The sequence below is a fragment of the Gnatocerus cornutus genome, chromosome 8 (genome assembly GCF_029298725.1).
Source record: "Gnatocerus cornutus isolate USDA-ARS CGAHR chromosome 8, icGnaCorn1.1, whole genome shotgun sequence".
NCBI lineage: Eukaryota > Metazoa > Arthropoda > Insecta > Coleoptera > Tenebrionidae > Gnatocerus > Gnatocerus cornutus.
Window position 1 is genome coordinate 849,517 of NC_142240.1, and position 72,089 is coordinate 921,605.

The 72,089-nt window shown below is 34.6% G+C and overlaps 2 protein-coding genes and 1 pseudogene across 2 annotated transcripts; 1 reads left to right on the forward strand and 2 right to left on the reverse strand.

The window, feature by feature from the left end:
• Positions 1-10,207: 10,207 nt before the first annotated feature.
• On the reverse strand, positions 10,208-11,811 carry LOC148169319 (uncharacterized). The gene is made up of 6 exons (XM_088043644.1): positions 11,741-11,811; positions 11,537-11,693; positions 11,257-11,491; positions 10,821-11,197; positions 10,316-10,777; positions 10,208-10,264 (listed from the first exon to the last, which is right to left on the reverse strand). Exons 1-6 carry the CDS (start codon positions 11,809-11,811, stop codon positions 10,208-10,210), a joined length of 1,359 nt encoding a protein of 452 aa, XP_087899770.1.
• An 18,640-nt stretch (positions 11,812-30,451) lies between these two features.
• On the reverse strand, positions 30,452-31,114 carry LOC148169320 (uncharacterized). Its single transcript, XM_088043972.1, has 3 exons — positions 30,900-31,114; positions 30,738-30,837; positions 30,452-30,694 (listed from the first exon to the last, which is right to left on the reverse strand). Exons 1-3 carry the CDS (start codon positions 31,097-31,099, stop codon positions 30,575-30,577), a joined length of 420 nt encoding a protein of 139 aa, XP_087900098.1. The 5' UTR covers positions 31,100-31,114; the 3' UTR covers positions 30,452-30,574.
• Positions 31,115-40,396: 9,282 nt separating this feature from the next.
• On the forward strand, positions 40,397-41,066 carry LOC148169321 (uncharacterized; annotated as a pseudogene).
• Positions 41,067-72,089: the final 31,023 nt, after the last annotated feature.

A 72,089-nucleotide genomic window follows, 5' to 3' on the forward strand; every position in this document is an offset into this window, starting at 1 on the left:
ATTTTATGTTTATGGCTTCAATGAAAACGAAAGACAAATTGTCAGGAATTCGTAAGCTTCATTTCGGTTGCTTCGAAGAAGTCACATCCGGACTTGCTTTATTGTCAGATTGTGGTCAAATTAATTTTTGCACAGTGCTTGATTACTTGTACATACAGGGTGATTTTTTAAAAACGGCAGGCGTTGTAGAATTTTTATTTATGAACCGATTTCAAAAATTTAAAAAACAAATTAAATGGTTTTTAATTTCCTATAAACTGATTTTAAAAATTTTCTAAATATCTTAGTATCTTTTGGGCGATACTCAACTTTTTATTTTAAATTGACACCCATATTTTTTTTTCATAATTTAGAAGATAAAAAAAAATATCAAAAATGAAAAAATTTAGGCAATAAAAGTTAATTTTTATTTGCTGCTTTTTAACATTACAATAACGATATTGTGTTATTTGACACCATGCACCTATATTTTATTAACTTTTATTGCTTATTTTTTTCAATTTTGATTTTTTTTTTAAATATTTTTTGTAAAAGTAGAACATATTACACATTTCTAAATCAAGAAAATGAATATCTTCCAAATTAAGAAAAAAAAAATATGGGTTCCAATTTAAAATAAGAAAGTTGAGTATCGCCCAAAAGATACGAAGACATTTAGAAAAGTTTTAAAATTATCAGTTTATAGTAAATTAAAAACCATTTAATTTATTACATTACGTTTTTTCACAAATTAACATGTTTTGCTTACCGAAATCTAGTTATTTGATAAGGTATTTCAATACCATCATTTGTCAATTCTACAAGTATTGAACTAGCCGTACGAACAACATTTCTTCCAAAGCACTGGTAAATTTTTGATGGCTTCTTTCAAACTTTCTGTCACTTTTGAAAATTCGCCCAGTCGCAGCAAACTTTTTTCAAATGCCGGTCTCTAATAACACGTTTTACGATGTTGGAACTATAATTTAAACGTGATGTTCGCTCGACCAGTGACCTGTGATTTTTAGATTTTAAGGTGTCGTAGCATGAAAGCACACATTTGATAACTTGGGGGTGTAAACTAGTTCCTCGAGTTCGTACCGGTATTTCACTATTTTCCTCCGAATCAGAACTGATCACTACACACATATTTGACGAACTCGTGGAAGGTTGATGTCTTGTCGATTCCAATGAATCTAAGTCAATAAGTCGCCAAAATGCCATTACGTTATTTAAAAAAACGGCCAAAGGACACTCACAGCACTGGTGTTTCGGTACAAATGAGAAATTATTTTTTTGTGCATTGCTTTAAACCGCTTATAAGAGGGTTGTTTACCGTACAAGTAAAAGTCCAGTTTCAAGATTCTAATTAATTTCTTGAAAACATTAAATACTTATTTTTTTTAAATGAGCACGAAATGAGTCCGGGCCTGTTTAACTCTCTACCTAGAAATTCGTCGGCTTCAGTTTACAACACCCAGTTGTATTTCTAAAGGGCCCCCCAAACCCCGTTCTTGCACGACGGTTTTGAACGACGGTTTTGAACGACGGTTTCGACGGTTGGAACGAAACGGTCGGAAAAACCGGTCTGTGGGTAAAATCCTCGGTTCAACACGACCAACCTGCTTCTATTGCCAGTGAAATCGGCTTAGTATAACCACTTTCAATTTTTGATTTTTGCACTGCTAAATTGGGGGAATCGATCACTGTGCGTCGGCGGCAACAAGTTTTAGAGAAGACAGGTTGTCAGGAAGTTGATGTTTAACTGATTGAAAGTCCGTAGAAACAAAAAGCCCGGAGCCGTGAAAACGGTTTGCTGGCGGTTTATGGTAACAAGAAATTTTTTTGACTTTAATCGCGTTGTCTGAATGGATTTCGGTGAAAAAATTTTGATGGAGTCTGTTTCAATGAAATGTTTTAAGGCGTTAAGTTTTCTGTTGATTCCGGTATAGGCGGTAATCGCAACATTCACTGTTTTTGATGGGCATATTTTTTCCTTACACCGATCCCACGTTACCATAATCACTTCAGGGTTTATCATCGTTAAATCATGCTCAACTACCGATGGGTTCGTAATCAGTTTGAATAAGTCCGCTGGTTCACTTAATATCTCGGTCTGTTGCAGATTACCTCTCCAAATTTGCCCCAAGACAATTTCAGCATTAATTTGGACAAGTAACGCATACCGGGATTTTTGGCAATGTTCTCTCGCTTGAAATGAATACCTTTCCGATCAAGATGTTGATTTAAATAAAGAATTTTATCCGATTCCGTCTGGCATACGTAAAAAAATATTTACATATTTTGTAAAGAGTCTGTCGATTTTTGATGTTGGATCATACTGAGTAACATCATATTCCCAAATTTCGAAAATCTCTGTAATTGTATAGCCCAGCACGACCGCTGTACGTAATTTGCTGCAATAAAGATCTCCGTTAACTCACGCTCATTTTTTGAATGGTTACAATGCCCTTACACATGAACACATGTCCGACAAAGAAGAAAAGTTAATATTCCATTGCACCTGTACGGAAGAACCGGGTGATATAATCGGCGAGGTGGTTCTACCGAACATTTGATTAAACCCTCAATGTTTCCGATATCAATGTGCAAGGTATGTACATTTTCTTTGGATGACCTACAGGGTATTCCTCGTACTTGTTCACATAGGGGTAAAGACTGCAGACATCGAAGTACATGATATTTTCGTCCGGTTTACACTTGTAGAATAATTTGCATGTTCGGCTCCCATAGAATGAATCTCGCGGATTTAATGGTGTCTTTTTTTAACATTTTGTGAAGCTAGAAAAGTTGATAGGTCATGATTGCGTTCTTTTAGCTTTTCAAATTCGCAACCTTAAATGGTTATGAGGTTGTATCCTTCCCGTTTAATTTGTTCCTCTTTGTATAAGGTGTTTTCGCGACGCACAAATAAAGACTCATCCTTTGTAGACAGTTTCGCGATCTGGTTAGGAAGAAATCTGTCGCAACCGTGTCACCAGCACCCTTGAAATTCATAAACGGTATTTGTATTAACGCAAAACCCATTGACACAGAACCCCTCTCTCAAGCGAACCTCTCAAGCGAACCTTGAGCTAAATGCGCACCTCAGAATTTTACATTTTTGAGGCCTTAATTGGCTACCGTTGACACTATCAAAAACCTTGTCGAAGAAGAGAAGCAGGTCACTGGTTTTCGACGCTTTTAGATCCAAGTAAAATGCCGAATCTGGCGATAGTTCTGCTCTATGGAGGGCTCTTACTTTAATAGCGCTTTCTACTCTCTGGCTAAAAACCAGTGTGCAGTGTCTAACACTCATCTTTTTTACCCGGTTAGGAACGACGTGTTCATGGGTCAATTTCAAAAATGAGCTAAATGGCCCAAACTTACTATCTAATCTATATGTATTTAAAATGTGCGACCAAGATGCCACCTCCGCCTGGCCGTCCTGCGTGAAATGGAGATCCTTAGTCAACAAAGAATTGCAAATACCTTTCACAAGATGGGGGACATTGTACAAATAGACCACCTCTTTGTGATCAATGATGTACCCGTGAAAAGTATTCGCAATTCCTTGAACACAATCGGCCTCCTTACTCCTGAGGAGATTATTGACGGCTGCAACGTTCGTGGTACCCTGGTCGCACATTGATGCTACCACTTCAAAAGCGGTGCGGCGTACATTACGGATCACACTCTTGATTATTCTTGTAAGATCAGCCGAAGAAACTGTGCCTTTATTGAAGTAGAAAGAAATTGGCTGTTTCCACTTTCGGAGGATACCTTTCAACATAAAAACAAGGGCGGGATCCGCAAATGCAACCGTCTTATGTATGCCACCCAAACCAGCAAAACCTAGAATTGAATCCGTACGACGGTCGTACGTCAACCCCGATTGAATGGCATTTTCGTCAAACATCATGACGCAAAATTTATCTGAGGCATATCGAGCTTAGCTACAATTCAAATACTCAAAACTCCGCATATTGATTAGAGTCCCCGGTGTCTTTTTCTACCTTGTTGTTAGTTTGCTTTTTCTTTGTTGTCCTGGTGATCCTAAATGGTTAAGTGTCAATACGGGAGTCATTGTTAGTCTAATTCCGTGATGTCTGTTGACTTCGTTGGTTTTCCGCTGAACGTTTTGTAAACAAACCACAAAACCCTACTTCACGATCAGCTGTCATCTAGATCGGCCGGTTATTTTGGTTATCGTAGGTTGGTGACACTGTCCCTCGTGACGTGTTTCCCCTTTTTTGTACAAGATATTGAGGAAGGACCGGATATTCGGTCATTTTGGTTTTGGTGTTATCATAGTGAGGATTGGTGTGTAAACGGGTGCAACAATCTTTAGTTTTGGGAATCATGCTTGTGTGTTTTGGTTTTTTAAAAGGGATTCCAAATCGTCGTCGTCGGATAAGTGATCACCAGCCCAAATTTTTAGATTGGAGAGGAATAAATCCAATCATTACACAACTTGGTCGGATTAGTAGTTAATATCAATCTCACCCTCATTTAAGTCGCCTTGATGTCTTTGATAGTGACAATGTGGCTGAGTTTGATTTCCCGAAAACTGCCTTTGATCCATTTGGTCCGTTATTGGAGATTTCTCGGACATTCGGCGGTCCAACGTTTCCAGAAGTGCTGTTGCATACGTGCAAGTAACTGCTATCGAGATAATCGGTTGGTGGTGACGACTTTTAAATCATGCTCTGGGACTGCAGTGAATGAGATTCCGATCAGGAAGTGGCAAAGGTTGAGGTCGTTTGGATCATTAGACAAAGATGACAATGGACGCGAATTAAAACAAGCTTCAATCTGAATCAATAATGTCTGCCTTTCTTCAAAAAGTATCGTAAGACCAATGACACGCTTCAAATGGAGAGATGAAATGAAACTGAATGTTTTGTGAGTTTCGCGCAAGTGAGATATGTTTTGGTGGAGTATTTAAAAAAATACCCCTTTGTGTCCCACACTAAACCCAAGGTTTTGGGTTCCTCGCTTTTGTTGTCGAACTGCACAATAGGGTTCAAAAAGAATCCAACTTTCTTTTTGGGAAAATGCGAGGGTTGTTAGAAGCCCATTTTGCTAATTCGAAAGAAGCGGATGACAGGATTTTAATAAGATTGTTGCAAAGGTTAGTGGTTTCTTCAATTGTCTGCCGCCCTACCAAAACGTCATCAACATAAAAGTTCTTCCTGATGACATCTGCAGCTTTGAGGAATCCGCGGGTAGGTGCAAATATTTAATTGCTGGAGATGGCGATCAGCTGGATGAATCTGAATTTGTCTGTACATCTTGCAAATATCGGCTTTGAACGCGTACTTATGGGTTCGAAACATTGTAATTAACTCAAAAATGTCATTTTGAACTTTTGGTTCTACACTTAAAATATCATCGAGACTTTTCCTATTTGGTGGTTTTGAGGAACCGCCGAAACATTCTTTAAAAGCAATATAAAGATATATATTCAAAAATAACAAGTAATATAATGTATGGTGTTCGTCTTTGTCATCGTCATCGTTTTAATCATCGTTATCATTTTCGTCATCGTCATTGTCATGGTCGTCATCGTCATCGTCATCGTCATCGTCGTCAGCTTTGTCATCAGTATCCTCTTTTTTTTCTTCTTCGCTGGTGTTCTCTAATACATATATCTAAAACACTTGGATCCGTAATTTTTCGTACAAGGGCAATTTTTTCTTCAAAATCACTAATATAAGGATCAGATATTAAAAGCAAGCGTTTAAAAAGATCTTCATTAATTTTTAAAGTATTAATCTTTCTTGTTCGGTCTTCTCTGAATTTTTTATTATCTTTATTTCTCGATTCCTGGACTTCTTCAGAAAGCTCACCAATTGGTAAAATTGCCGCTTTGATTACTGCTGCACCATGTATTAAAACTTTGTGCACGGATGGCGGCATATAATACCATTCATATTAAGAAATATACATTTGAGCCGTCTCTAAACAATATACATACATCAGATTTATCAACATTAATTATTCAATCACTATTTAGTACTCGAACTGTAGTGGCAAATCTTCTCAGGAGATCTTTGTCTAATACTGTATGTTATGTTTAAATGTAATCCTTCATATTAACCACATTCTGAATATTACCTGTTATTTCTACAGAGTTTGCAGGTTCTGCAGAAAATCGACGAGCCATATTTCCGGTATTTGTGGTCCCTGATCCAGAAACTGGAATATCCACCAACAGGCTCATTTCATTATAAAAACGATTTTGGATTTCCTGCTTCCTTTCATCAACTTTTTCCTTTACATCTTTACTAATGTTTGTGCTCAGGAAATAAAGCAAGCCAAAGGACCAGTAAATAATATATTTACAGAATATATATACACAACTGTCGCAAACACGTTTGATGATATAACAGGAAGGCCTTTAAGTGATGTTAATAAATAAATAATTGCCCAACAGATTAAATCCACTTAAAAAACAATAATACATACTTACAAAAAAGAAATAAATTGTAATTTACAAATTAAGACTACGCAGATGACAAATAATTGCCATGCCCATTGTATAATAAGAGTTCCAAAATATGTCCCAGTTAATTTCGTAGCTGTTAATGCATTGAGCTATTATAAACAACGGAGCCTTTCTTCCAATGTTAGTTCTTGGGTGGAACAGTACAACGTGGTCGTATGTCTGGTACTAAACCGAGGAACGTAAAATTTCATTTCTAATAACAATGGTTCACAACTGATGCGGTTATTGATCAGTTTGTGAAGAAACAAAAGTGCAGATAAAATTCTTCTATTCTCCAATGCGTTTACAGTATGTCCCCGGATTGAGTTCACAAGAGGAAAAAAAACTTTATTTTCCATTTTACAAAAAAATTACAAAGGAATGATATTTTTTGCTTCATTCAACATAAATAAATCTTTAATTAAAACTTTAATATTACCAGGCTGTGTTCCTAAAATCAAAAAAAACAAAATTCACAAAGGACTTTTTTATTTTTTATTTTACAAAAAATGACAAAAGAGAGAAAAAATGTTTCATAATTCAAATCAATTTTTACTATTCAATTAACCCACTACTCCGTTCAGCACACAGTTCAATTCTTAATCGTAATTCTTGATAACTGTTACGAATTTCGTCAATTGTCAAAGATGCAACTGCATTTCTTATTATATTTTTTAAAACTTGCACATTGTTGGGCAAGTCTTCTTTGTAAACAATTTGTTTTAAACGCCCCCACAAATAAAAGTCTAAAATTGTCAAATAAGGGCTCCTTGGCGGCCATAAAACTGGGCCACCTCTGCCAATTCAATTGTCTCCAAATTTGCGATTTAGCCAATCAACAACAATATGAGCAAAATGCGCTGGACAACCATCCTGTTGGAAATACATTAAGCGTCGATAATCAAGAGGTAAATCACTTAAACCATCGCGCAGAAAATGTCTCAACATATCCAGGTATGTATGCTGATTAACGTTAGTATCAAAAAATATGGGCCTATTATTCCGTGATAAGAAACACCACACCACACGTTTACTTTAACATGATATTGACGTTTAGTCATAATTCTAAAATGCGGATTAGTATCACTCCAATATCGAACATGTTGCGACGAAAATGTTGGTAAAAAAGGTTGCTTCATCAGAAAACATGATATTACGATGAGAATTTCTGCCTCCCACTATCTCACTACCCAACCACAAACAAAAATAAAGACGCTTTTCATCATCACTTAGCTCTCAAAGTATGATTAAAGATAGGTTTATAGGAATGCATTTTATATTCGTTTAAAATCCGTTGAATATGTGATTTGCTGACGCCTATTTGCAGGGACCGTCTCCTTAAAGAAAGTTTTGGATTATCGTCTACTGAATCCAAAACTAACAGAGTAGCAGCATCTTCTTCATTATGGACCATCTTTTTTTTCTTCAAATTGGTTACGGATCCAGTTTTTAAAAACTTTTTGACCAACTTCTTGACACCATTAATTGAAACATTAACTCCAGGAAATCGTTCATTAAACTCCTGTCTTATGTAACGATAACTTTTTCACCCCGTACCATAACATTGTATTAAGTAGATTCGTTGTTCCAATGTTAACATTTTTAATAATAAAATTTTCACTATTTGTAATTATATCTGACATTAACGCACTATTTGACATTTTGAATCCACAACCTCTCATTATGTCCATACGATTACAAAATTTAATAAAAAAAATAATGAAAAAATTAATTTTAAGAGTACAAACTAATAATTTTTAAATTTTAATTGCAGATTTATCTGTTTTGAAATAAGCAAAAAATGTTATTCCTTTGTCATTTTTTTGTAAAATTTAATATAAACTTTTTTCCCCTCTTGTGAACTCAATCCGGGGACATACTGTATATTAAACTTCTGTAGCAAAAAATTTTGAGCTATGTTTCTTTCCGGCCAACTTCCTACCTCTTTATGATACAGATGTTGCACTTTCTGATGACTGTAGTATGGAAACCAAGCTAAAGAACAGTACTCCATGTTCGAACGTACCAATGCCAAATACATGATACGTAGTCAATTCACATCACAGAAATCCTTGCAGTTTCTTAAAACAAACCCCTACATTTTCATGCACTTTACTCTTACAGAAGCAATATGATCATTGAAGGTAAAACTTGATCAGAAATAACACCTAAGTCCTTAACAGTTGAGGATCCAAATAAATTAATACCGTCAACTTTGTACTTATAGAAAGAAATGCTTTTGCGCATACTGAAACTTACAACTGTACATTTGTCTTTATTTACCCTTAGTCCATTAGCACAACACCAGTTTACCACTTGGTCAATGTCATCTTGCAACAAAGCACAATCAGAGTTAGCTGAAATTCTTCGAAATATTTTAACATCATCAGCGTACATCAACACTTCAGAATTTTTTATGACGTGTACTATGACATTTATGTATACCAAAAACAATAAAGGGCTTAAGTTGGAGCCTTGCGGAACTCCTGATGTTGACTTGTAAAAAGATGACCGTCTTGACAAATAGGAATTAAACAATTTGAGAAACAGAGCTGACAGTCCAAGAGATGACAGTTTGTTTAGAAGAATTTTATGATCAACCTTATCAAATGCTTTACTAAGGTCAGTGTAAATAACATCAAGTTGGCCCTTGTTGTCTAAGGTTTCCGCGATTCTCTGAGATAGACACACTAAATTGGTGCAAGTAAAGCGAGCAGTCATAATGCCATGCTGATAGAAAGATAGATAGGTTCTTAATTTGAAAGTATAAGTGTTTGTATACAATTTGCTCAAAAATCTTGGTAAGATATAGGACGATAATTGCCAATAAGAGATGGATCACCACCTTTGAACGCCTGAATAATTTTGCATGTTTTTCATAATTGAGGAAAACAACAATTTTTTATTACAAGATTAAAAATGTGCACCAAAGGTTTTATTAAAATGCCCGAACAATCCTTAATCAAAAAGCTGGGGACCTGGTCAATGCCAGAGGTCTTACTGTTCTTTAATCTTTTTATACCCTTAATTACGTCCTTATCGCTGATACTGTTAGGCAAAGAAACTAAATTATAGGAGTTGGAGTCAGCTGATGCTGGGAGTTTGGCTACTAATAGGAGAGAATGTGTCTTTGAAAAAATCAGCAAAGGCATTGACAATGGTCATAGCTTTATTGTAGAAAGTGCCGTCATGTTGCATTTCACCGGGTTATGTTGTACCAAAGACGATTTCAAAGAGCTGAATTTAAGAAGCGATGTTTTGGTACTGATGGTTACACGAGAACTCTGTTGGTTTAAGGTGGGTAGTAGACCAGTCATCTCCGCAAGGGGTGATGGGACAACTCTATGACTCATAGTTCTTAACATAACCCACTGCCTTGAAACCACTGAGTAGGTTTTAAGAACTTTGGGAGATCAACTACACAAACTGAAAATGGACACAAACGAATAAACCTAAATCTAAACAAATTACAAAGAACGAAAAATAAACAATTAATTTATGTACATGCGCAAAAAATGTAAAATGTCGATATTTACAAATGCACTATTCAGTGTCACTCAGCGGGAGAGGACAAAATTTAACTATTCCGCGTTTAAAAACGCCACTCACACACTTTATGGTCTCAAATCGCACCAGGTTGTTGGCACCGGGATGGAAAGCGATGATTCTTCCGAAACGCCACTGCAGTGCGGCTATGTTGTCACGTCATCAGGACGATGGTCCCGATTGCTGGTACTTTTAATGACGTTTGATTCTATTTTGCTCTGCCTTGAAGTGTGGGCAGGTACTTACTCCCTGGACCAGCGTTCCCAAAGTGCTGCCGACACGCCTTCACCAATTGCCAACGGGAAAGGCGGTTGGTAGGAACGGCAAGATGGCCTGGCCGATCAGGAAATGTCGGGGAGTGAGCGCCTCCAGGTCGTTGACGTCATTGGTCAAGGCAGTCAAAGAGCGCGAGTTTAGAACTGCCTCTATCCTGGTCAACGAAGTATACATTTCCTCGTAGGTCAAATGATTTTGACCTATAACTCTTTTCAAATGAGATTTAGCAGATGTGATGCCGGCTTCTGCAAGCCCAGCGAAATGAGGCGACCGTGGAGGAATAAATTTCCAGTTTATGTCCTTTTCCGTTAATTTAGATTGAACTGACGGATTGCTGACAAGTTTGTGAAGTTTGTGCGCGGTGCCTACAAAATTTGTAGCGTTATCGCTGATAATACTTTCGATGTTACCGCGTCGTGAAATAACACGTTTCAGAGCTTTTAGAAAATACTCGGTGGTCAAATCTCCGACGAGTTCAAAGTGCAGCTTTGGTCGTTAAGCAAACAAATAATGTAAGGTACGACTTGACGAGTCTTTTTCCCCGACCTCCAGTTTCTTTAATGAAAAACGGGCCGCCAAAGTCAATTCCCACATTCAAAAACGACCGCGCTGCTTTCACTCTTACTTCTGGTAGATTGCCCATAAGCTGTGTATAGGACGTGGGCTTAGCTCTATAACAAGGGACACATCCGCGAATTACTTTGCGGACTTGATTGCGGTCGGAAATGGACCAGTATCTTTTGCGTATGTGGGTCAAAGTGTCCATTTGTCCTGCATGCAATTGGTTTGCGTAAGCTACTTTGATAATTAGCTCCGTGACGAAGTGTTTTGCCAATAACATGGGGTGTTTTGTAATATGGGCGCTTTGTCTTTTAATAGACGAAGTTCTTTGAAAAACGATTCGTGCTGGATTAATTGTATGTTCCGAATGGTGGCTTCTGCCAACTCCGCCTTTGTCAAACTACCGCGAATTGCGGGCTGATTCGACGCTCGATGCTTTAAGTTTTTTAAAACTCTTAGCCAACAGGCTACTGTTGTTCTAAGTTTTTGAAACGTCGAACCACTCCGTAAGATGAAAAAATCGGCTTGGTCGTTTTGTACGACCGCGACATAGGGAACCTTGCGTTTCGCTTCAATATCAACCTTTGATATTGGAGTGTCATTTGGTGGATCGTACGGAACATTTACCTGTTCCGTGACCTGAAACTATAGCGGATTAGAGCTCAAAGCGCAAAGTGATATTACACGTGTTATGATGTCCGCGGGATCTTCTGTCTCCTTAACGTGTCGCCAATGACTTCCTTTAGTTAACTGCTGTATTTCCGCGGCTCTATTTGCTACAAAAGTTTTCCATCTTTGCGGGTCGGCCGCAATCCAAGAACTAACGACTTTATAATCGGTCCTAAAATAACAATTTTCTGCAACGTTCTTGACATCAGATTAGCAAACAGTACCGCTGACCGTTCCAAAAGCTTTTTCTGAACTATCACAAAAGCCATGTAATTCTGTTTTAACACCATTTTGACAAAAGATAGTCAAAAATAATGGTAGAATCCGTAGAATATTGAAACTTTATTTACATCTGAACTAGCGAGGCGTGCCGATGATGTCGGAAACTTTTTATTGGTCTTCAAAATAAAAATTTCTTAAATTTGAGTCCTTTGCTGTACGGTTTTTCAATTTGTTAGAATAATTACCCGATTTAAGTGCAGTGATTTTCCTAAATTTTCTAGCCGTAGCACTTAAACAAGCGGAATTACAAATTTTAGTAAAGAAGCTCAAAAATTTGTGAATCGACATTAAAACAAAAGTTTTTGAAATGTGAGTTTTTGGCTATACAATTGTACAATTTAATTAAGTTATTACACGACTCAAAAACAGTAATTTTCTTAAATTTTATAACGTATTATCAAAATTACGAATTTTAGTGAAGAATTTTGGAAATTTTTGCTTTGTCTTCAAAATAAACCTTTCAAAATTGAAGTCTTCTGCTGTACAATTTTAAAATTTTGTGGAGCCAATACTCGACTTAAAAACAATAATTTTCCTAAATTTCATCGCCGCAACACTATTATTACCAAAATTACGAATTTTAGTGAAAGGTTTTGGAAATTTTTGTGTCGCCTTCAAAATAATAATTTCTAAAATTTAAGACTATTGCTGTACAATTTTCCAATTTAGTAGAGTTAATCCAAAACAATAACTTCTTTAAATCCCTTAGTCGTAGCACTAAAACTAGCAAAATTGCGTAATTTAGCAAAACATTTCAGAAATTTACGCTTTGTTTTAAAAAAAAAATAAAATTTGAGTATTTCGATATACAATTTTGCAATTTGGCCACTTGAAAGCAGTAACTTTCCCAAATTTTATAACAGTAGCCCTAAAATTGAATTTTAATGAAGGATGTTTTCAAACTAAAAATTTCAAAAGTTTGTATCTTTGGCTCAATAATTTTGAGCACCGCAGAGAAAAAGGGGTATTTTTGTCAACTTTTAACCCTCTTCATTCCGACCAGAAAGCAGCTCGGATTATCTTAGCCTCGTCCAGTAGAAGTTTACACAGAAAAACGCAACGTCAAATGCAAGATTCTGTCTGACTCAGTTTACCTTTCTTTACTCATGGACTTTTCCAATGTATTAAAATTGCAATACTCTTTCACTCCAAGTGAATTCTCTGACGACCTGTCGTGCTGAGAACATCACTTGTGAATTCGCTCGAAGCCACAAATCTCCAAAGCTTTTTCGAAATGGCCGCAACTGGTAGCTGGGACCTCAACATCATGACGGTGGACACCTTGGATCGCTTGATGGAAGTGATCGCCATGCGACGGGAATTTCTCGTCGCAATGGGTGCCCCGTCAACGTCTGAGCCCCAACCCAATTCGGCCCCCATCGACTCCGACCCGGAAATGGACATGGAAGTCCGCGAAGAGGGAGAAACAAAGAAGAAAGGAAAGAAGAGACAATCAAAGGAAGAACAAGAAGAAGGGTACGAAAACCCCAAACGAACGTCGAAAAGATCGACCCCGAAAACCCCCAAACCCGTGGAGACGAAGAACATCTTCGAAAAACTCCAAAATGACGACCAACAAGATGAACCGGAAAACGAGAAGACCGAAGAAAAGGAAACAAAAGAGGACGAACCGCGCCAGAATAAGGTAGGTGATAATTCTGGACAAAATTCTACTCCGATCATTTTAAGAGACCGAACGAAGTGGACGAGAGTTTGCGCCACTCTCAAAAGAAAGCACATAAACTGGACGAAGGCAACGTCAACGAGGGAAGGAATCAAAATCCAGCCGGAAACGGTACAGGATTACCGGGCAATGTACCGGTTCCTGAAGGAAGAAGGCCATGAATTCCACACTCACCAACTCAGGGAAGAAAGGCGACTGAAGGTGGTGATCAAAGGAGTCCCGCAAGAAGTCACAGAGGAAGAAGTCAAAGAAGAATTGGATCAAGAAGGATATCCGGCGGAAATGGTCCGTCGGATGAAAAATCGAGAAGGGAAACCACGACAATGTGTCATCGTGGAGATTGTAAGGCGTATAAATCGATATATACTAAAAGAAATATTTTAGGTCTGAGCGTCACCGTTGAGGCGCTGAGGGCGCGCACGGAGGCACTTCAGTGTCACCGGTGCCAATTGTTCGGGCACGTGCAGTGGAACTGCTTTGCAGAATACCGCTGCATGAAGTGCGCCGGCAAACACAGCACCCACGACTGCACGAAGCAACGAACAACGGCCGCGAAGTGCGCCAACTGCGGGGGAGAGCACATCTCCGCCTGGAGAAGGTGTCCCGAGCGGCCAGGAATGGAGAAGCCAAGAGAACCGAAGAGGTGGGCCGAAATCCCGAAGAAGCCGCAGCCAACACTCAAGGAAATTCAGCAGGAAGAACGGAAGAAAAAAGAAGAGGAGAAACCACACACCTCCAAAAAATCGGAAACAAAGTCCGCCCCAAAAACGGACACAGGTAAGTTAGCTGAAGAACTGTCATCTCTATTGATTCAATTTCAGGCTAAAAATCCAACGGATGAGGAAATTCTCCAATTCCACAAAACCATCGGTCGCATCATCAGGATGACCGCGAACTAAGAAGAGCACCTCGAGTGGGATAAGAAAAAAAAGAAAAATGAAGAAACAACTGGCGGACGATTTGAAAATCGCCGCCTGGAACGCAGATGGAATCAAGAATAAGAAGCAAGAGCTGGAGCTCTTCCTCAAGGAAAAGGAAATAGATGTGGCCATCTTAAATGAGACCCATCTATCAGGTAAGGACAGTTTAAAATTTCAACATTTTTATTGTTTTAGAAAAGACAGAGAAAACAGACAAGGAGGGGGTGTGGCCATTCTCATCAGGAAGAACATCCAGCACCACCCACTCAACAACACAGCCGCCAATGAAAACGTGGAACAAACCGGAATCGTGGTCTCCACGAAGAGCGGTAAACTCGCGTTGTTCGCGGTTTACTCGCCACCAGGAGCACCAATCGACGAAGAGGAACTCGACGAAATCTTCAAAAGGAGGGAACCGACGATCGCAATGGGCGACTTCAACGCCAAACACATCGTCTGGAACAGCAAAATCACCAACACGCAAGGAAGAAAACTTTTAAGGTACGTAGAAAATCGAACACTCTCCGTTATTTCCACAGACGAGCCGACAAGATACCCGCCTGGAAACTGTGGACAGCCGGACATCCTGGACATCGGAATCATCAAGGACATCAACAAAAGGTTCAAGCAGGAAGTGGAAGACGAGCTCAGTTCCGATCACAACCCGATCGTGCTGACGCTGGACGGAAGCCGAAAGCGAGAACCAAGGATCATCGAGAAGGTCAACTGGAACAAGTACGAAGAAAACTTCACCATCGAAGAAATCGACATCAACAACGGAGAAGAACTAGAAGAAGCAACGAAGAAACTTGAAGGAGCCATTCAATCAGCGATGGAAAAATCCAAAACGAGTAAGATTCAATATGAAATACCAGAGAAAGTTCGCGACGAGATCAAAGAGATCGTCAAGAAAAAAAGAAAAGCTAAAAAAGTGTTTCAGAGAACCCTCGCACCACAGGACAAGAGCGAACTCAACAGATGGAACCACGAACTCAGCCGGATTCTCAGGGAAGAAGAAAACCGGAAGTGGGAAAGAAAAATGGAAGAACTCAACGAAGAAGATCATCCACCATGGAGAATGGCAAGAGCACTGAGGAAGAAAAGAGAAGAAATCCCCCCTCGAAACGGAAACCGGAACGGCGTACGAAGGCAGGGAGAAGGCAGAAGTTTTCGCGGAGAAGATGGAAGAACAATTCACCAACAACCCCTCAAAGGACAGGAACTTCGAGATGGAAACCGACCAGAACGTCCAACATCACCTCCAGGTACCAGAAGGGTACAGGATGGATGAAGCAACCGAAGAAGAAATCGAAAGAATCATCAAGGACCTCAACCCGAAGAAAGCTCCGGGAAAGGACGGAATCACCAACACGTCAATCCAAAAATTGCCACAGGTAGGTAAACAAGCACTACTGAAAATAACCAATGCAATTTTAGGTCTCCGGAAGTTTCCGGAAGCATGGAAGGAAGCAAGAATCATCATGATCCACAAACCAGGAAAGAAGAAGAAGGACCCCGCCAGCTACCGACCCATCAGTCTGCTCTCCAGTCTGAGCAAGGTAGCCGAACGAGTCATCCAAAGAAGAATTCTCGAAGTAATTGAAGAAAGAAAAATCATCCCGGAAGAACAACACGGATTCAGAAGAAGACACGGAACCATCCACCAAACGACAAGGATCACAGACTTCATCATCCAAGGATTCAACGTCTCAAAAGTGACAACAGGAGTCTTTTTGGACATCGAAAAGGCCTTCGACAGAGTCCTTGGACTCGTCCGGAAACTTATCGATTTCCGGATCCCGTTGGCCTACGGTAAGTTAATCCACTCGTACCTTACTAATCGCTGTTTTCAGGTCAAAGTCAACGAAGAGGAATCCACCAAGAAGTGGAGCGAAGCAGGAGTCCCTCAGGGTTCTGTCCTAGGGCCGCTCCTGTATTTGCTCTACACCGCGGACGTTCCAACGACGGAGGACACCGTCATCGCAACGTTCGCGGACGACACGGCATCCTGGCCCAAGGAAGACACACAGCAGGACTCGCCAAGAAGATCAACACCCACCTGGAGGAAATCGAAAAATGGACAGAAAAATGGAAGATCAAAGTCAACGGAAAGAAGAGCAACGGAATCATCTTCACGAAGAGACCGAAGAAGCACAAACCAATAAGAAGCATCAAGTTCAGAGAAGAAGACATCCCATGGAAGACGGAAGTCAAGTACCTTGGAATCACCATGGACCAAAAACTTGACTTCCAGAAGCACATCAACAAAGCGGAAACCAAGGCGAAAAAGATCAACCAGGAACTCTACCCACTGCTCAACCGGAGGAGTAAGGTAAGTATTGAAAACAAAATACATATTTACACTTCTGTTATTAGGCCCACCATGACGTACGGAGCACCAACCTGGAACCAAGCAGACGGAAGAAGAAAGAAGAAACTCCAAACCGTGCCGAACAGGACCCTGAGGAACGCCATCGACGCCCCATGGTTCATGACCAACGAACAAATCCACAACGACCTGAAGATTCCACCCATTGAAGATGTCATCCAGAAGATCGCCAGGAGGCACTTCGAGAAGGCAGCTGAACATGAAAATCCAACAATTCGGAAGCAAACAGAAGAAACCACCATGAGAAGATTCAAGAGACCAAGACTCGCAATGGAAGAAGAATAGAAGAAAGAAGAAGAAGAAGAAAAGGTCCCACACTGGAAACACAAGACCACCGTAGAAGAAAGAAGAAAAACCACCGAAACAAAAGGCCACCGAAGAAAACAAGAAGAAAGAAGAAAACCACCGAAGAAAAGGAACCATGACTGTGGAAGAACACGAAAACTCGTGAGACCACGTAAAAGCAGCCACCGACAAAATGATGATGACTCCAAGTGAGAAACCATGGTCAACTTTTTCGCACCAACGCCACTGAGAAAACAATGTCACGTGCGTTTGTGACATCTTCGGTTTAGGGTGGCCAGTGGGTGGAGTTTCAGTTCTAGCTGACAAGACCTCTAGTTTGCTTTTCTTCTGAACGCCTCCGAGCGACAAATGTAATCTGACTTTTTTGGCGCATTTTACGCAAGAAGAAATTGAAAAATATTAGAAGAAAATGCCGATGAGCAATTCAAATTATCTACTTATTTCAAGAGAGTGCGTGTTAAATAATAACTTTGAAAGTTTGAAACGAGCAAGTTCGGAAATAAGGTTATAATAATTTTCATTATTACCATCGACATTTCACTCAAATGATCATTATTACGGGAGTATTCAACGGTGTCAGACCATGAAAGTTATTTCCAGAAATTTGAGAAAAACTACTAGTTGTTTCCAACCGCATTGCTGGTGTTCTGAACACATTGGTTGCTAAATTAACTTCATCAAGAGCTATGGACGTCCCAGAGAAGAATGAAAATGAAAAAGCTTCCACTAGTTATGAATTAGAAGCAACAACAGTAATTACTTCGCGGAATAAAAATTTTGGACATCACTTTTTAACATGACAATGTGAAGCAAGCTTTATTGTCATTGTAACTGACATACAAAAGTAAATTTCTGACACTTGCTGTGCTGTTTATAAATTTTAAGGTTATAAAGACAAAGACCAGTTTACAATTTTTAAACATCAATCAATTTGATGTTCGAAATTTCGATTCCGCGATAGTAAGTTATATTATAAATAAAAACTGGACCTGACATTTATTTAAGTATTAGGAGACAATTTCGATGAGAATGTCGATAAGTAATTTCGAACTTTTTTTAAGAAGGTGCGTGTTGGAAAAATAAGTCATTTCAAAATTTTCTTCGACATTTCACTGAAATCATCTTTATTACGAGATTATTCAACCATTTCAGACCATGAAAATTAGTCTCAGAAAATTGAGGAAAAATCTAACGTTATGGTATTTTACAGACACCAATTACCTGAAAATTTGCAAGTTTTTAACAATTGACATATTTGAAATAAAAGGTTTCAAACATTTGCTCATTTTCGTGAAAATTGTATTAGTTATCGTCTGTTCAATCCAAGCTTATCTTTTTTTGAAAAAATTCGACTTAGACTATTTGGTTCATTACAGCACAATTTATTCCTTTACTTTATTCGTAAGTACTACAATTTTCCAGTTGACTTTAAACTACATGTTGGGTTACAGGTGACAATTTGTTGTTTATATCAGCCTCTTGCTAAAAGCATTGCCACCATTAATCTACCGGAAATAAAAATTTGGAAACTAAAAGAGGTAAATTTGGAAATACAGAAGGAGGTGAAGAAGACCGTGTTTTGGATAACAGTTTATATGATTGTGAATCTTCTATGTGCAGTTTTAATCACTTTTGCAATCTGGTTACCTACAGAGGACGATTATAAAATTTTGTTTTTTATACCTCTGCTTCAAATGTTTTTCGGAAAATGGGTAAAAGGAAAAAATAATCTAATTATTGTTTTTTTTCACTATTTTCATAGAGTCAAGTCGCCACTTGGATAATAAAAATATCGGTTCCTCTTCTCATGTATATTTGCATTGGAACGCTCGGCTTCACCATCTTTTACACCATCGCCGAGGTGGAGTTACAAAAAAAATAATAATTTACCACATCCGAGACTTACAATCGAAGCTGCACGAAGATGTTACTAAAAAGTTGCGCCATCTTCTCACCTCCCACATAAAATTTTACAGGTACAAACCACAATTTCTTCTTGTCTTCTCTCAGTTTCTTTTAGGCACTTTCGTATAATAAATAATAATAAATTTATGCGCTATGAACACTCTCGGTAATTCTCACTTATTCCACTTTAAATACTTCCAGAATATTCTCGTAACAACATAAATGTTTATTGTTGTTGGCAAAAGAAACCTAAAATATTTAACCAAAGGTCTAGGTCATATAGATTAAAATCGAAGACATTACAATAGTATAAAATCAAAAAGACAAGTATAAAATAAAACAAGTTAAAAATCTAAGAACATATACATAATAAAACACGTTAAAATGACAGGCCTCGACTAAAATCAAAATTTAAAAACTCCTCCACTGTGTAAAAGTAATTGTTCGTTAAAAAATGTTTTATTTTCCTTTGAAAGATCTTGATTGGCAAGAGTTTTGTATCCGCTGGTAAAATGTTATAAAATTTTATGCAAAAGTAGTTCGTGGCTGTTCGAGTTTTTTTAAGCCGCATATTATTATGACTGATCTCCTCAACAGATCTTGTATTATAATTGTGAAACGCGTTAAGTTTGTCAAGTAGATGTATATTATTATTGGTTAAGTAGACTACACATTTAAATATGTATAATGATGGTTAAAGTGAGAATTTTTAATTCTTTAAAGTGACTTGCACAATCTTCCCTGTAGCTTAAGTTGCAAACGATTCTTAATGCTCATTTTTGAAGCTTAAAGAGTCTATTGATACTAGAGCTGTGACTCCATATCAAAATTTCATATTCTAAATTTGAGTGGACTAGACCATAATAAATTCTTGTTAACATTTCCCATGATAGCTTGTTAGCTAAGTTTCTTAGTAAGTAAATGTTTTTGCTTAATTTATTGGCCAAGTACTCTCCCTGTTTGTTTCAGGATACGTCAAAGTCAATAAATAAACCTAACCATTCAGCATTTTTAACATATTCTTCATCCTCAAATGAATTATTACAATGTTTTAGGGTACAAACAAGGTTGTCAGTTTTTGTTTCGTTGAGACAAACTTTGTTGTTGGTAAACCACTTATTGATATTAACAATAGATTTATCTTTAGAATTTTTTATAGATCTAGGAGAAGTACCTTTAATGCCAATGGTAGTGGTGTCATCAGCATAAAGTGTAATGTAAACATCTGCATAAATTCTGGTAGATCATTTACATCGATTAAAAACAGTAGTGGTCCTAGTGTCGACCCTTGAGGAACACCATACGTTATGTGAGCAAGAGTTGAATGTTTACTATCTAATGAAACAGATTGAAATCGATTGGATAAGTAAGAGGCCAATAGTTTTATGCTACTAAGATGAAAATTATAGAAGTAGAGTTTTGTGATTAAAATATCGTGAGATATGCAGTCAAAAGCTTTCAATAAATCAAGAAAAGCTGTGGTGTAGATTAATTTGTTTTCATAGGAAGCATTAATTTCATTAATTAACGCATTAATAGCGTCAACGATTGATAGATTTTTCCGAAACACAAATTGTTTGTCAGTTAATATGTGATGCTTTACAAGATAGTCTAAAATTTGGTGATATAAAAGTTTTTCTAAATTTTTTGCCATAACTGGTAATAGTGATATAGGTCTATAATTATTGAAGTCATTGGAGTCACCTTTTTTAAAAACAGGAGTAACTTTCGCAAGTTTTAAGCAATTAGGGAATTTAGATTCAGAAATTGCAAGGTTGAAAAGTTTGGTGATTGGAGATAGTAGAATGTCAATAGCAGACTTAAAAACATCACTTGTGAGACCATATGGGTCACGGCTACTCGATGTTTTCAGAGTCTTAACAACATCTCTTACAACCACTGAACTAACTTTTGAGAAATTAAAATAATTATTGGAAATGGTGGCAGACACATAGTACATTAGGCTCAGCGGATCAGTAAGACCTATTGGCACTGATTTTGAAATATTTTGTCCCACATTTGAAAAAAAGTTGTTAAAATCGTTTGGAGTAAATGGATGGGGGTTTTTAATTTTGATTTTAGTTCTGTTTTTATCAACTAACGACCATAGTGCTCTAGTATTATTTTTATTAGCATGTAAATATGCAAAGTCCCTATATCTAGAGGTCTGAGCGAGTCCACTAATCGCGTTTCCATGTTGATGACGTCAAAACGGTTCGCCTTTTGGCGCGAAGTTTGAATACATTGGTCAGCAAGCAAACTGCAGTATAATGCATTCACGATCTTTTTAGACCAAAGTAGGCCAAGTTTTTTTTCTTTTTGTTGGCTACAATTACTGACAGAGGTCACATCTGACATGCGTCTTTCATGCACGCAAGTTTGCCACTTTTCTGATACCGGAAAAATCGTGTCTTTCCTTTTAATCGTGGAAGTAACAGTTTAAAGGCATTATCTTCAAAATATTGCAATAAAATGCCTAAAGCGATTTCGTGTTCGAACAAAATTTGCCTTTAAAAACTGCTTTTTGCAGTTTCGAAAAGATCGGCCTGATTTAAGACTGGAACAAATGATCTGAGGTGTAGCAAATATTCTTTGTAAGGTAGAAAGTCCCGTAGACGTTTGTTTTCAAAATATTGTTAGGTGCAGCGTGCAACCGTTTCCAAAGTTCTGGACACCAAAGATGAAAACTTTTGGCTGATAGCGGCAACAATTAGAATTTTATGCCGGGAGAACAACACTTTTCAAAATTATTAAGTCTATATGAGTTACAAACACAGAGAAGTGAACGATCACAAGACTTTATGTAAACAAAATCAATTCAAATTCTAAATTCCTGCACTTTTTAGTTAACGAAATTCGCCAAAGTTTGCTTTTACTGTGAGATTCCATAACATAAAACCCTGAGTCACATGCTAATTCGATCAAATAAACTTTTTTAAGGTTTTATGACTAGAATCAAGACCTGGCAGAAGTACTTCTTGAGAATGCTAAACTTTTTGCCAGTGGAATGTACCAGCAGTAATTGTCTTCCATTATGATTAATATTGCCTTTGTTGAAAAGTAATTTCAAAATTTTAGATAAAAATTCAATAAAATTATCAAATTCGATTCAAACTGGCAACAGAGGAAAGGTTTCGCACACAATTCATAACCAAAAAAAGGTGACAACTCCAATCGACAGAACGAATGTCAATCATTTTCTGGAAACTTTAGCTCACAAAGGTTGACTACCAACCAAGTTACTAGATTTCCATGGCTTGCCGCGGTCTAAAAAGATTGTGAACGCATTATACACCGGTGTATTTTTGCGTGAATGTATTTTCACTTTTGACACTCAATTCAGTCATAAACTAATTAGACCAAACAAGCTTTTTTTAAGGTTTCATGACGAGCCAAAGTGGTGTCCCCAATCGCTGCTTGACCCAAGTGTCTCTAATGAGAATAGTAATTCGCACTTGGCTAATCAGTATCAAAATGCTTTCAGATGTAAGATCGGAAGCTGCACTGTCAGAAAAGTTTGGTCTTACCTCACCATTTTCTTCCACAACCACGTGGGGAACACCAAGAAAGCCTCAAGATTTCGCACATTTTGAAATGATCTGCCATATAGCAATTTCTGCCAGGAAATGATGAGGAACACAAAACTTTTTGACAGTACAATTTTCGATCTTTCAATGAATAAAGTTTTCGTCATTGAATTATTTGTGTCCCAGGACTGAGTGTCTTAAGATCCCGGGATATTTGTGATGTGTTTTTCTTCAAATAGGAGGTAAATACGATGATAATAAGCAGGCATAAGAGCCAAAAAGAGACTGAAAATTTTTTTGGGTAGAGAACCAATCATACAAATGCGCCACTGCTCTCTGTAGAAACCCTGTCGAATTAAATGACACGAACCGTTATGACGTCACATTCCCTCTCGCCCCCCGTAACGGCACCCACCCATACTTGGCAACTCGCTCAGACCTATAGATTTAGGGACTTTGGTAAATATGTATATGGAATGTGCTTTTTGTTTTTCTTTTTTAATAAATTTATTATATTTCATTTTAAACTTGTTGTAGAGGTTTATAAGTTGCACTGTTCCGTACAGTTTATATGCGTCATATATAAGTCCTAATGTTTCCTTCATTTTACACACATTACTGTTAAACCATTGAATTTTTCATTTGGTTTTATTGTTACAAGATATCATTTTTTTAGGAAACTCAATATCAAAATTTGCAATAACAATTTTAAGGAAATAATCACATTTTTTATTTACACTAATGTCTAATTCGATAAAATCCCAAACAATGTTATTCAAAAGATTAAAGAATATATGTTTTCCTAGTTCAGTGATAGGTCTAACAATTTTACGCTGTATGCTGATGTCATTAGTAATTGTATTAAGATCTTTAACTTTAATCTGAATTCCTATGTGATCTGATATGTAGAAATTAAGTATACTAACAATACAAGATTCGTAATCAGTATTCGTGAAGACATTATCGAGATAAGGTGAATTGCGAGTTGGAAAATCAACTAGAGATTTCAAGCCATAACTATGAAATAAATCGAGAATTTTATTGACATTATTATTTTTGATATTGAAATGAAGATTGAAATCTCCTCGTAAGATATTATTAAAAACGTCAGTTAAGATTAAGACAAAACTGTTAAAATTTCCTGACGGTGATCGATACAATGTTAATAAAATTAGTGCAAGTTTAGGGAAATAAATACCTAAGATTTCACAATCAAGTTCAACAGATAAATTGTTTACATTAATCAAACATTTAGATTGTAGTTGCGGATTGATGACCTGTAGAACTCCTCCTTGAATGTGCTTCGTCCTGACGAAGTAGCTTGCAGCTTGAAGACCATTGATAACCACAGAATCAATTTCATCTTGATTTAACCAATGTTTACAAAAACAAAATGCATTTACACTTGTGTTGACTCTAGCTGCTTCAATAATGTTAATTTTGTTTCGTAGACACTGTATATTTATAAAAATTATGTTCATCTAGTCATCATTTTTTTCTTCACTGGAGCAGGTTAAGGGTTGATAGTGGTTGTTTCGAGGTTGAGAAGAAGATGATTCCGATAAACTGACCTGACCTGACCTGACCTGACCTGACGAAGTAGCTTGCAGCTTGAAGACCATTGATAACCACAGAATCAATTTCATCTTGATTTAACCAATGTTTACAAAAACAAAATGCATTTACACTTGTGTTGACTCTAGCTGCTTCAATAATGTTAATTTTGTTTCGTAGACACTGTATATTTATAAAAATTATGTTCATCTAGTCATCATTTTTTTCTTCACTGGAGCAGGTTAAGGGTTGATAGTGGTTGTTTCGAGGTTGAGAAGAAGATGATTCCGATAAAACACAATTTTGGTCATGAACTGACTGTAGTTGCTATTTAGCAAATTTGATTCGTTGAGAATCCGTCACGCGCTTTAGTATAGAGCACTGATCATCAAAGGCTCTGTGATCAGTGTCCAGCTTTAGTTTAAATTTCAAATTGGCGGCATTATAGTAGTTGACACATTTATTTACTTTAATTTGACACTCCGACAATTTATGTTTTTCTGCACAATTGGGGCAAGCCAATTTGCTCTTGCACTCGTTTGCTCTATTTCCATAAGAGTTGCAGTTGTAACATCTAAGTCTTCCAAAATCTTCTTTGATGCGGCATCGGCTCCAGCCTACATAGATTTTTTCTTCCACAGTTAGTTTGTTATGACATATTTATTTACCTTAATTAGCATGCTAAAACGTTTGTTTGTTATTTTCGACTTGAACAATAATTTTATTTCAGAATTTTCTGGGATCAGATCATTTTGCTTTAGAATTTTGTCAATCAAATCGCTGTTGCTGTGCTCTATTTCTTCAATTCCGAAAATTCTGATACGGTTTCTATGAGTTTGTGGTTTCTTGATTTTATGAGTTTCTCCAAACATTTTGTTAACGATATCTTGAACTATGCTTAGATCTTTATCCTTTCCACATTGTAACACGATACCTCCATTTTTAGTAGTTCTGCCTAAGGAAACTGTGAATTTTATTTTTTAATTCCTTACGCATTTTCTCCGCAGAGTCTTTGACATTTTCTACCTTTGCTTTAGGTTGGACAATTGGACAATTAACACTTTTTTGCTTGTAACGTCGGCATACAAAGTTTGTGAAGTTGGTGATGGTTTAATCAATTGTTGTTCTTTTTGTCGGATAAGCTCGGCCACTTTTTCTCGTAGTTTTTCATTCTCCCATGTCAGTGTCTCATTTTTTATCTTCATGGATCTTTGTACATCTTTCAAAATTTCAATAACCGAAAAATCATTGTCGGGCACATCATCCCTATCACAGAGGTGTCGCTTTTTGTTCGGATTGAGCTTGTGAGTTGTTGTAAAGGAGGACGTCGATGGCTGGAGTACTTCGCAGTTTTTACACTTCCAACTACTTCTGCTCATGTGAAAACCTCTTAAATCAATTCCTTGACAGGATGAATGGTAATAATTGTTACTCAGGTAGCACTGTATGATACTTTTAGGCTCTCTAAAAGCAATTGCACAAGATGCACACAGTCACGTCTTCATCCATCGCGAACTCAAACCGAATCGATAAAAACTTTAACAAAATTAATCAACATCTTAACAATAACAATCTTTAATATTGAAAGAAAATGAAACAATTAATTCTTATTAGACATATTACGTAAAAGCAACTAAGAGTATTTTGTGGTAAAAAAATCTGGTACTTTCATTTATTACTTTTTTGGTCCCAAAATTTTCTCTACCTCTTGAGTTTTCAGTTTATTTAATTATGAAGAATATCATTGCAAAAAAATTTACTTCAAACATTTTTCTTACTACTATTCAAAAACAAAAATTTTAACTCACTATCGCACTGACTTAAATCTCATTAATCTACATCAACTGTTGTGAAATTCCAAATTTTAAGTTTTCTAACAATAGAAGCAAAAATATGATGTAATTGGTCTTCTATTTGTGTTTTTTTTATGCACGGATAATCAAACGAACACCCTTGCTTTGCTCGAATAATCCGCAGCACGGATAATCCGCACCCGGATAATCGATGTTCTACTGTATACAGGTGTCCCAGAACTCGTGACCCAAAAAAAAAGGCTTATGGAAGTCACAATTTTGAACCAAAATTTCGACACAAAAAGTTATTAGCTCAAAAAATAATCGAGTTATAACAAAAAAATGATAACCAAAGCAGAACAAAATTTGAAAATCGGTAACTATGGACATATACTATCATCATTGGTCAGATGAACATTACATCTCTAGAATAAGCTTCCGGGATTGGTTGTTAATTTTTTATCCTTTTTCGAATACTATTAAACTTAATCAATTTTTGTTTAAAATTTACTATTTGTGTTGCTGTCAGCATGGGTCATGAGTTCTGGGACACTCTGTGTATATGTATTTACGGAAAGAATTTAAGTTGGCACCTCGGCAAAGCAAAAATTCAACACAAAATTTATGATGATTCAAACATTATATGTGCAACAAATGGTGCAGTTAGTTTAAGGTTATGTTTCTTGTGCTGATTTTTACGTAGTTTCGACTTGTAACGTTTAGTGTCATACCAACATAGTTTGATAACACTAATAACATATTTTTTTCTACACCTTCTAATATAAATTATTCATTACGTATTTAACAGCAGATAAGTAATAGCCTATTTAGACTACACGTGTATTCTAAATTAATGGCGACCGAAGAAAAACCGAAAATTTAAATCGATCACGTATCCAACATTTTAGTTGGTAATTCAGTTGGGTCAGTTCATTTAAGTGTTTGGAGGAGATATTTAACAGAAAAATCGCTTTAAAACAGCTCCATTATCGATTTAAAAATCCACTTTTTAGTGAATTTGTTTGTGTATGGTTTGTGGATTGGCATTAGATCTAGTGGGGTGATAATTTGCAAGTGTCAACAATTGCTCGTGTTGCGCAGTTCGTGGCGCAGTTTAATACAATGTCTTAAGGTCACTAGATCAAATTGTCTGTTTTATAAGGTACCGCTGTTAGTTTTCAGTGCGCAATGCAAGAGAGACAGACATAGTCCATAAATCAATGGGTTAGAACGAGACGCAAGATTCTAGGGAATTATCATAAAATTGTTGACGTAAAATTTGTCATTGACAAAATGTAAGGTTATCTTAAATTTATTTGTTTAAAATACACTTAAATAAACCGTGGGTACAAAAAGAAAATTGGTTCCAACATTATAACAGACTATGTGAATACGTAAGAGGTGAGCGAACCGACATTAGAACCGATTCCATTTTAGCACGTTAAGGAGGTGCAACACTCAGAAACGGTCTCGGACTTCAAGCACTGTCTTTTCTAATCTCCAACGATTCGACCTGTATTCAGTAACGCCCTAATTAGAATATGCTATTAGCACTTATTATATTGTAGCTTCTCCCGACGATGTAGTGACAATGATGAGATGTTAAAGTAACTGAGAGAAAGCATTGCACAAATGGAAGTAGCAAGTACATGAGCAGAAAATGAAGTACATGAGATATTTTAAAGGGGCTATTAAGAAGAAAGAATTTACAAGTTTGAAGAAGTAGACATGTTTAAGATCTTGAATGAGTTTATGCAAAACAACTGCAACAAAATGAATATCAAGAACAAATATTAAGGTTATGTTAAAATTATTTACTTAAATCACCCTGAAATACAAAATTACATCTATTTTTAACACTACAGGAGACCATTTGAATGCGTTTAAGGACCTTCGTAGGCCACATTAAACTATAGAACCAGTTTTGCATATCTTATGTATATTTCACGTCCCATTGCATTTTCAGTTTTCACATTCATTATGAGGAAGTAGCAGCGCCTTCAAACCAACCATCTTCTGCCGCTGATGTTGAAAGCGATGGTGTGTCTTCCTCATGTGACTGTGTATCTGCACTGTTCAAGTGATGAGTGCAATGACTGTGTCTTGTCCACCTGCTAGTTTATGAGGCCCCGCTGTTACATTAAGGATAGCAGTCAGTTGGTCCTACAACACATTTTGAGAACGTTTACCGTTGAGGCCGATATACTTACACTTTACAATATCATTGCTTGTGTTTTAGGCATTTGAAATAATATTTCTGTCCATAACGCAGGTTTTGTGATGTACCACATGTGAGTGGTCTTCCTTCTTCCATTTTCTTGCCCATAGATTTGATTTTCAACTCATAATAACAATAAGATGAACGAGTTATTCGCCTGAATGCATGAAGTTCATGTTGGTATTGGGGCTATTGAAACACAAAAGCGATTGAAGACAAATTGGGGGAACATTATTTAAATTTAGTTCACGGAATTCGTCAAGTAACAGGTACAAAATTCCATAACCTTATAAGAAGTACTCAAGGGTTCATATACAAAAACCAACTTTAGTATTCCTCCAATACGTACTGCTTAATCAATGTCACAATGATTGTCGGCTTCGATAGGGCTTCCATCTACCTTCTATTTGGAGTTTTCTGAAATTTGTGGAAAGTCGTCGTACATAAAACGTCAAATAGTATTTACTTACGGTGGAGGAAACAAAAACACCATAACGATTCGTGTTGAGAAATCGCACATTCAAACCATTTTATTACAAACGATATTTGACAACAATTGACAGTTCATAAAGCAATGTGTCCACACAAACAACATTTAAATTTAGTGCGCATGTAGAGATAGACAGAAGATATCGTTGTCTTTCTTTTTGTCACTAACAGCGGTACCTTACAAAACAGACAATTTGATCTAGTGACCTTACAATGTCTGACGCCGAAGATGAATTTACTGCTACGTCCCTTGAAATTACGGCCCAAGCCAAGCCAAACATGGTTATTAGTAATTTTGTAACGTGACAATTTCGAGTTAAACGGGATGGTGTTAGAAAGGGTTGATTTTCGTGACCTTTCCAGTGTATTCATTTTCCTAAGGGTATTTTCCACCCTAGGGCCTTCTAGCCTGTTCTATTCTGTGCTATTCTCTGCTTTCGTCTTTTTTCCTCCCCTTTTGGTTGGGAGTGCGAACTGGAAGTTCGAAATTGGATCGCTGCTGACTGTTTTGACCGAGCCATACAACCTCTTCCCTTTTGGATTCTGGAAGGCTCACCACTCGGGAACATCTAAAGGAGAGTCGGTAGGAGGAGCTGTTGGGGCGCCTGTAGGAGTCAAGGTTTTATCCACGTTTTTGTTCGAGTTATCGTATCAACGCCATCGTGTCATCGTTTTGTTATTCACTGTCTTTTGGAATATTTTACATTATATTTGAAGTTTATATGCTTTTTAGAAAGAAAGTGTATAAAGTTTTATCAAGTCCAAGTTTCTTTCTTATTTTAAATAAAACCACAATTTGCTAGCAAAAGGTGCTTGGATATTTTGATCCTTAAAGACATTATTCATAAGGTTGAGTTTTAAACCAGCTTTTACAAGTAGGAGAGTGCTTCAAACGTTCGCGCTTGATGTGACGTCACCCTATTGGAAAAAAATTAAAAACATAACGTCCTTTTCTGAAAACGTTATTCTTGTCTATTTTGAAACTTTAGGCGAAACATTGAAACCTTTGTCCTGATGGGTGACATATTCTATGTTGAGAAGTACTCTCAACATCAAGGAACATGTTGACATTACTAAATATTTGAAACGGACCTCAGATGGATATAAAGCAAAAAAAAAGTCGTCAACATTTACTTCTGAACAAATTAAACGTTTTATTGAGAAAGCTCCAAACGAAAAGTATTTGTTTTCGAAGGTAATTCATCCATGTAAACGCAACATTTTATTGTAGTTATCTATTTGTAGGTGGCACTGATTATTGCGGTTTCCGAGGCATGTTGCAAAAAGGAATTAAAAGATATGCAAGTACATCAAGTAAAAGTGGACAACAAACTTTACATCAAAATTCCTGACAGTAAAATAAAACAGAAAGATCTTTTATTGTTTCTGGACATTTCTATGATATTTGTAAAAGGTACATGACAACAAATTGAAACGCCAAAACACTCTAAAAAATTTGCGAGGTTGGAAGAAAATCGATTACTTAATTAAAAGTTTAAACTTTTTGGCTTGTATGAATAATAAATTTACTTATTAGAAAATCTGCTGCATTGTTTAATTTTTTTTATTTTTTTTTGTTTATCCTAAACTTAATTTGGCACAGTTAATGAGTGTAAGAAAAAAAAACAAATTAATATTTTATAATCAATTTTAATTCATTGTTCCAAGAAGTAGCTTTTCAATACATAATACCTAATTTAAGTTCTAACTCGATACAAAATAGAAATAACTGAATAAATAGACTTTATAATCTAAAATCCAACGTTATTAGAGAATTTTCTTGACAATAGCTTACCGAAAAACTCAACTCATAATTAACAGACGTCGATTCAGAAAACCTCAATTTGAAAGTCTTCTGGATATTTATCAAAAATATTAAATACAACTTTTTGTTTTCACCACTCCAATTGTACCAATTCGTGTTTTGCAAAACGTCCAAGAGCTCGTTTGACTACAATATTAGCGGTAGCAGACCAAAACAACAGGCTATTTTTTTACCACATCTTCAACCATTTGTCCCGTCACGATAATATGAATAAAAATGAGTCCAGACACTAACATACTAACAGAAGGACGAAGATATTTTTGTTCGAATGATCCCTGAAACTATAAGGAAATAAAAAATGATAAAAATGGTACAACAACTCACATAAAAGCAAAAAACCAAAGCGCTGATTCCCAGAATAACCATGCCGTTGCTGAATAGAATAATGTAAATACTAAATTTTTGCTCTCCTTTTTTGACGACTCTAACATTTAAATATAGTAGATTTTGTTATACGGTAGAAAATCATGAGAAAATTGCTCTTACCCAGACAAATCGATGTGGCGTTGAATGCAAATTCTCAATTTTTTACGAATAGCCTCTTGATACTCGTCCAAGTAAATCAATTCTAATTTCAAGTGTTTATAGCTCTGATCGATGCTTCTTAAAAAATCGTTTAATAAGTAGAGACCGAAGCGTAAAAGAGTTGCTGTGTAAATATTTGCATAAAAGACAACAGGTGTCATGAAAGCTACTGGAATTGTACCAAATCGATGCAATAAAGACAAAATGTTTTTCCATCCTGGGAAGTAATCCTCAAAAAGTGCCAAAGGAAAGTAAATCTCCCTGTCTCCTTCGAGGGGTACAGCCAAGATTATACCACTGACAATTGTACCAAAAGTGCAAAAAATTACAAAACTTTCTAAGTACAACGTTTCTTTTTCAATGCGCTTTTGTGTCGCAATACTAGCTCTTTTTATTTCCCAAAAGCTGAAATTGTCAATTAGTTCTAAATAAAAAGAGGTGACATCAGGAATGACGTAAAGTGCTGTTAAAATCTGCAAAAAATCAGTTTTACGAAAGAATCCAACATTAATACTTACAAAAATAAAAACTCCATAAGACAGAAAATATTTCAAAAAGTACGAAGTTTCAAACTTGTAGAAAAAGAGGAAAGTTTGAAGAATCACTAGAACGGCTATGAGGATTGAACAGATTTTCAAAAGTACTTTCACGGCAAATTTTTGGAACAACTCCAAATATAAAAATCTGAGCAACTCGAGGCGATAATTTTTTAACAAAGACAATGTATTTTGGAAATACGTCATCAAGGATGGCATTCTCAACTCGAAGAATGTTCTTTGTCCAGTGCAAGTGAAATAGCACGTTATTCATCCATTCGTTTTACACAAATATTAGTTATGGATTAGTCATTACGACGTCGCCGGCGTCGATTTTATCTACATTTACATTCTTAATGAGAAAACGTAACAACTGTTGATTTATAATTAATACAAATATTCATATTTTAAAAGCAAATTTTAAATTCAAACATGCAAAGTGCAGTAATCACGGCTTTCTTTGTATTCTAAAATAACAAAAATTGACTAGACCTAAAGAATATTTGTTTGATTCCAACTCTCCCACTCAAAAACACTTTAAATCTTTCCTAAACCAAATCTGATCCGAATTTGTATAAAGTTTTCTTTTTGCAAAAGCTTTGTTGTTTCCATGTATTGATATATTGAACGACAATAATACCGTCTTCAAATTTTTCTCTTATCAAATGGGACTTCATTTCAATGTGTTTAGTCCTTTTCTGAAACTCTAGATTCAGATTCTGTGGTTGACAGTGCTGTTAACTGTTGCTTCTTTGAACTCTAAGCAACTGGAACGTTTTCGAGCAAAATAACAAAACTAGTCGTATATAAATATATATAAACTTAATTATAAACTTTAAGTGGATCATCAGCTCTAAACTTGATTCTTAAATTTCAAGTGCCTTTCAGATACTTGAAGATCTTTACTGCATTCTATTTTTATTGGTGTAGTTTTCCAAACGTTGACTAACTTTGCTACCACCAAATATATCAGACTTCCTACTGCTTCTCTATATGGATATTTTTCGCCCACTGCGTTAGAATTTCTTGAATCATTAAGTCTCTTATTATTAGCTACCGCTGTAAAATTGCAATCAGTCATCTTAAACTTTTCAGCATTTTTTTCTATGTATGTATGCAAACCATCTTTTTCTTTTTAATTTGGAATAAGCGGATTTCTCTAAGAATCTTGATGATTTCGTGCAGATTTCTGCTGTTTTCTTGCAATTCAGCCGTTGAATCTTGATAAAACTTGGTGGTTTTGTAGATTTTGAGCTCTTTTTTTGCAAATTCAAGCCAGAAAACAGCGAAAATCACCGAAAAATCGTCGTTTTGCTTCGAAATAAGCGGATTTCTCTAAGAATTTAGATGATTTCGTTGGAGACCAAGAAAGTACTCAAATTCGCGGTTGGTAGCGTTTATAATTACAACCTCTCGTTAATTTATTAATCGCCTTTATAATCGAACTTGAATAACTATTTGGATGGTTCACTTTACTTGAAATTTTCTTAAAAATAAGTTGCATTTCTCATTTTTTTGGAGTGTTATTGTATTGTTATTGTATTATTACCACAACTGTCACGTATTCTTATTGTGATAATTAATAAATACTTAATGGATATTACCCCACCTAACAACAAGACTGGCAAGAGTCCACGTCGTGTCTACAAATTGGATCGATTTTTAACGTCAACATGTCTCTAAACCTCCGCTTGCGAAGCAGAATGTCTTCAGTCTGCAAAGGTAAAATCTATCGTCTTAACAATTCTCTAAAAACATCACTTCGTAGGTGATAATCTCTAGTTGTTTTTGGCCTTTTGTTTTTGGATCTGTACCAAACCGGCCATGAAAATCCTCTTAAAAATGTCTTTGACAGGCCTGGCCGTTATGATTATTTTCCAAAGTTTCTTCTTCATACAGAAATTCGAGCAAGCCTTCTTTTTTAAATACTTTCCTTATTATGGAGGCTTACTTTTCGTACGTGACACTTTGCATTTCTCTTACTAAGGTAACGTTTTGTAGATTTTAACAGCGATGTGAAGCACTGCAAAAATGACGCTATTCTACAAAGAATGCTTCAAGAACTTTAATTTTTGGGATTTCAATAAGGCTGGTTATATCACACAATAGAAGATCCAAAAAGAATCTTTATAATTGCAGTGTTTCCTGGTTGTTAATACAATTCTTCTATTTAACAGTTTTTTGAATTTTATCGAGCCGATTGAAGGCAATATTGATATTTACTTTCCGTTGGTTATTATCGAGGAATATTTTCCCGCATGGAAAGATTCGCTGTCGTTGTTTTTAGAATGAGTTTTATTCTTATGAATTGTTTAGTTCTAGCCCCGTTTGGCGTCACAATTTATGGAACCACTCATTTCCGGTTTCAGATTGAGCGATTTTTTAAGGAAAATTGATAGAGAATATAATCACCTCCAAACAGAGTTGGTTTACTTCGACCAGTACCAAAAGGTGATTCGGAAGAGACTGGAAGTTTGTATACAACACCACACTCATTGCCTTCAATACGTTCTCACTTCCTGGTTGTTCAATCTCATGATTTTTATTGTAGATCTGCAAAAGAAGGAGAACATAAACATTGTCGCCATCATTTTTGGTATTAGCATTCTGATGTTTTGCTTCTATGTAAGCGTACACTTTTTTGAAACTTTGTAACATTTTCAGAAAGTTTTCAGGAACGTTTGGGAAAAGACGGCTTCTAAGGGTTCTCAACATCGCGCTTGTGGCAGGACTGGTTTTTACTCATCTGGCAGCTTCGGTACAAAAAGTTGAAGATGTGGTAAAGAGAACAGGGTTCTATCTATCTCTTCAATCAATCATTTTTGCAGTCGAATGAGTTGTTGGAGGATTTGAACGTAAATTGGTACAACTGGAACAGTGAGAATAAGAAAATTCGATTTTCGAAATCTATGTGTTTTAACTACTCGTTGGGCATTTCGGTAAAAAGGTATGTAATTGTGTAGAAAAATTGTTAAAAATATTTTTTTCAGATTGCAAAGTCGATCTACTCCATCTTTTCTGTCATGTATCGATTTAGGAATTAAAAATTGTAATCCAATATTAATTCGTTACCTCAGAAGCATAAGGGTCTACCTCCAATTTTTGTGAAAAATGATTTAAATAATGTTTTTTGTTACTCTTTACATCTTCTTTAAGACAGAGAAAAATAATCCCCATTAGATGAAAAACTAACGATTTTAGGTTTCTCTAAGGAACTCAGTATGTACCACATCATGTTAGAAGCATAAAGAACCAACTCTATTCAGGTCTACATTTCGAGGTGATTTTGTTACTCAACTGATCAAATTTATGATAAACACAAGTATACTAATTGGGGATACTAAAGAAAAAAAATCCGTGTATTGGAACATTCCATTAAAATAAAATTTTCGTTGTAGGACCAAAAAAATGCTACCAATTTTTTTAAAGATCCTGTAATTTCTTTATTTTGTATGCGATTTCAACGACATTTTTGGAGATTATCACTCTCGACTGCTTTATTAAGAGTGTCGATTTAGAAAAGTTTAGATCGAAAACGAGAATTTTTAGAAATTTTGATTTCGAGGAGCAATGAAAAATTTTTGTGGTTTATAAGTCTTAACTGTCATATTAAGTGTACCCATTTAGAAAAATTTAGGCTAAAAAGGAAAATATTTAGAAATTTTTTTTGCACAACTGAAAAAGTCAATTGTTTTCAACACTGTAATTTTGTTATTTTTATTGCAACAGGAACGAATTTCATGCATGTTGTTTCTTTTGTTTGTTTTAGTAATATCACTAATTTGCAAAAATTTAGAGCAAAAAGTCGATTTTTTAGAAATTTTCGTTTTAAGATAAAAAGAATGCCGCCGATATTTTTTAAGATCCTGGAATTTCTTTATTTTTTATGTGATTTTAACGAAATTTGTGGAGATTAGCACTCTTATTTACAGGTCGATTTACAAAAATTTAGAGCAAAAAGGAGAATTTGTGAGAGATTTCTTAAAGTTAAATAGTACATAGAAGTTGCTGAATTTGGGTTCATTTTTGTTAGTCATTACTTCTAATATTGTATGTATTACCTTTTTTTTTGTAAAAACATTGTTAATTTTTTTGAAAGTTTCTATTACTAAGTGGGACTTAAGTCCAGATAACCTATTTTTCTTAGAAGCATTAGAAAGCAAGTGTAAAAATATGCCCAAAAAATTATTTTTGGACCAAAGGTTACGACTATTACGCATGATTTAAATAGTCATCAATAACTCGCAATTCGCTCTTAAATTGCATATTTGAAAAGAGATTAATAACACTACCGTGATTTTTTAGAATATCTGTTTTGTTAATTTTCTCAAAAACTATAATTTATGGAGATAAACCCTTATGCTTTTGAAGTACCGAATTCTAATCTGTGTAAATGCATCTATTCCTTTACTAAATAAAATGCAGTTCAGTGAGTAAAAAAACGTAATAAGCTATTCGGGGTCGTAATTATCCTTCACCAGTTCGACTTCAGCTGAATTATTAGAATTATTTATGTCCCATGTGGCATAAATGAATAACAATATTAGAGATTTATGAGTTAGTATTGTCATAATGAACAAACATAAAATATTTGGATTTCGCTCTAAGAATAATTATCTAGGTATCGAAAGTAGTGTCATTGATTTCAGCTTACGTAAACAACTTTCAAAGTTTTCACGGAAAAATGGCTCCCACTTTACTACACTTTCGACACCAATTCCTCTCTCTAAGAAAAAGTAAAAACTTTCTACTAAATATCGAGACTATTTAACATTTTTAGATGACCCTCTCTGGTTGTACCGTCTCTTGTACTTCACGATATTCGATAATCTATTGATGAAGTTACTCTCAAAAATCATTTTAATCTGTGTCGAGTTTCTTACCATTTTTCAAATTTCTTATTTTCTCAAGAAATTTGACAAAATCTATTTTTTACAATACCTCGGATCATTCGGAATTTTACCTTTCGTAAGTAACAAACCAACATGATGTCTTTCTGAGCTAATTTTACAGTGCTTAGCAGCAATTTATGGTATTCCAGAAATATTACCGTTTTACCAAAATTTTGAATTTTGGAACGTAAATAAAGCTAGTTTTTCAGCTCAAAAACGCATTGAAAATGAAGTTTTCTACTTGAATTGTTTCCTTATTTTTAGCAGTGGTTTATCTCTTATCACTGTTGCGAATTTTATCTTTCCTTTCAAAGGTGACGCTAATTTTTATTTTGCTTTGGATATTTTCGAAGAGTATTTTCCGAAATGGAATTTTTATTTATCGTGGTTGTTTAGACTGGGTTTTATACCAACGGGTTTTATGATGCAGGCCATTTTTTACGCGACAATTTATGGTTCAAGCCGGCTGCGTTTTGACGTTTATTTACTGATTGATTTTTTAAGAAAAATTGACAGCAGATATAGTCACCTTCAATTAGAGCTGGTGTACTTTGAAGAGTACCAGAAAGACATTCGAAATCGATTAGAAGCTTGTGTTCGACGACATGCGGTTATTCGAAAGTAATTTTTGTATTTAAATGTAGCTAACTTCATCTTATATTTCAATTTTAGTAGGGCAAATGAGGGACAAGTTAAACTCGGTCCTTATATCGCTTGCTTCAATGTTACTGGAGTTATTTTAGGCATTTCCACCTTAGTTTTTGTGTTTAATGTAAGTTACTTTTTTGGCTCCCCTTTTATACCTTTTCCGATAGTTTCAAGGTACTTTTGGGCAAAAATATCTGCGCCCTTCTGTTCTTACGCTTTCGGCAGTGGTCGTTTTTATCCAAATAATAGTATCTGGACAAATGCTTGAAAATATGGTAACAATTCCAAAAAGTTATTTTTTTTAATTGGGTTTTATAGTCAAACGAGCTTTTGGAAGTTTTGACACACACAAACTGGTACAACTGGAACAATGAAAACAAGAAGATATATTTGTTATTTTTAATGAACGTCCAGAAGAGGGTACAGATGAAATTTACCGATTCAATGTGTGTTAATTATGAATTGGGAATTTCGGTAAGTAATTTTTGGGCAAATTTGTGATCAAGAAAGATTTTAGGTTTTTAAATCCATTTACTCCGTCGTTTCTGTCATGTATCAAGTTGTACAACGGAAAAATTAACAAGTGGTGTTTAATTTTAGTTTATTTTTGTTCACCTCTTGCTACTTTTGGGGCACAATTAGTGTTAAAACTGTCCGCCTTTAAAAGATTTTCACACAAATCTTTGAATATCACAGAATTCGAGAAAAAAGTTCTAAATGTAGCACATCTACCGTTGATTGTGATTAATTATCGATTAAACAAAAATTGTTCACTTGGAATGTCAAACGTGGAACGGCTCACAGTCCATGGTAAAGTAGTCTTCATTTAACAAGTAGTGCAAAATTAATTTTTGCAAAATTTGTAACATCACTGATATATTTAATTTAAAATATTATTATATTAGACAGGGTTTTTAAAATAAACAATAGTATTGATAGAACCAGGGTGATTATCATTACTGATCCCCTCTACACATTATTTTAGCTAACAAGACCTAAAAATGAAATTCCAAAATTTAACTTTTTCTTCTATAATTTATCACACTCTATTAGCATCTCTAGGTTACAAGTCTACCCATTTTATAACATTCGTGTTAAAACTGTCGGATTACAAATTTTTATAAAAATATTTGAATTTTGGGATTACGTTACTAATAAAAAAATCTTTTGTGCGTCTCCATCATTTTTTATGGCAGTTGTGCAACTTATTTGTGGCAAAAAAATCTCCTTTGCAATGACTAGACAGTCAAACGTGACATTTCGAATAGCTGGATATATTTTGCAAGTTGGCATCATAGCATAAATGTCAATTGTGTCAATTTCTGTGCCGATTTAGAGAAATGACCATCAATCGTTTGATTTGAATAGGGTGCTACCAACATATTTCCCAACTGATCACCTAGATGTATGGAATGAATTTCAAATTCAAACCAAAAGTCAAAGTAGAACTAGTCAAAATATTAATTAATGTCGATAAGGATTTCAACTTCCAAACATCTCCAAAACATTTTCTAGCCAAAATAAAATCATCAAAATTCTTTCAGAAATCCGCTGATTTCGATGCAAAACGACAATTTTTCGCTGATTTTTTCTGGCTTGATTTCGCAAAGAAGAGCTCGAAATCTACAAAACCACCAATTTTTATCAAGATTCAATGGCTAAATTGCAAGAAGCCAGCAGAAATCTATACGAAATCATCAAAATTCTTAGAGAAAACCGCTTATTTCCATGCTAAACGACGATTTCTCGCTGATTTTTGCCGTTTCCTGGGTTGAATTTGCAAAGAAGGGCTCAAAATCTACGAAACCACCAATTTTTATCAAGATTCAACGGTTGAATTACAAGAAAACAGCAGAAATCTGTACTAAATCATCAAAATTCTTAGAGAAATTCGCTTATTTCGATGCAAAACGACAATTTCTCGCTGATTTTCGCCGTTTTCTTCCTAGAATTCGCAAAGAAGAGCTGGAAATCTACAAAACCACCAATTGTTATCTAGATTCAAGGGCTGAATTGCAAGAAACCAGCAAAAATCTGCACGAAATCATAAAAATTCTTAAAGAAATCCGCTTGTTTCGATGCTAAACGACGATTTCTCGCTTATTCTCGCCGTTTTTTTTGCTAGAATTCGCAAAGAAGAGCTGGTAATCTAAAAAACCACTAATTTTTATCAAGATTCAACGGCTGAATTGCAAGAAACCAGCAGAAATCTGCACGAAACCATCAAAATTCTTAGAGAAATCCGCTTATTTCGATGCAAAACGACGATTTCTCGCCGATTTTCGCTGTTTTCTGACTTGAATTCGCAAAGAAGAGCTCAAAATATACAAAATCATTAATTTTTATCAAGATTTAACGGCTGAATTTCAAGAAAACAGCAGAAATCAACAAAATTCTTAGAAAAATCCGCTTATTTCGTTTCAAAACCACGATTTCTCGCTGATTTTTGCCATTTTCTGGCTTGAATTCGCAAAGAAGAGCTCGAAATCTACGAAACCACCAATTTTTATCAAAATTTAACGGTTGAATTGCAAGAAACCAGCAGAAATCTGTACAAAATCATCAAAATTCTTAGAGAAATCCGCTTATTTCGATGCTAAACGACGATTTCTCGATGATTCTCGCCGTTTTCTTGCTAGAATTCGCAAAGAAGGGCTCGAATCTACAAAACCACCAATTTTTATCAAGATTCAACTTATGAATGCAAGAAACCAGCAGAAATCTGCACGAAATGAAACAAATAGCTATTTCTGAAAGTGGAGCGAAACTACTATTTTGACGCTGAAAATGAGAAGCAAAAGGTGATTTTCCCTGCCTAGGAGCGAAAATGGTAGAAGTTGTTTCTTCTCGTTCTCGACTTTTTTGGCAATACAACCAAAACCGCCTCAGCTAATTATTATTATAATTATTATATTTCGTTAAACATTGCAAATTAGAGACGCAGGACAAATGACAAACGTTGTCAAACTTGTCAATACAACGAAATTTACAATCAAAATGTTTTGCTCTTCTTGGCTGTATACTTCCAGATGCATCAAAGCAACGACGGTAATTTCTCTTAAAACTAATTTGATGAATGATGACTTAAAAACTAACACCAAGTGAAATTGTTTTCCAGTCTCATTTGGTTTATTGGAGGTTAGGAGGTAGTTAGATTACAATGGGTCGTATGAATAAAAACGAGCTCATGCTCGAGAGAAGATGCTCTAGAGCATGAGCCTGAAGTACGAGCATCTTCTCTCATTCATATGAATAAAAAAAGCATGTGCTCCAGTCAGTACATACTCGCTTGAATCGGAGCAAGTGTTCTTATGTAATAAATGTCATATAGCTGTCACGACTGCATCAAGTCAAAAAGTCGCATTAACAGAAAGTGTTTAGAATGGATACCAGCTCAGAAGAAGAAGAAGACGTTAAAACGCAAGAAACAACATTTTCCCAAAAGGCTTTTGTAGAAGTACTGAGTCAGTTTTCGGTAGTGTTTAGCAAATCGCAACTACCTGTCGCAAGAAGAAAAAAAACCGAAAGCACTGCTAAATATTAAAACAGAAGTGGAAAATAAATTGGGCATCAAACTGAGTAATGGCCAGTTACTAAAAAAAATTAACAATATGAAGAGCAGGCTTAAGAAGAAGTGCGATATTAATCGAACCGGCAATAAGCCGATTGTCTTGCAAGCATGAGAAAAGCGGTTGATGGAAACTATGAATGAAGGTGGTAGTAATCCTACCCTTCATAAAATACCTGGCATGGAAAAGAATGCTTTGATTAATTAATAAATATAATGAATATAACTTTATTCTTAGGAACTATGGCTACTGATCACAGAACTGAACCAGAAGAAGAGATAATTGCTGGGACATCAGTTGAAATTAACGTTTCCCAACAGAGAAAAAAAAACAAAATTAGAAAAATATGAAACATATGAAACAAGAAGTTTAACTGACCAAGAACTTCATCGTTTGGTACTTCTCAAACAGTTGAAGGTTTTAGAGCTTAAGGAAGTTGTTTTAAGAGAAAAAATTCAAGGCAATGAAAACTTGTTACCATAAAATAATAAATACAATTTATACTTTCAAAAGTTGCGCGCATGTATAATTGTAGCTAAATCGTTGCGCTTTTCTCGACCTCTAGGTTCAAAATTGTCGTCATTTTCTTCTAGTTCAAATCCAATCAGCATGTCTTCTATTGGTGCAAGATTTTCGGGTTCAAGGTTGTCGTTCAAAAATTTTGCTACGTTATGTAGAATGAAACAAGCTACAATTAGCTTAGGTACTCTATCTAATTTTACGCGAACTTTGTATTGTAAAACTGGAAATCGTTGCTTAAGTTGCCCAAAACATCTTTCTATAATTACTCGTTCTCTACAGAACAAATTATTAAATGAACGATGTTCCGAGTTTGTGGATTTTTAAATGGTACCATTAGCCAAAGTGTAATTCCGTAACCTTCATCACCCAGAAGAATTGCTCGATTGTTTGAAAAGTGTTCTCTTGTTAGGGTATAAATTCCTGAATTTTTCCATATGCGGGAATCGTGCACAGAACCCGGCCAAGAAGCGTCGACACTGGTAAACCATTCATCTGCATTGCACGTCGCTTGAACCTTAATACTTGCGTAGCCTTTTCTATTGATGTACTCATCACCGAAAAGAGTTGTTTTTTTATCCTAACATGATTGCAATCTATTACTCCTACAACACATGGAAACGTAAATTTAGTTAGCCATTTTTCCTTTTCTTCCAAAATTAACACTTACTAAATCTTGAGCAGGCTCTCTCGCTTCGATAGTTGAGAGGTCCGAGTTTTTCGCTTTGGGCGCTTCTCCTCCGAACCGAAAAGATCGAGGCGTTTTTTGGCTCGATTTTCGGATAGAGGACCCTAACTCTGTAGTTTCAAATAGTAGAAAAACTTGAAGATCTTTAAATATCACAACAAAATGAGAATTTGAACAACCTTCATTGAAGTGAAGCAGACACGCATTGAGAACATAAGGGCAAATGGAAATGGACGAATGAAACGAAAGGCAACAAATATGAAAATCCACGTTTTTGAGGTTAAGAGCCCCCTTTCCAGCAGAACAGGCAGATGCGATTCCCACATTAAAATCCTTTATTCATCGACAGTCAAGATGTGAGGTTATCTTAATAGGCGATGTTTCAGTTGGCACCGAAGAAACGACCAACTCACGCTCTAAGGTTGGCAACACTGAGTGTGTTTCACGTGCTGCCTAAGCAAATCGAACTTGAAATGTCATTTTTTGTGAGGTTATGAGGTTGCGTTTTTTCTTTGCTATTAATTAGGCCATTATTTAATCCTTAACGATCTTTTCGCATCAAAATTTCCTTCCATTGTTTGCAATTCTGGGATTGGTGGAGGTATCGCAGATTGTGACGACCAAACGAAAAAGATCATCGGGTGGTTGATGAAAGAGCCTTGAAAGACAACGGAACAATCGTTGTAACAATCTGTTCTGAGTGAGGTATTTTCTTTCACATTATTAATGCTGTCATTCTGAAGTCAAACTTTTTTCCCATCAGAAACACCGCACTGCGTGGTTTCAATGACGAACAACATTTTTGAAGATATTTTATGCGTCACAAACTCTTATGGAAGGTAACAGAAAAACATGGAGATCTTTAGACATCAGCAACATAATGGGAGTTTGAACAACTTTAGGAATCACAACCTCTTTTGGAAAGTTGCAGAGAAACGTAGAGATCGTTTGTGTTGTAATGATCTGTTTTGAGCTATTTTCGTTTACATTGTCAAGGCTGTCATTCTGAAGTCAATCTTTCGGAAACTCCTCGCTGTGCGGTTTCATTGAAGAACTTTTGGATTATGCTTTATGATTCACAATCCTCTTTGGAAAGCAGAGAAACATGGAGATCTTTAGATATCAGCAACATAATGGGAGTTTGAACAACTTTTTGGAATAAGACTTAAACTTCACCACCCCCTATGGAAAGTTGCAGAGAACCACAGAGATCTCCTGTGTTGTGGTGCCCTTTTTGAAGTATTTTCTTTTGTGTTGTCAATCTGAAGTAAAATTTTCTTCTCTTCAGCAACACTTCGCTGTGGGGTTTTTTATTGAAGAACAAGATTAGGGAAGATTTTTGTGGAAAGCATCGATAGAGGTTCAATTGCGAATAACAAAACTTTCTACCGATTTTTGCTCTCGCTTTCTGTGGCAATACTTTAAAGAACAGCACGATGGGACCCTTCGGGTCATTGCAATTCTGGGACTGGTGGAGGCTTCGCAAATTGTGACGAACAAACTTAGATGATTGGGCGGACTATGAAAGGACCTTAAAAAAGACAATGGAACAACACTTGCAATTGCAAGTGAACGATTTGTTTCAGAAGTGGGACAATTTACTTCAGTTTTTGTGGAAAACATCATCAATGACGTGAAGTTGTGTCTTCTGTGTTGTAATATTCTGTTCTGAGGTATTTTCTTTTACAATATCGATGCTATCATTCTGAAGTCAAACTTTTTTTTCATTAGGAACATAATTATTTTTATCAGTTTCAAATATCGAAGGACACAAAAAATTAAGTTATCCTACAACTTTCTTTGCTAAATGTTAAATGGGCAAATACAATTAACTAGGTGGACCTCGGAAATCCTTGGATCTCGCTTTTTCGTAGACCTAACTTTTCCGTGGCTTTCTTTGTTTTATAGTATAACAAATAACCAATCACAAATTAATATCCAACGCCACGGAAAGCGAGGTCTACGAAAAAAGCGAGATCCACAGATTTCCGAGGTCCACCTAGTTGTTGCTTCTGATTTCTGGAATTTTATGCACAAATTGGTTTTCTCAACTATATTGTAAACCAGGTTCACTAAAATTTTGGAAACTGAAGTCTGATGGACACCAATGTCTTCCCCAACCCCCACTTGAAACCCAGGATCGCCCACATAACGTAAAAATATTCGGAATTGATTATATTTTGAAATAGCACCACCTCTTGTTTCCCCTGATTCCGGTCCCAAAAAGTTCTCCGCCATCCACTTTATATTTTCTTGTTCAAATCTATATAATTGTTTGAAATTTTTCCGTTTTTGGTCTCTTCTATTACAGTAAAACTTTTGGTAACGGAGGGGCCCCATAAATTCGGCCATAATTTTTTCTCAAACGATGTGAGTTTGACACTGAACAAACTCAACTTTTAGTGAGTATTAGTCTGTCAGTGTTAAGCATTTGCTTACTTTTATTCATAGGTAAATCGAGTACTTGCTCATGACAGTCAGTACATAAAAGCACATGCTCAAGCAAACATATGCTCATACTCTTTTTATTCATACGAATTGGAGTTTATACTCAAAAAAAGTGAGAATTGAGTATATGCTCACTTTTATTCATATGACCCAATGTAAACATAAAAATGTTATTCCAAGGTTGTTTTTATCGTTATTATTGACAATAAATTGAGTGCTTAATGGCCACTATTCGCCATTTTTGTAACAAAGAACTCACGTGAAATCGCTTTATGGAACTACGTTGTTTTAAAGTATTAAGACCAATTAATAAAATTGTTATTTACATTTACAATACAAGTGTCCAAAAAATCTCATAGTGAAATGAGCACTACTTCGTCAATTTAGAAATGCAAAAATCAACCACTATTAATACAAAGATAATAAAAACAATATATAATTTTTTATTGTTTATGTTGGTAATAACTTTATCACTAAATAATAAGTAACAATCATAAACTAAAGGTCTGTATAGTTCAGAAGAAAAGTTACTTTTCAGATGTGAAAGGCACTGTCAGTCAACACAGCTTCTACAGGCTTCTTTTAACATTCTTATTTGATTTAACAACAAGTAACGGTTTTTGGAATCGTCATTTGTTAAATATGTCAAACTAGTGACTAACAGAGGTGCCAGCTCAAATTTCATTTCGATTTTTATTTTTCAATTGAACAAAAAATATCCAAAAATTCGTAATATGTACTGGCAATTTTAATGTTAATGCAATCAGATTAGGCAAGTTGCTACTTTTGAGTGGTTTATTAACTTTACTAAAAGTGTAGAAAAAAAAAGTACAAATTATAGAAATTTTTATTTAAACCGAACAAAAAATATCCAACTTTATTATTAATTAATTATAGGAATCAAATTTGGTCAAACTATTATTTTTAACTCGTTCATTAACTCCATCAAATCTCAAATTTCTAGAGCCAAAAATACAAATTTTGGAATTTTTTTAATTTGAAGCTGAACCAAAAACATTACACATTTGAAGTTTTTCAGAATTTTTTAATTTGACAGAGTTATTTTGTGTTCTTTTTAGATTCTTTTTACTCTTTTAAGCACTGTTTTGCGCTTTTGACATCGTTGATAAGTTGAATTTTGGAGTTTTTAAAGCTTTTTAAAGCTACAAAATACACGAACATAAAACAAAGTAACGAATGTAAACAGAACACACAAAAACTTGGAAAAGCAGCGGAAGTTCATTTTTGAACAAAATGCGTTTGCAATACGAAAATTTCCTTTTTTATTTTTTATATTGGTTTCATTACTTTGCTGAAATTTACTCCAAATTTTCAAAATAATATTGAAGTTTTGGAGGAAATTGGCAAAAGACGCTGTTTTCACATTGAAACCCGTGATTAAGAACCGTTGTAATGGGAAATTTTTCTAAATTTTAAAATATTTTGAAACTTTTTGAAGATAAAATTTGGGCAAGTTGAGGTTTCTTCAGAATTTTTGAGTTTTTGGGGAGTTTCTGTAGGATTGTCAAGAGTTTACAAGGTGAAGGTTACTAAACACTATTTGAAAAGCTTTTTGGACGTTTTACGTTACTTCCGGATATTTAGGGCCTTTCTGCAAATGTTCAAGATCTTTTTGGAATTCAGAGAACATTTGAAAGTTTTGGGAGCTTTTTCAAAATCTCCAAACATTTTTCAAGACAGTTTGGGGTTTTGAGATTATTTTAGAACTATTATTTAGAAGTTTCGAAGATAATCAGAAATTTTGTGAAAGGAAGTCGAATTATTGAATGCCCTGCAAGTTTGTAAACAAGAAAAAACATTTACTTTCTCAAGTTTCTATTCTAGCGTTAAAAGTACAAGTTTTTTCTATAATTCAAATTGGTCATCAAAATATATGTTTTTTTAATTTGTTTTTTTTTGAGCTGCAATTTTAGAACTAGGTATGTACAATTTACAGTAAAACTAATGTAAAACGGAACCTGTTTAGGCCGAAAAAATGTTGGTTCAGAATTGTGGGCTCTATAAGCTCTTTCTCTCTGATGCGTGAATTCTGGGACACCTGTATAAATGTGTTAAAAATATTTCAGTTGTCATTTTAGATTTAATGCAAATTGTATTCAAAATTTGAGGAAAAAATGCAGCTTTATCATCTTCTGTTTATCTTTAATTAAAACTTTAATATTATCAGACTGTGTTTTAAAACGAAAAAAAAAACAAAAACTAACGAAGATCTTTTTAATTTTTAATTTTGCAACAAATGTCAAAGGAATAAAATTTATTCCTTAATTCAAATCAATTTTAACTATTCGAACCCACCACCCTTTCAGCACATAGTTTAATACTAACTCGCATTTTTTTAAGACTGTCAAATTTTTTCAATTATTGGTTTGGAAGCAACTGCATTTATTAACCGATTTTTTAATATTTACACATTATTAGGTAAATTATTCTATAATCCTTAATGAACTAGTTGATATTTTGAATCCATAGCCAGTTATTATGTATTTACGATTACAAAATCCCACAAATAAAAATATGAAAAAATTGATTTTAAGAGTACAAACTAATAATTTTGAAATTTTAATTGCAGATTTATCTGTTTTGAATTAAGCAAAAATTGCTATTCCTTGGTCATTTTTTTTGTAAAATGGAAAATAAAGTTTTTTTCCCTCTTGTGAACTCAATCCGAGGACATACTGTTGTATAGAAATTTAAAATTTAAAAAGCAACAAATGCTTTGGATCAGTTATTAATTTGGTCTGATTTTAAAAAATCTAATACCGCGTTGTTTGAACAATATTCTACATTTGGTAAAAAATTTGTAGGTTAAATTTTTTGCAGTCTCTCTATTTAAGTTTGTTTAATACTTGAATATAATAACTCAATTTAAATATGAAACAACGAAAATTTATCATCAGTTAAGAAATAAAAATCGGTTTAACAAAAAATAGGATAATGGCCAAAATTTATTTGGCGTAGTATTAAAACTCTAACAAATGTGTATTTTACTAAAATTTTTTTTGGAAATTTTTTGAAAAGGAAAGGCCATTGTTCTTTTCAAATTTTTAAGCCTTTGCCTTTAAACTATCAAAAGTATATAAGAATACACAAGAAAATTGAAATTTTAGATTTTCTTAGAAATAAAAATTACTAAATTTTTTTTTTTTATTTAACTATTTTATGAATTGCTGCAGTTTATAAGCAAGAAAGGGCAATTAATCTCTTAAAATTTTTATCTTGTAAACTTTAGACTAGCTGAAATACAAATTTAATTTTTTTTTTTTGGAATTTAATTTGGTCATCAAATACAATTTTTTAAAATTTGTTTTTATGAGCTAAAATCTTGAAATTTGGTACAAGTCATAAACGAGTAATGAACATAGCTTTTACACGTTTTCTTTTCTTCGTCTTAAAACAAAAGAAAACATTTTATAAAAAAATTAATGAAATACTTAAAAATTAACTAAACAATATTGGAAGAGACAATACACTCTGTCAAGGTCTATAACTATAAAACTCGATGAAAAATGCACAGCGATCCCTTCAGTGTTCAGATTCAGTGTTTTTATTTTTTTTTCAATAACTGTTTTTTGAAAAAGTTTTGATAGGAGTATTAAATTGACGAAATTGTTTTAATAAACATGTTTAAAGAAAAAGTTGGGGAAAAAATAGTTATTTGTCTACCAAAGCCAGAGTGTTTTTTTTTTGGTTGAGTCTTTTTTTAAAATGACACTTTTTGGTCGTGATACACACAAGATTTTTTAGGCGACATCATTAAATTTACAAGTTGATTAATCTTAATTTAAGGTTTATTTATCTAATCATTTATAACAACTGAAAAATTGTAAATATTTATGAATTTTTCAAAAAAGTTTATATTTTCTTTATTTACATTTGCAATTTTGGCATTGTAGCTTCACAATTTGTTTGAACTAGGTTTGATATGCTTTTTGATGTTGTTGCAGCAGCATTGTTATCCATGTTCATTTTCAATAATTCAACACGTCTTTGTTGCACTTTACACCGGTTTGTCGATTTGATTTTACCTAAATAATTATTTATTAAAAAAAATATTATCTAAATTTTGCGTTCATTCTAATGGCGGCATAAAGGGCAGTAACCACTGAAATAGTATTTACGACCGACAGAAGCTCAAAACCACCATTTGACATTTGACAGATGCCGAGTTAAGAAATAAACGAAGTGCGCAGACGCATAGTACTGAATTTTTTAATTCGCTGTCTCTCGGAATATTTTTCATCATATTTCAAGCTTATATGGTTTTTAGGAAAACAATGTATAAAGCTTTAGGGCCGTAGGTCTAAGTTTCTTAAATATTTCAAATAAAAGCAAAATTTGCTAGCAAAAAGATGCGTGGACATTTTGATCCTTAAAGACATTAAACATAAGGTTGTTTCAAGCCAGCAGAATATTTGGAAGTTTCTGGAAATAATTGTGTTTCTTGTGAATTTTTTAGGAACTTTCTTTGATTTTTTATCCGTCACAGTTCGGCACACGTTTTGGTAGCGTCCGGTCGCAGCTGCCATTATTCCAAGACTCTCGCCAAAAAACGCCTATCGTCTGGTCATGTCGAACGCAGTATGGCGTCTGTGTCGTTAAAACCACCGGCGTTTGTGACGCTGCCACAAGTTTTAGAGCTGTTTTCAGTCATTTAAAAAGGTCGAATGTTGATATAAATCCTCTTTCATTAATCATTTTGTCGTGTTCAACATAATAAACAATAAAACGCGGACGTTCTCGTGTGTTTAGTGTCGAAAAACCACATGTTGACAACATGGCCGGTCAAGGTAAGGTTAATTTCATTAAAATGTAGCGGTGTTAGGTACAGACAAGATGAAGGGACTTTGTGTTTTCAAAATCTCGCCAATTCCGGCGTTTTCATCAGTTTTAAATGTCTGAAATCTTGAAAAATTGGATGTTGCTGAAATGTTAAATGTTTTTAGGACAGATAATACAGCAGCCGATAAATCAAATCTTAAATAAACATGCGTATGATGTAATAAAACGGAAAACGAAAACTGCAACTTTTCTTAATGATTGTTCCTTAAAAACGCACTAATTGGAAGGACGTGCTGCTGACAGCGATTATTTCGACGGCGAAGTTTGAATTCGAACGTACTCAGACTACGTTTGTTAAACGCCTAGTAGCAAGACGGGGCATGGAGTGCGGGCACTATACAACCTCCCACTCTGGAGGGTCAACAAACCGTGCCGGTCCATATAAATGCCATTGAAAGCGTTGTTTAGATGCAGTAGGTTTGTTCCAACTCTATGTTTTTGTATCGCCACAAAACGGTACGTGGATTGCTCAGTGCTTAAGTGGACACGTGTTGGAACGGTATCACGCGGTCGTGCAAGCGCCAAAAAATAATTCAGTTGGGTAGTAATATTACATATTATTATATATTTTTAGAATATTTTTTTCTGTTATGCTTTTTTTATCAGTTTTTGTGATAGTTGTGAACGTTTTGTGATTTTCAGTTCAGATGATCTCGTCGAAGTTTTGTTTTTTTTTTTGTAGATTTTATTTAATATGTTTTAAGTTAATATGTAATTACCATTTGCCCATTATTTTTTTATAAAACCATTGTTTTTCTTTAAAAACCTTTTTATATAAAACGTTTATTCAGCAAATAACGCGATTTATAGAAAATCAGATTTGTAAAACATTTACAACTCTTTCTCTGACTTCACGAGCTTCCATGTTGTCTTCTACTTCATCATCTTCATTGTCGTCATAATTGGCTTCCGGAATGTTTACTACGTGAACTTCACCTACATCAAAATGATCATTCAATGCTATATTATGCAATACACAGGCTTCTCTAATAAAATGTACAATAAGTCTTATACTTCTTAACTTGATGTGATACATTTGCCGAAATTTTTGTTTTAATATACCAAAGCAATGTTCTATGACATACCGGTTCTTTCTAAGTTTATTATTATAATTTTGTTGTCTTCGGGTGAGATTTCCTCTATTCTTAAAAGGTACCAGCAAATGATTTTGAAGCGGATATCCACTATCTCCTAAAATAAAATATCGATTGCATTTTTCTTCTAAATTGTTTCCCAAAGGTGAAATTCTAAAGACTCGACTGTCGTGTACCGAGCCTGGATAACCAATAAATACATCCAAAAATTTTCTTTGGTGATCGCAAACAGCTTGCATCTGAGAAGAATTAAAAATTTTAGTATTTTTAAGATTTCAATATTTTAGTATACCTGGATGGAGTAGTATCCCTTACGATTAATATAAGATTCTGGGTCATTTTCTGCTTTGTCAATTTTAAAATGACATCCATCAATTGCGCCAATTATATTTGGAAAACCATTCTCCCTAAAATGTTCTTCTATTGTGCGTTTTTCCACATCATTGGGCCACTTTATAATCTCAGGTGATAAATTACTCAAAAAATAAGTCAGGCGTTGAATAACCCGATTTACTGAACTTATAGTTATGTTAAAACGATCAGCAACGTCACGAAAACTAGCAGTCTGGTGTCCCATGTACCACAAGTAAATGAGTAACTAAAAATAATTTGGAAAACTGGTGATACAACCTAAAAATTATGTATTTACTTGATCAGTTGCAGGTATCATTCCAAATTGTCCTGAGTGGTTGTGAAAATACTGACTGTTTTCATATTTTTCACTTATACTATTGTCACGTTGGCCGAAAAATCAAAAGTCTCGCTTGTAACAATAACAATTTTATTGTGCACTATGAACACTCTCGTACTTCACAATTATTCACTTTACAGGACTTCCAAATACTAGACTATCTACAATCCTATCGCTACTCCCCTATATACAGATATTCCCCTACTACTAGCCTAATGCTGGAGCGCTGCGAGAATATTCGGGAGTTCCGCCCATGACTCAGCGACCTTCTAGAAACGGCGATTCTCGAAACGCATGGAACATTCCAGCGCTGGCGCTCGAAGCTTCCAGAATCTTCTCGTAACACTATTAACAACTTCTCGAGATACTCGAAAATGTTCAAAAAACACCTTTTCAGTATATTGTGGGATTGTTTCCTCTAAAGTGTATCAAAAATTAAAAAAATACAAAATGGCCTATCAAAATTACCTAAATAATTTTTATTTTTGGTTCGGTATTCAACTTGCAGCTCGTTGTCGTCGTCGTCACTAATGCCACTATCAAAATCACTCATTACTCCTTCGTCATCGAGCATTTTGAATTTTGTTGTTTTAGGTTATGAAACAATTGTCAGTATTTGAAAGTAGTGTAAATGCGCATGCCCGCTTGAACGGTTCAAGCAGCTCACGGTTCAGAGCAAGCACCGAATTGACGGTTTGCGAATCGTCCCAGAACAATTCAAATTTAAGTTGGAACGTTTTGGCGATCGTCCCATGTATCGTCCACGTTCGGTTGGAACGTATTTTCTTTAGTGCGCATGAGCATGACCGTACATAGGACCGTTCACACGTTGGTTGGAACAAACCTAGTATTTAATTATTTTTTACTGTGTTTTTACTATGGTTGGGTTGAAACCTTTTAATATGTTTTATCTATACTGCCATTGAATAGTAATTGTTTATTTTAGGACACTTTTGGCGTAATTAGTGGTTCAAAAACGCCAACGAATGACGACTTTCCAAATTTGATATTTTATAAATCGCGAAAAAAAGTTACAGGCTTTTGTCACTTCACGATAATAATTAAAATAAAATTGAAATATCTTCAGATTAGACGAAAAAATTATACAGAGCATATTACTTTAAATGAATAAGCTTTTATCTTCCTTAATTTTAGAAGAAAAAATTTGAAAATAATAGATTGTCCACGAGTTTTTGAATAAAGTGAACTTTTCTTCCGTGTTGACATCTTCGATTTTTAAGAAAAGTTACTCAGAATACATTCCTTACAAAATTTCAACTAAAAATTCTTTTTCGATTTTTTTTTTAAATATTAAAATCTTTAAAGTTGATTGTTAATTATTGGTAATCAATAAATGAATAAATGATTTTGTTTATATTTTAGTTCGCATAAAATTATACTTAATGGGAACTCGAAATTTAAAGTTGAAAGTGGTTCAAAATTGTGTAAGAAAGCATGGAAAACATTATATGTACTGAAGAATTCATGGCTCATTTTGGCTCACCAATTCTTATTATACAGTGTATTACTGCTTAAAAGAACTGTATGTGATAAAATAAAAATTGGAAATTTTTCGTTTAAAAACTCCTCATTTGGTATAATCGAATTTAAAATTCTATTCTAAGCTACTTCTCTTAGAATAATACCTAACTTTTAGAGATATTCTTAACGCGAAGTAAATTACAAGAAAATAGCCTTATTCAAAAAATTCTAATAGATTGAATTTGCCATATCTGCTGTTTTTAGTATCGTCATGGATTTTGCAAAGAATTTTACGATTTTATCAACATTTAACTTAATATGAGAAAAATTAATAGAGATACCAGCTTGTATGCTGGCTGGAATTAAACATTTACTATTCACTGATCAAAATTATGATTAAGGCAATACATTTTAAGAAGTTGCAACCCAACCACCATACAAAAAATAATTAAATACTGCATCTAAATCACTATTTCAAAGGTATTTAAATAGACCGGCACAGTTTGTTGATCCTCCAGAGTGGGAGGTTGCATACTTTAGAGGCGGTAGTGCCCGCACTCCATTCGATGGCGAAATCTGAAACCGGGTTTACACATTAGCAGAGAATAAATAGAGGGTTTAGTGTCACAAAGAGCTAACTTCAAAAATCGGCTTTTATAGAAATTGAGTCCAAAGATGTCCAGTTCGCAACTGTGTCTTCTCTTGAGTTAATAATACAATAAACTAATGATTTCTTAAACATAAGAAAGGTTTCCTTGATACAATTTTCCCAAATTGCTTTTAAAAATGTTTTCTGTAAAATATAATTTACAAAATAATTTTTTTCGAATTGAATTTGCGCGGAGAGCTTATCGATCTCTTGTATTTCTGAATAAATTAAATTTTGAGTTAAAATTTGGTAATTCTTTTTTGTTCGATCGTAAATTTTTTTTTCTACAGTCGTAAAATCCATTGACCTGTTTAGTTCAACATCTTTAAACTATAGAAGGACCCATTAGAAATAACAATATTTACAACTGTTTGCTAGAATCTGAGAATTCAAATTTTTTTGGGGGAGCCAAACAACTAAGTTAATAATGTGTATATTATATAATATATATAATTAACAGAGTTACAGTTTTAACATATTTTTTCCAAAAGTTTATAGTTTATTCCCAAAATAAAAAAATCCAAAATTTGGCATTTTTGATCTGTAATAGCATTTTTTTTCGCAGTTAATTGTATATTAATTACTGTACGTCTAAATTAGTAATCTCCTCAATTTTCATGTTTGTTAAAAATACAGCCCTTAATACATATATAAACAGTTAACGGTTTAATAAAAAAAAAATTAAATTTGCCAAAATTAGTACGTTTTGCTGTAGAATTTTGAAATTTAGCAGACTTAGTAATTAAGTGCAAAGTAGTAATTTTGCCAAATTTGATTGCTTTGGCAATAAAATTGTTAGAGATGCAGCCCTTATTAGACAATTCTTTCAGATTTTGGTTTAATCAAAAAATTAAATTTTCCAAAATTAGTACCTTTTGCTACATAATTTTGAAATTTGGCATATTTAGTAATTAAATCTGAAATAATAGCCTTGCTAAATTTCATTGTTTTGTCATTAAAATAAACCCACATATTTTTTCCAAAAGTTTTTGGTTCTTTTTCGAAATAAAAAATTCCAAAATTTGACTTTCTTGGTTTATATTTTTGCAATTTAGCACTGTTAATAAATAAGTCTAAATTAGTAACTTCCTCAAATTTTATTGTTTGGCGTTAAAACTGACCGAAATAAAACCCCTATTAAATAATTTTTACAGTTTTTGGTCCATTCAAAAAAATTATAAAAAAATTTCAAATTCAGTATCTTTTGCTGCATAACTTTAACGTTTCGTATGGTTAGTAACCAAGTCCAAATTAGTAACTTTGCCAAATTTGATTGCTTTGGCATTAATATTATTAGAGTTACAAGCATTAACATATTTTTTCAAAAATTTCCAGTTCCATCATCGTTTTAAAAAATTTCGAAATGTGTTTCTTTTGATCGACAATTTTGTAATTTGGCACAATTAATAAATAAGTCTAGATTAAAAACCTCCCGAAATTTCATTGCTAGAATCGGAAAACGACGAAGGAATACCATCAAAGAGACAGAAATTATTGAACTAAAAAATATTCCGAAGAACATTTATATAGTATGAGATTTTTTTTACGAGAAAAATATAATAAAACTGTAATAAACCAGCTTTTTTACTGAAAAAAAAAATTATAACATCCTCATTTTTTAGATAAAATTCCCTTTAAATCCTATCTTGAATATTTTTAGCAACCATTTTCCCATGTTTTATTTTGCAATCCTAATGTTTGATGGATTGAAAATTTTGTTGTTTATCAATGTAACATAGAATCATACGCTAAATAAGTAATTACAGTGTTAATATTAATAAATAGCTCAAAATTCTACATAATGATAGAAACATAATTTTTCGATTCGAGTTTTTTTCGTTTTTTAAATTTTTTGAAAATATTTTTCATAGTGACGTATATTTTTTATTACACTATCAGAAAGTAGAGATTTCAACAAATAAAAAGCCCACCAACTTTTTTAAAAAAGCTGATATTTTGACGCGTGAATTTTCGATTGAATATTAGGGTGCTTTTTCGGTATTAAATAAAAATAAGGAGAAAAAATGAATTTTTCAAATCCAAAAAATTCTTGTGTATTTGGTATATACAAAGGTAAGTTCTCACCAAATTTTATAAAAAAAAAATTTTTGTAAAAGATAAAAATAAAAAACCAAAAACGTGGTTTCTTGAGTTTTTCATGTGAATTTTAAGGTTATGAGAAAAAAGTGTAAATACAAAAGTTGTAGATCTTTTTATTACCTACAACTTTGCCATTTAACTTTTTTACATAAGACTTGTAGTTTTGCCGGAAATCGAGATAAACCGATTTTAACCTTTAAAAACCAACCCTCTCCCACTTCCCGACCTCCAATCGACCGTAATTTATTTTTCCTTTCATTTTTGTAATATTCTCAACATTTTCCAGTAGGTTTCATTCCACTACGATTTTTTTTTGGTTTCAAAAATTATCGATTCTGGTCTAACATCCGTTTTTCATAAGTAAGATTGTTTTGTGGAAATGGCTTGAAATTTGAAAATTGACTGTCTTTTTGCATTCATGTTTTTCGGGTGGGCTTAGTTTGTTCTCAATTAGTTTACTATAGAAGATGGTAGACTGTAAACTGGTCCATCTGATATTCTACCGTATTTTTTCAACATCTACATACAGGGTGTTCAAAAATGGCGGACCAAATATTCACTACGTGAAACTTCAGATAATAGCTAGTAGCTAAATTATTTTTTTTCAACTATTGAGTGCTTCGTTGGAAATCTACAGCCACTTAAAGGGGCGCTAATTATGGCACAAATTTTTCGTTATAATGAACTTAAGGTTTACAAAATTCTACTAGAGTTCATGTTTTGGGTGACATTTACATACTTAGAGTTTTTAAATGCCTTAAATCTTGAGACAAAACGTTGTTTTGCATTTTTAAAATTAAGCTCAAAAGCGCAAAATTAATCTGGCAACATTTCATTTTAATAATTCAGTAAGTAATTGTTGCCTAGTGGCTGACAATGACCTTTTTTTTTTTTGAAAAGTCAAAAATTTTTTGGGTGTCACAAACTAGAGGAGTGTATTTCTCTAATGATGTATAATTTTGCTGAACATACCGACACGTGAAGGAAATAGTCGAGAACAAATGGTTCTTGATCTATTGTGACTTTTACTGGTCAGGTGTTATCAAAGCTAATTGCAAACCATCGTAACCAATTACATGATTTATTAATAATTGTAACTACCAGAGTGTTACTGCGATCACAAAATTATACTCCTGATAATTTCCGAAAAATCTGAACATTGTTGCCGTTTGTCGCAATATTTAAAGTTATTTTGCTCCCGTACAAAACGTACCAATTTGGTATTTGCCATTTTTCTTCAAATCCATTAGCAATTGTTTTCCATTCTTCGTTTGTAGACGGAAACTAGTTAAGGTTCAAGTGAACCCACAAATAATGACATTCTCCTACGAGAGATGGCGCAATTTAAAATGTAAATTAAATTGTAAGTTAAATTTGGTTTTTTATAATGTTACTTCTTTTACCATGGTGCTCTTGTGGAGTACTACTATTGATCAATAGGATGCGCTGTTTTGGGGATGAGGTACAGTGGAGTTAGGTAGAATTTTATGCACGAATTTAAAGTAGAGATTCTACAATATGCTCACATAAAAGAACAGAAATATAATTGAAGGGTTCGGGCGTAAAAAATAATTTTCAGATTTTCACGCAAAACATGTTATTTTTTCCATATTTTTACGCGTTAGAATATGCCATAAATTATATTACAACTCCAAAAGCAGCTCTATTAAATATTAGTTTTTCATAATTATTGTTATAATATTAATTTTTAATTTTTTGAAATATTTTTCGGCTCTTTGTAACTTAACATGTTTTACGTTCGAACCCTTTAATTAAAAATTTTTCCTACAGGTATCCTAGAATTTTACTTTCATAACATAAAAGTACACCACACAGTATGAAATTAAACATATTAATTTTTATACTTCTTTAATAATTTTTTTTACATTTTTACATTCATACATAGAGAGTCAACGTTTTGTAAACATGCAAGATTTATTCGTCTAAATTTAATTGACAAAATATAATAAAATATAAAATATAAACTTCATTGTTGCTAACAATTATTTTCTTTTTTTGATGTTTTTGAAAATATTGATTTTTTTATTTTTTTAATGTACTTTTAGAAATTTTGTCGTAGACATTGTTTCACATATTTTCACAATTCATCAGCCTACACAGTTTTTTTAATATCGTGAAGATGCTTGACAACAAAACTTCTTTTTAATTTGTGGTTATTCTTCAAGTTTTTCTGTTAAAATTGGTGACTGTTTTGTGCTGAAATAGTGAAGAAAGTTGAGGGTGGAAACGCGTGCAATGATTATCGCTTACCACAGAATCAGCAGAAATAACTGCGAACTCGCAAAAGAATTAATTATATTTTTAAATGGGCAAATACTTTTGAGCCGTAGTGTAATTTTAAAAAAATAACTAAAGCAAGTTGAATTATTTAACATCTTAATTCATAATAAGTATAAAAATGTGTGTACAGTCCCAAAATTTGGCCTGATTGTGATCTTGGGTGTACAGATAAAAAATAAATACAATTTATGGTTCCCATCAAAACACAAGCGTCTGATTTGACAATTTAATAAAACAATTCTCAGTAAATGGTGCATATTGCTGCATATCTCCAAGCATCAACAATTACTCATATGTATTTGGAATAACAAATTCTTAGACGACATTTTTCTGACATTTAAGAAAAATAATTTTATATTATTGAAATGTATACGGCAAAATTGTCTAGCGTAATTTTCATTTTAAATCATAGGCGCCCTTCTAGTTGTCATTTTTGACAATTAATGACAGTAGTAGACTAGTAGAGGTCTATGCAATGTTACTGCAAAAAAGTAATGTTACAAATTTTAAATGGTGTTTTAACACTATTTGACAATTCAATGACATTGACGTCTAGGATTGGCGGTTTTAGTTTAGAAAAGGTATGGGGTTGTAAGTTGCAGCAATCTCATTTGCAATAAAAAATCAAGCAAAAAGCGCCAAACCATTATCCAACGCAGCTATTTTTTGGAACATACGTAAATCTACGTAAACAATTATACCTACTTAATTCTGTTAACAAAATTTTTTAAAATAATTTTCTTATAACATAAATAACTACTCTTACTATCGACGACAACGAAATGTGTACGGCAAAATTGTCTAGCGTAATTTTCACTTTAAATCATGGGCGCACTTCTAATTGTCATTTATGACAATTGATGGCAGTAGTTAGTTAAAATCGGCTAAGCATTGAAGTTTAGTCGCAAAACCAAGAGCTATTGCAAAATTTGATGAAAAACGGTTGCTAAGAGCAGTGGCTGCTGATTAGTAAGAGTTGTATAGGTAAAATAAAATGCTTAGAGAAAAATAAAAAAAACTCTATTGCTCAAAGTCTGATTTACATTATGAAAATTCAGAGAAAAATCCATGACAACGAAAAAGTCGTTCACATTTTGGTGTCGCCAATGGTACATAAAAAACTAACGAATTACTTAAATATCGCGAACGATCATTCCTCTCGAACGTCTACTATCCACAACTTCCAAAGCAAAATTGTTTGTATAAAATGTCACAAGTTTTTGCTTTATTTTAGCAACAAATTCAGGGTCATATTTTATAATTTCAAGATGAATTCCTGTCACGCAAAAAAAACAAACTGACCGACTAAAGTCGCTCGGGCCGGCTGGTGACAAAATTACGCCGGTAGCTCAGTCTGGGTGGGTTCGTTAAGACTCACCGACCCGACAATCTTGAGGGCGCCAGGATCCTCCGGCTACGACTTGCGAGTACCCGGATCCAAAGTACTTGGTGTAGCTTACCCGAACGAGAAAAAGAAAGAAAACGAAGAGAATTCTAACCAGGAACGAATATATTAAAAAAACACACTAATAAAACCTAAACAAAAAATACAGGAAAACAAAGACGTCGTCTTTACACCGGCAATCGTTGCTGTTAGATTTACGACGATTCGCTGTAGACCGAACGCTTGCGCAAGCCGACGGCACACCGAAAATCCGCGCAACAATTCGATCGTACAAACTCGCAATTACCGGGTCCCGACTTACAAGGACGTCTGTACAACAAAAAAACAGAAAAAGAAATGACCAAGTGTGAAAGGGTTGATTACAGTGAAGCTGTAATCTCCCAACTACTAATTACAAGTAACAATTAACAAGGACGGTTACGGTGAAGCCGTAAACTCCTACAGAAACAAGTTAACAAAACGGTGACACGATGACTCGAACAAAAACGTGGATAAAACGATCTGACCTTGACTCCTACAACTCCTCCTACCGACTCTCCTCTAGGTGCTCCCGACTGGTGAGCCTTCCCGAATCCAACAGGGAAGAGGTTGTACGGCTCGGTCAAAACGGTCAGCCGCAATCCAGTTTCGAGCTTCCAGTTCGCACCCCCAACCAAAAGGGAAAAAAACGAAACAGAGAATAGCCCAGAATAGAACAGGCTAGAACCAAAATAGAAGGCCCTAGGGTGGAAAATACCCTTAGGAAGATGAATACACTGGAATACTTTACTTACTACGATGGAAAGCGGCCTTAAAGTTTTCCACGTGGTTCACGTCGTGGTGGATTTACTCGATCTCGAGACCCGACAAATTCCGGTTGCGTCCAGGAACCTTAGTGACCCAATCCAGATACCAATGTACCAATCAAACCAAAAAGGCCACTAAGTCACACTCCAAATTCCAAAATACCGAAACACTCTGGAGCACCGTACGCCACGAGATCTAAAACGCAAGAGAACCACAGAACCAGAATGGCTGCTATCGCTTCTTCGGCTCTACGTCACATTTCGTCATTGAGAAGGTGACCCCTTGACAGGTGAAAATTTGGGGTTATTCGAATCAAAACAAAGAATGAAAGTGATCGTAAAGAGTAGCAAAACGAAGCCAACGGTAAGTAAACAGCTGGAAAATTATTCAGCAACCAATCGTAGACCTCAACGCACACTATGAACAAAATAAACAATCGCCAGAAGAAAAAAATAGCAAGAGTAGCACCGTTGATGTTGCGGTCAAAAAGAAGAACGACCCACGACACGATCAACACCAAGCAGGCTAACGTGGTTGTGAAAAGGAAGAAAATAGAAGTTAGAAAAGTTGAAGCAAAGGTGAAAACTAAAGAGTTGCAACCTAGACAACTCCGAGGAACTTGTAGCAGTCCTCCAGCTAAAATTCTGAGGCTCAAACGTATTCCTCCAGTCACCTCCGAACTGGTACCTAACAAACTGGTAACTATTAACATAATTGAGCAGAATTCGTAACGGACAATGTAACTCGCCATGCGGCTACACTAAAATAGGCAACCAATAAATTACAGGCGTCAAAAGGTCACGAAAATCAACCCTTTCTAACACCTTCCCGTTTAACTCGAAATTGTCACGTTACATTCCATTTGGCGTCCATTTTGAATCTAGCTACCATTTTTTAGGCAATTTTCCTCTCGGCAGTTTTTATGATTGCCAAAAACATGTGCTACCACATTTATGAGATCCGCCTGCAATTTTTTTGGGGATGGTTGAATTTCCCGACTATGTTTAGTAATTAATTTTCGGCATACTTTTATTATTTGAGCAATTCTTGTAGCAGCAAGAAGTTTTTTGTATTCAACCGACTCTTTGGCTAGGGCGTAGAGGTGTTTACATACATTTTTTAGTAGATGGTTTGTACATTCGACTTTGCTAATGTTAATACTATAAGGAACTACTTCCATAATTTTGGAATGTACGCTCGAGTCTCCATCTCCAATGAAAGTTGTGTAGCGCAAATTGTGCATTTCTTCACTTGCCAAAAACCCTTCAACAATGATGTCGGCTTCCATGGCTGGTGAAGAACCATTCCAATTTTTGTAGCACTTATGTTGCTTGGGTTCTTTGTTGTTCTGTTTTGCGATAGAGCAAATACTACAATATTTGTAACGCATACCAAGAAAAAGAATCTTTTTGGTATGTTGTCCTATGATACACGCAACTCCGAATTTTGAAGTGTAGCTGTGACCATATGAATGATGACTCTCCTCCGTCTACTATCACGGTACATTTGCTCATATCCCAGATCATCGCATTAGAACTTCTGGCAAATTCTAGTTCTTCAATTCCAGCTTCTTTGATGGATTCGGTTAACGAGTCATTTCACAATTCCCCAACTTTTTGTTCAAATTTAAAAAATGTTTGACATTATAGGAATGTCTAACATAGTAAACAATTCTTCTGTAGCGGCATATCCTTGGCCTTTGGAAATTGTTGACCATGTCGCTAGCAAATTTAGATTTTCGCATTCATTTTTTTGTGGACAACACTCAACTTTTCTTTTGTGTACGCAATGCGTACATTTGAAGTACAAAGTGGAATGGAGCCCTTTTGTTACTTCTTTGTCGAATGACAGATATGCATTTTTATCAATTGGACATTCGTGGTTTTCTAACTTTCTAATTTCGGTTATAAAACTAGTAATATCCACAACGCGACGACCAGTTAGTTGCTTCAAATTTGGATCGAGTTGACCAGGCAAACAAACTTTTTCACAACTTAATGGTGATAAATCATCCGACATAGGCCAGGTCAGGTCAGGTCAGGTCAGTCTTTTGTAGGTGAGATTCTAAAAATTAAATAAACAATTTTTTAATTAAAAAAACATATTACACTTACAAGTTAATTTCTTCAGCTTCTAATTGATTGTCTTGTTTAATTCTTTTGACGGATTGCAATTCATCTAATGACTGGTAACACCTATGAGTAAAACAAATAATAATGATTGTATAGATAAAAATATGTATTGTAAGAAAAAGATTTGTTTTAGTTTCATGGAGTTTGAGATTGATAGTATGTGGTAGGTTCGTTGGGAAGTAAAAGACTCACAAATTTGTATATTTCATGTATTTGTGTAAGTCGTTAGAAGAACAAGATTTAACTGACTGGCAAAAATGACCGAAGTACCCCAAGTAGGGGCAGATAAATGGTGGGGATGTGGTGGTAGTACCGCCACCCCTTACAATCGTGGTGCGAGACGCAACAGTATGGACAAAATTTAACTTGCAACAGACTCGCACAAAAGATTCAACATTTGAGTCTTAGGTTTACACAGTAAATGAAATTAAATAAAAAATGAAATATTATTTTGAGTACCTATTTGACTATGTATTAAAAGTGTCGAATCTAATTCTATAAGAGACATTTCTAAAGCTTGACAAAGAAGTGATTAGTTTTGTGACTAGTCGTGCTACATATTTATAAAATGAACATCATTTGACAAGTAAACAAATTTTTAAAATGTTAACACTTTATAAAAAAATTTAGAAAAAACTTATAGATCAGTACAGAAAGTTTTTTATATTTTATTATTCTAATTCATACACTCCAACTGAAAGCAAAAAATATATCAACACTTATAATTTATAATTAGTTAAATTGGTTACCAAACATTATATTATGAGTTTGTGTACTGATTTTGTTGCGAATACATTATTAAACAATTTCAATTGTAAAGATCAGAATTAGGATTTCACTTACCTTTTAGTACACACTGAAAAATAACAACAAAAAATAAAACGTCTTTATCGCGAAATACAGCTACTAATAATTATAAGTACTAAATGTATATCCACTATTCCTCTACACAAAACTTGAATAATTGTTATAAGCACTAATAAGTCACTCAACACTAACTTGTTACTGTCAAAGAACTTGTGCACTCTTCGAAATCACAACAAGTTGTGAGACCAATTTTTTTAAATCTTTATCTTTCCACTTTTATTTCTTTGTTGCTTTGGCGGCGGTATACGCCGCCGACAAAGGATATCAATCGGATATCAATCAGAACTCGAATAGCCAAGTATCCATGAACAAAATATATACCTTGGTGTGCTTAGAAATTAAAAAAAAGTGGTAAAATAAAAGTACCGTAAATGTTTATTTTTGTAATTTTGATATATAAAATGAACTTTTTGTCATTATTTGGTAAACAAGAAAGAAGTTGCTTTTACTAGGTATGTAGCTAAATTTTCACACATTAATAAGAATAGTTAGTTTCTTTGTTAATCATAGAAAGTCATTTGACATTTCAGTGTATTATTTGATTCAAATACATTATAACAAGTATAAAAAACAACAATTTTATATATTCTTTAGAATTTTTCTCCTTGTTGCTTTTTCATATGGCTAAATTAATTGCGATACAAATAAAAAATAATTTTTTTATTGGATAAATCAGAACATAATACATGATCCGGCAACACTTATGGACACTCTCAAAATCGCCTTTAATTTCAAAGATAAAAATTTGCAAATTTACATAAAATCTGACGCAAAAATTGTTTTTTATCACCGTTAGTGTGGCGTCGCAACGTGTAATAATGTTGTAGCATCTTCTTATTCAGAACCGTGCAAACACAAAGCAAACGGCAGCTTTTCGCCGGAGAGCATTCAGGTCGAAGTAAGGACTCTTATAAATTTCCAAAACAGGCCGATAAAGATAATGGGCGCCACTGCGGTTTAACACTATCAGCAACCCCCGCAGAAGGTCACTGAAATAAGACTGAATAGAATGAAAATTACTAATGTGAGACCCTTACTGGTCTCGATGTCGTTGATTATCGCAAATTAATTAACAGGTACTAGCTACGGCCAATCAAAACTACTAATCGACTCACCAGACATCTGAACCACCCTATCGGTACATTTAGTCAAGACCGGACCCACCAGAATTGGGCCCACATTGATTGACTCGAAACAAAAGATAACAACACCTGTTTATCTGTAATTATGGATAGGAAAGAAAGGTACACTCACCAGGGGTGTTCCACCCCCTTGCCCCAGGCGATGCTAGGCTCGAACTGTTGCCATCTGCCAACCCTCTGGAGATGACCTCCTGGTCAACGACATAATCGCTGAAAGGTGTATAGTTCGGGAATATACAGCCCGCGGCATCAACTCACGATGTGTGTGAGAGTTCCAGCCACCAAGGTGATTGGGCACATCCCCATCACACCCATGTACTAAGCGGCGTCCCACGACAGGACACGGGGACCCCTCCAACACGTCCGCCGTACATTCTCGTCATTTGCATTGTGTGCCCACGAGAACTCTTCCGGATTCTCCATTACATGAGCTAAAGTCTGCCTCACCTGGACCTCTCCCCCAGGGGAGACCCAGTGCTCAAGAATTACATCTAGATGTCTGCCAAGGGTTTTATAGCATAGTGAATTATACTCGCTCTGCCATTCCAATTTACACGAGTCTGCCAGGGGCCAAAGCCCCTGAAGGAAAGGGTTAACACAGAGCAATACACTTGCTCAGAACGACGTAGAGCAACAACTCCGTAATGGGCCAGTACGACCCTGACGGGTACGACACAGACGCCCAAGCGCACGTAATCACGACCACCAGCATACTAAAGATATTTCCCTCAAATAAGTTAAAGGGAACCAATCAGTCAAGGTCGGGTAAAACATATGTTAGGGGGGAGGTTTGTTCACATTAATGTTGTTACCTTCGTCTCAATTTTTGACGTCTTACACTAATACAAAAAATGTCTATTAATGAACTCTACATAGTTGGTTAAATTTGACTAATACAAAGTTAAATGTTGTGAAATTGCTAAGTCAGGACACCTGTGAAGCAGGTCCTGATCGAACAATTTATCTATTAACTAAAGAAGATTCAGATCTGTTTCTTTTACAAAATGAAAATAAAAAGAAAATACACAAAAGACACGAGCTTGACGCTACGGCATGTGTCGCTCACTCACATGTCGGTAAGGGCATTGAAACTGCCTACCAACTCGCCCTTCTAAGTCGATAGGAAATTACAAATACAGGTAATTAAATCTCAAGAGGCGTCGGTGCAACTTAACTCGACTCGAGGTTCTTGAACGTAAAACTAAGGGGTATCACTTATCTTTGGTTTTATCTGGATCGTTGACAATGGGCCGAGGACGACGGCATCCGCAAAATGGATCGGGACGCCCGAAAAGGTGGACGATTGTCCTATGTCCTCATGGCGCTCAATGAGGTTTCAAGCGGTATTGTGGCTAGCTAATATTGGGACTCTCCCAAAGAAGTTTCTAACGGGAATTTAAAATTAACACGGGTATTGCGAAAAATTCAATAATTACCTCTAATCTAGAGAAACTTCTATTCGGTACGCTACGATTATATCGACCCCCACTGGCGGATCGACGATAGAAATGAGGATCACTCTTCGCACCTCGTGGTACGATATCGAAAGTCACAATGATGTCTTCCTCATCACGGAAATCTCTCGCGGTACTCGATATTATAAGGCGGTAAAATAAATCGCTTAAACCCGTAATGAAAAAGTGTCATATTTTGAATTCACCGGAAGTCACAATCGGTTATGCGCACTCACGACGCTTGTCGCCAACACTCGTCGAAGAAAGTACCAAGATACTCTAACCTATGACCTGACAGGTGACAGGCCGGTACCTTGTTTAAATTTGAGGTTACATTTTGTAAGGTGCGACTGGACCGATATTGAGAGATGGTAAATAAATGCGCTAACGGGAGATAATTAAATTATGAAATTTTAGATGGGAATAGAAAAGAAGAAGAAGAAGAAGAAGAACAAGAAGTTCGGACCATTGTACTCGAATGGGACCGAAATATAAACGTTGTGAAGAGATAAGAGAAGATAGGAAAGTTGAAACGGGATTACCGAACCCAACGTGAAATTCGGGTGGAAAGTTGTAGCACTTCCACTAGCTGAAACTCTGAGGCGGTAACACGTGGTTGATCCGCTGCCTCAAGGCGGTCACAATAGAAAAATAGTTCCTAACGCGGATACAAAGTTAGATAAACGGAATGACGGTAATTAAACAAAAATTCATCTCATACTGACAAAATTAACGTTTCAGTTTTTGAGATGATAGCTCTTCTCTGGCTTCGATGTTAACGCCGTGATGTTATGAACCCAAACATCTGAAGAAGTCCCTAAAGTATTTCATTATTAATTATGCCCTTCTTCACCGGCAAATTTTGAAACGCTACAATGTTTAGCGATTTTTGAGTTGAGTTGAGTAATTCAAATTCTTTATAGCATAACTGCGATAAAAATATATCAATTTTTATTTTAATCTAATACAAATTGTGTTTCAAATTTGAAAAATACCTATCAACTTTGTTTTGAAAATCATGACGGGGTAATTGAAAACTACATTTATTGTAGGTCGATATCAATTAACGCAGGCGTGTTTAATTTTTCTGGACCCTAGAAATTGTTAATTAACATCAAAAAGACCACAATTTAATTTTACGATTTAAAGTGAACTAAAGGGTTGATGACATTTGTGATACAAGATGTTGACATTTGGTATAAAAGTAGTTTCGAATTTTGACTATAAATTTGAAAACTAACTTGATAAAACATTTGTTTCTCATCAAACAATTTGCATAAATTACGACTAAAATATTAAAAACAAATCAAAGATTGGTTCCACAAACTCTCACAAATCGTTAAAAATTACATTTTTAAAGCGAGCGTCACAGCCGCCAAAACTATTAGCTAGATTTTTCTGCATCTTGCACAATATTATGAAGGGAAGAAATACAAACAGTAGCAACTTTAAATAAGTTTTTTTCTCTGTCAACACACATCTTTGGGCTAAAAATAAACCTCCAGTCGAACATTAATTTTTTCTGCATTTCGTAAGAACAAGCTTTATAGAGTATTTTAATGGGCAATTGTATGAATCACACACAGCGTGTTTGATGCAGTTTTTTGCCCGTAAGAAAGAATCTATCAATAAGGCGACGAAAGCGCATTCTATTATGAGATAGAAAAAATTATTTGAGTTATTTCCAGGCCGTTTGGGGACACCACTTCCTTTAGCATAGTTTTTGATCGAAATGTGTCATAGTATCCCAGCTTTAATTATTTTTTTTTCGACTATTCTGTGCTACAAAGTGTTTTTGATTGATCCTAATTTATGGTAAATATATGAGAGAAATATTTAAATAACTTGTATATTGGAAAAAAAAAGAAATTATGGTAGATATTAACGAAAGTTTTCAAAAAACACACATTTCTTGAAAACTGTAAATTCAAAAATTATAAAAAAAATCCCACATTTTTTTCTGAGTCTACAAGACAAGTCATGTTAAAATTTGAAGTAAATGTAACCACCAGTTTAAAAGAAAACAGCTAAAAAGTACCTAAAAACTAAGCTTTTTGAAATTATCTTCCAAACCGCAGGACAGATTTTTTTAAAATTTTATGTGATGGTTTAGAATAAAATTTACATCTTCAGGATTTTTTTCAAAATTTTTGAATTTACCGTTTTTGAGATAGGGGGTACACTTGAACCTTAAGAAACAAAATAATTACTATACAGTATGTCCCCGGATTGAGTTCACAAGAGGGAAAAAAACGTTATTTTTCATTTTACAGAAAAATGACAAAGGAATAATATTTTTTGCTTAATTTAAAATAAATAAATCTTTAATTAAAACTTTAATATTATCAAGCTGTGTTCTGAAAATCGAAAAAAACAAAAAATAACAAAGAACTTTTTTATTTTTAATTTTGCAAAAAATGTCAAAAGAATGAAATTTGTTTCTTAACTCAAACCAATTTCTACTATTTGATTGACCCATTACCTGTTTTAGCACATAGTTCAATTCTAACTCGTAATTTTTTCGACTGTTTTGAATTTTCTCAATTATTGTAAAGGATGCAATTGCATTTTTTTCCAATTTTTTAATACTTACACATTATTAGGAAAATTTTTCTTTAATCTTTAACGCACTATTTCATTTTGTGAATCCACAGCCTGCTATTATTTGAATACGATTACAAAATTTAATGAATAAAAATAATGAAAAAATTAATTTTAAGAGTACAAACTTATAATTTTGAAATTTTAATTGCAGATTTATCTGCTTTGAAATAAGCAAAAAATGTTATTCCTTTGTCATTTTTTTGTAAAATGAAAAATAAACTTTTTTTCCCTCTTGTGAACTCAATCCGGGGACATACTGTATAATACCCTGCATGGGCTATGCTTTTTTTGGGTCTGACCTGTTGTTTAGGGTCAAGAGGGGTGAGGTATTGCTTTAGCTTCTCGTGTGCAGATGGCGCGTTAGATCAGTAAAGTAGATCCTTGTCTAGGCAACAGGCCTAAAAAAATGCTTCTTTCGTAATCATAAAGATAAAACGCTAAAAATCGAAATGTACTGTTTCTTTAAGTAGGTCCTTCCGTTGAACGTATCGTAGTAATACAAGTTAGACTGATTAAATAAACGCAACTAATATACGGTAGAAATTAAATCCGATGATTTATGCAATCGAGACTCTAAAAGACAAACCAGGGAAAATCAAATTTGTGATTTTGCAAAATCTGGAGAGACTATGACTACAGATACAAATGGGTGTGCATATTTGCGATTACGAATGCTTATTTAAAAAAAAGTTTTGCAGTTGCATATTTTTTGGCGATAGTTTGTAATAAAACCGATTGGCAAAACATGGCCTCTCATCACTTAAATTGTTAAAACCCTGATACACATGGTACAACAAATAAAATTCACTTTTTCAAACTTACCTATAAAATACGCACGTAAATCCATGTTGATCAAATAAACCGGTAGGTTATTACGAATTGTACTGTCACGTTGGTCGTGAGCCTATGGAAATTTTCACATTTTTTCTTTAAAATTAAAGACGATTTTGGGGATGGACACAAGTGTTGCCGAACCCTGTATAATAAATGTCTAAAAGATATTTAAAAGCATCAAAGGTCTCTATAAAATGTCAATGAAATTTGCCGCCCATTACAAATGTGGGTTTTGATTTTTCCACTGACATTTGCAGTTAACCTTAATCGTAGAACAAAGTCAATTTTGAAACAAAAACTGTTCTAGGTCATAATCATTTCCATGTGTACGAATTAAAGGAACCTGAAAATCAAAGACTTGGGGTGCGATTCTCGAAATGTGCTGATTTTATTTAGTGCACTAAATATCCATATTTTGTGTGAAAAATGAAAAAGTGTATTCTCGACGTTCTGTGAACATTTAGTGTACTGAACTTTCAGTATGAAATTATTAGTGTGGTCGATAGTGGACTAAATTGCATTTATTTAGATTGGCAAAATTTTTGATAAAGCAATGAAATTAGAAGAAGAATCTAGACGAAGGTCTTAACTTAGATATAGTAGTAGCAAATTTACATGAAACCAAAATATATAGAAAATTCCTTAAAAATGTGGAAGATAGAAAACGCCGTAAAACTTCTCGATTTACTAAAGACACATTTAATTTCAAGACCATGCAAATCCTACTCCAAAAATTGCGGTGGTTTTAGTGCGCTAAGTGTTTTATAATGGTCGAAATTTCAATGTTCATTATGACAAGAACCGTCTAAGTATGACCAGATTACCTGAGTCGAATAGGGTTGAAAGCGTTTCAAGTAAATTCCAGCTGCACTACTTGGAACGGCTTTAACCCTTTTCGAATCCTACTAAGTGACCAAATTTCGGTCATTAAAAACCACTTAGTTGGCGGCCAGTGCTTAACCATCAAGTTTATTAGAAACTAGCAAAAACTAAGCAAATTTGGTTAAACATCTCGGTACAAAAGTTTTCAGTTGTTTTTACAAGATTTTTTCGATTTTTTGGCACCATGCTTCTGTACAAAATGTTCTTTACTTAACAAATTCATTTGAATATAAAATTATTGCAGCGAAATCTTACTCTTCAATCCATCATAATATCGGTGGTGTGCGACTTTTCAGACAGCTTGTATTTCAATTTATCATGACTTTAGCCGAAAAGAGAACAGGACTGGCAGTTTTTGTCACAAATTATTCAAATTTACTTTTTATATTGTTTGCGTAAATACTACTTGCGGTCAACACAAGAATAAAACTTAGCAAGTCATGTCATTGTATCATTAGTATGGCCATTATTTATATTATTATCGAAGGTAGAAGTCGTTAAATTATTATAAATGTCCGTCTTCCTTTAATTGCTCTTATCTTTCCTTAATTTTAAAAAAAGTTTTGCAGTTTTGAAAACTTTTTTACGACAAATGCTGATTGTAAGAATGCAAACAGAAATTAACTACATACTAAAGAGGTTAAAATGCATTGCTTATTTTGCAGTGTTTTCAAACAGAACAAATCGTACGAATTAATAAGATACTACTGTTGTATTTGTTTTGTTCATCTGTGGATAATTTTTAATTATATTCATCCGCCGAAGCTTATTTTTATATTTTTCAAATTAATAGTTTTAATATCGCGGAACATTAGTGTTGACAGACCCCGTATGATTCTCAGGACCTATTTCTAATTCACCCTGAACAATATCCCTTTATGTTCTGATAAGACACAAAGCCTGGTAAAAAAATGTAGACGAAATTGCTGATATGACTTTACTGGCAACTGTAAGCAACGGATTGATTACGTTTATACGAGAACCAAACAAGTTTTCGCACAGTTGCAATTTCAAGTGTTTAATTAGTTGGAAAATAATAGCCAGGTAATAAAATACGCAACCCTCATTTGTGGAAATTCAAAAAGGGTTGCATGCAATACGGTTGGTTGTTTATCCCACCCTTATTTACCAATGACCACCCCAGCGCACCCCACTTCTACCTGAGAGAATAAAAATTGTTACATTTTAAATTTTATTATTATTCTGTTTTCAACTCTTAGAAGTAATATACCGTGCGCGATAACCGAGTTTTTAACAAATCTTCTCAAGTGTTAATGTTTGAAATTAGCTTTAACCGTCCACATGGGTTTTACATTTTGTAGTGTTTTGTGACGAAACTACGTCTGCGTTTTTAGATGAGTAAGACATTTTTTTACGCTTTGTATATCCGTGTGTGTTAGCCGACATGAGATTTTATAATTATTCACTCGTTTTTCATTACAAAATGGGTAATATCACCTAATTCAATCGCTTATCCGCGTTCTTTTTGTTCAGCAGCTAGCATTTCATCAGTTGCCAGTGTTTGCGTTTTTCAAAAACTTTTCTTTCCGTGTTAACGTATTTTTTAGAACTAATTTGTAGAATAGAGGCACAAAATTTAGTTGATCGCGCATGACCCCCACCTGCAACATTTTCGCAAACAATAAATTCATTAATTTTAAATTTCTGGTTCTGAACTAGAAGTATCTATAATTCCACACATGTTACACTTATACGTAAATATACACTAGCGTTTTGGGGTACATACCCGTATAATTTATTATCCTATATTGGATAAGCTAGGCCATTACGACTTTACATTTCAACAGTTTTATTTTTCTGACAGAACTGTAACAATTGTAGACCCATGCTTAAGCTTGCTGCGGAGTTTTTTCTGCGCAGTTACGAGGGTTCTGGTTGTTTTCTTACGGTTCGGGGATAACCGAGTGAAGCTTTCGGTGTAAGAAAAACATTAAAACTTTTTTAAAGACTTTATTTCTGGTATTACAACTACTGAACTGCTACGTTTAGAAACTGTATCTTTCTACTGCTCCCACGACTCTATATAATGCAACAAAGTGCCGAAGTTGTACTATCGCGGAGTCCCCCTCCTCCCTGCCGAAAAGGCGACCTTAGGGCTGAAGGAAGCTTTCAAATGACCATTGGTTGGCCTTTGGGATCTTTGTTCGGACAGCTTCTACGAGTTTGATTGCCTTCAATTGATGATGCGAAAAATCTTTGGACCTAATAACCCAGATCACCAGAATTACAATTATTGGAAGATACAATAAAATTATCAAAACTTCTGTTTGTAAAACGACCCGATAGTTCACGATAGTTCTTCATTTTTTTTCTCCGTTATAAGCTTGAAGAAATTCCGATGGTTTCAAATTTCATTTCAATTTCAAATCAGTTGAATGAACTGTAGTTTGACTTGAATGTGGGTCTTTAACTGGTGGAAAAATCTGTATATTTTGCAGAGTTTTTACTTAAATCGGGGAAAACATTTAATTTCTTCGACTCCAACAAATCCATCAAATTTATCTATTTTGAAACATCGTCATCTGCATTGATTTAGATCTGAGAAAT

Excerpts from the sequence above, each read along its gene's own strand:
- LOC148169319 (XM_088043644.1), bottom strand. The coding sequence starts at position 11,811 with ATGGTGTTAAAACAGAATTACATGGCTTTTGTGATAGTTCAGAAAAAG. Across the intron at positions 11,694-11,740 it reads TTGGAACGGTCAGCGGTACT|GACCGATTATAAAGTCGTTA; the intron begins GTTTGCTAATCT and ends TTGTTATTTTAG. Across the intron at positions 10,778-10,820 it reads GAGGTCGGGGAAAAAGACTC|CTGCACTTTGAACTCGTCGG; the intron begins GTCAAGTCGTAC and ends TAACGACCAAAG.
- LOC148169320 (XM_088043972.1), bottom strand. The coding sequence starts at position 31,099 with ATGACACCTGTTGTCTTTTATGCAAATATTTACACAGCAACTCTTTTA. Across the intron at positions 30,838-30,899 it reads CGCCACATCGATTTGTCTGG|AGTCGTCAAAAAAGGAGAGC; the intron begins GTAAGAGCAATT and ends TTTAAATGTTAG. Across the intron at positions 30,695-30,737 it reads CTTTGGTTTTTTGCTTTTAT|TTTCAGGGATCATTCGAACA; the intron begins GTGAGTTGTTGT and ends ATTTCCTTATAG.